The 72,089-nt window shown below is 42.9% G+C and overlaps 1 long non-coding RNA gene across 1 annotated transcript; it reads left to right on the top strand.

The window, feature by feature from the left end:
• The first annotated feature begins 23,207 nt into the window (after positions 1-23,207).
• LOC112843949 (uncharacterized) lies at positions 23,208-24,032 on the top strand. The gene is made up of 2 exons (XR_003216508.1): positions 23,208-23,296; positions 23,552-24,032. It is a non-coding gene; the product is annotated as an uncharacterized LOC112843949 (long non-coding RNA).
• Positions 24,033-72,089: the final 48,057 nt, after the last annotated feature.

Below are 72,089 nucleotides of genomic sequence, written 5' to 3' on the forward strand. Positions count from 1 at the left end.
CATTTTTATTCAAAAATATTATTTTTCCAACTCACTGTAAAAAAGAATTTCATAGAACAGAAAATGATTTTAATATTAAGTAAAATGAAATTTTATGTTGCATGCTCTTTTTCTCTAGGATAAAGAGAGCTCAGGTCCTGTTCAAGTTTGAGAGATTTATTGCCTCAAGCAGTTCAAAAAATAATGCATGTACATGGATCTCCTTCTGGTTAGAAAACCAGAGTCTGCAACAGTTTGCTGTAGCCAACCTGGAAGAGAGATGCTCATAACTTAGCAGTATACATACAGTCCTGATCAAAAGTTTAAGACCACTTGAAAAATGGCAAAAAATCATATTTTGCATGGTTGGATCTTAACAAGGTTCCAAGTAGAGCTTCAACATGCAACAAGAAGAAACGGGAGTGAGAGAAAACAGTTTCAAAAGACAATGTGCATCTATCTGATTGGTTAAAAAACATTGAGAAGGGGCTGTGGTTTAGACTTTAGCCCCCCTTATTGGCGGACAGATTGCTCTCTTCTTCTCCCCCCTCAGTTACAGCTTCACCTAGGGATGGACACACACACACACACACATACACACACACACACACACACACACACACACACACTTCTCCCTGACCTGTTACCCAGTTTCATGCACCTAAAGTAACATATATCTGTGAGAGCCACTGTCTCTTGACTTTGCTCTGGTTTACGCCCACATTCCTTTCACTAAGTGTGAAAACAATTCTCAATCATGTAAATCTATAACTTTTCTTCTTATTTTATTCTGAGTGCTCAGTATGCAATTGACCATATTACTAAATTACAAAAATTATTTACAGTCTCCATTGTAAACCAACCTTTTCTAGTCCTCATATTTAACTTATGTTAAATATGTCTAAATAATGATTATTTTCAACCCAAGTCAGCAAAATACTCCTGAGTAATGTTAAGGGTTCAGAAATTGAGGAGGAAGACCAAAAATAATGACCACAGATCCTGCCGGGTGTAATTAGACGACATTTTAATGAATACACATGTGGAGCCAACACTGTGCAGATTCAGTGTTGAACTGTCTTACAATAGTCAGAACAAAGACTTTATAGGGTTTCTGTTGCCAAGCAGACTCAATACAGCATACGTCAATCCAAAACCACAACCGTTCAGTCAACCCTTGACACAGTTTAAAGAACACCGTCTTCGGCTCGAACCCAGGTGCTTCCCCTCAGCTCGCCTTCGCTGTCGCTTATCTCTGGGACATCTGGTGTACTTCCTGGAACAGACTAACACATACGCACCCCCACTTTGCAGTTATAGCAAAACACATCTTAACTTCTTACCTACTAAATGAGTCTACTTATATGTATGTGTATGTGTGTGTCAGCTTCTGCTGCCCTTTATTTCACCCTTCACTTCATCAGCTAAACCTTGTAACCTTTCCACCAGACAGAAGGCCAGCACGTACACAACTGAAACTATGTGTGTGTATGTGTGTATGTCTGTACATGTGTGATCCTCACACTGCACTTTGATTGACCTCAGCTTAGGCACCCAGGCTAAGGCCATCCTGTGTGTACTGATCTTGACTTATATGTAAAATATATAAAACAAATGTTTCAATCTAATACAACTACTTAAAGCTTAATCAAAGCTTAATCAAAAATATAAATGCATAATAAAATGACAAACCAACTCAGACTGCTTTCAGTTTCACTTCTGCAAGCCTTGCAGAAGTGTTTCCTGTCTCATTTTGGCACAGAGTATATTTCCTGTCCCTGCAGCTCAGTTTCTCACCCACTGAAGACTTCAGTGTAAGAATATAAAAACATTCAAAAGCCTTTAAAATTATAGATTCAACTCAACAGTTTAAAGTGGTTCTTCTTGGACCTGTAATAAAAGCTTAATTGGGTGCCAATATGTTTAAACATCCAAATACAATATCTATATTAATAATTAATGGAATAGTAATAATGATCATAAAAAATAGCAGCAGAAATAGCAGCAAAATATCCTTTTAATCTCTACAGTAATCTGGATACAGCTGACACCAGATAAAAAATAAATAAACAATTCTTTTTAAATAAAAACACTGATTCTTTCAAAAAACATTATTTTAATTTTAAAAAAGAGAGCTTAAATATTTACCACAGAAATGTGGCAAATTTCTGTGGTAAAAGCTCCAAAATGCAAATAAAGCCTGAAAGATTTGTAATGGCTGCGCTTGCTCTTACTTTTCCCTCCTTTTCCAATGCATTGCAGTACTTGAGAAATACCGAAAAATACCTGTAAATGACTAATACAGAAAATTCCTTCACATTTATACGTACATTGTACTTTATTTTTACAGAGTTTTTTATAGTGCAGTTTTGGAGCTGAGTCAGCAGCTTTTCTTAATATTGACCTCCACAACTTTGGAAGAAGTCTGTTCACACGGCACACTTTTGCCAACATGTAAAGGTGTGGATAAACAACACGTCATTCATCCCAGTAAGTCAGTGGATCTTGTTTCCTTGGAACAAATGCGTCTGTTAGGTATTTTTTGACCTCTACAGTTTGGATGCTGACACTCACTGCTCCTCTGGAAACTGTGTTGTTGCAAACTTTAATGGTTCAAGGAGTGTCATGCATTCATGAATGACTCCATATTCAGAGCTTCTCAGAGGAAAAATGTCACTGTTTAGGTTGGAAAGTGCAGCCAACTGGCTCACGTTGTTCACGCAGCTGTTGCAACATGTCAAATGTGCTGTTAAATCTCGTCTCCACCTCTTGAATCAATTTCAGTGGAGGTCTGCCCATCAAGCCTTTCATCTCCACCAGTTTGTCTCTGGCCTTGTGGCTAGATCTAAACAATCCAACGAATTTTTCGGGCTTTACTCCTGATTTCTTGGACAGCAGGTGTTTGATCGAGGGCTTCTTTACAATAAGATTGAGTGTGTGTACAAAGTAAGGTACACTGAACCTTTGATGCTATTCCCCACTCAGCCATAAGCACACATTTTGCCTCCATTATATTCCCAGTTGTGTGGGACTGGGGTGTTCGCTCGCTTTGTGGTAGAGTATCACTTCCTGTTCCTGCTCAAACACAGTGGTGTTTCTGAGTAGCTTATCTGCTTAGCAATTTAATTAAAAACTTTCTTTTTTCATAGTATAATCTTCACATGCTTCATCCGAAGCACACTTTCTGTGTACTCACTACCTAATTGAAGTATTCACTCACTGTCTCTGTACTGTTTTGCTAGCTTTGCTTAGCTCGTAGCCGACTCGTTAGCACCATGGCTACTTCACCTGTCCCTCCTGCACTTTCGTTCTCATTGTGTCAGATGTTTAGCTACTCCTCGGCCTCCTTTAGCAGTAATGATACTTGTAATAAATGTAGCATATTTGCAGCTGTGGAGGCCAGGATTACTGAATTGGAGACTCGGCTTCGCACCCTTCATTCACCCGTAGCTAGCCAGGCCCCTGTAGCTGGTGCAGCCGAAGATAGCGTAGGCCCCGCTAGCTGTTCCCCACAGTGTTGCCAACTTAGCGACTTTGTCGCTATATTTAGCGAGTTTTCAGACCCCTTAATGACTTTTTTTTCTAAAAAGCGACTAGCGACAAATCTGGCGACTTTTTCTGGTGTTATTGGAGACTTTTTTATGACGACTTTTTGACGTGAAAGCGCGTATCGCTTTAACTCTCAACAAGCAGCGGGTGCTGCCATGGGCACCTCGCCCGTTCCAAAGCGCTCACGGGCAGAGGATAGTCCTCCCCCAGCTGCTATCAGGGCAGAAGATGTCCACACCTATGCGTCCAAACTGCAAATGAATCACGCATGAGCAAAGCCGCTGCTCCCGCACTGACTGTAATGCAGTTAATTCTTCTTTTACTCTTATGCTGTTTTGTGGATCACAAAGTTTAAAACTACTTATAAACACACACACAAAGTAACTCTACCAGAGTGCCTATTTCGTGTCACTTTCGCCTATCCAAGCCCGGGGTAAAGGAGCAGGGTTGAAATTGTGACATTAACAAAAACAATAATTGCTAAAAGAAATTTAATTTGTAGTTCTAAATATACTAAATATACTCTAAATGCATAGGTTACAATTACATTAGCATGACCAATTATGCAAATTAGGCAATGATGTCATTTAGCGACTTCTAGCAATTTTAAGAAAAACCAATTGTGATTTTCAATACTGAGGAGTTGGCAACACTGGTTCCCCGGCAGACCCCAAGCAGCTGGAGAAAGAGGGCGGCTGGGTGACGGTGAGGAGGAAGCATAGTCCTAAACGGAAGCCCCAGGTACACCACCAACCTGTTCATGTGTCTAAGCGTTTTTCCCCACTCGGCGACACACCCGCCGGGGGTCAAACTCTGGTAATTGGTGATTCTGTTCTCAGACATGTGAAGCTAGAGACACTGGCAACCATAGTCAATTGTCTTCCAGGGGCCAGAGCAGGTGACATTGAAGGAAATTTAAAACTGCTGGCTAAGGGTAAATGTAAATTCAGTAAAATCATAATTCACGTCGGCAGTAATGACACCAAACTCTTAAGTTAGCTAAAGAGTTGGGATGCTGTGTAAGACATAAATAAAGCTAAAATACAAAGGTTTGGACACTGTTTTGCATGTTTCCCTACTGTAGGGGTCTCTGCAAGCATACAGGGCTCTGACAGGGTACAAGATGACAACTTTGGAATTCTACTAGAAACAGTCGATCATGTTTATTTGTCAAAGCTGAATCCAGGGCAAACTACGCTAAATTAGCATTTTTAGCTAACAGCTACAAGAAGCATAAAAGTTACCGTACGGCTATCAATTGTTAACATGACGCTTGTTCTTATACATGTAATACATTTATTACCAACCTGAGAGTTTATCCACTGGTCATGCAACATGACGAATGACTTCTGAAGTCTTAATTCAGCTCAAGATGCTGTAGATTCCCATCAGTAACACTTTCGGTCCGCTAGTAAAACGTAGTTCTGTTAATCTGCGCTCGTTTACTCTTGAACCGGAACCGGATGTAAGTCCCAAAAAACTGAATTTTGGAACTGAAATTGAATTGTAGAACTGAAACTGAATGGTGAGAAGTGAATCTTATTTGAGAGCTAAATTTTTAAAGGATAAAATACAGTTTCAAAGCAAATAAATTCATTTTCAAAAATAAAATTAAATTTCAATTTAGTGATGATCATTTTCAAACCAATAAATTGAATTTCAAATTAGGCTAATTCATATTCAGTTTTTTGAAGCACTTATTCAAGTTACAATTCAGATTCAATCCGAGCAATTCAAATTTAACTTATTCAAATTCAGTTTCTGATGGCACAGATTTCTGCCCATAGTTGAGTTCAGTCCAGAGTTGGGACCAGGAAGCAGAGTTGCAGTCTTACACGCCTCTCTGCAGCTTCTCTCCTCCTGCTACCCCCTAAAAAACCGATCTCCATTGAGACTGTGTCAGCTCCCAAGCAGACCAAAAAAAAACTAAACACCAGCAATAAACAACTTAAACATAAAAAATCACAAAGAAAGAACAATACAGTATCCACATCTGAATCAAAGAGTAAAACAGTGAAATGTGGATTATTAAATATTAGGTCTCTCTCCTCCAAGTCTCTGTTAGTACATGACTTAATAATTGATCAACAAATCGATTTACTCTGCCTTACAGAAACCTGGTTGCAGCAGGATGATTATGTTAGTTTAAATGAATCAACACCCCCGAGTCATTCTAACTACCATAAACCTCGAAGCACAGGCCGAGGGGGCGGTGTGGCAGCAATTTTTCACACCAGCCTATTAATCAACCAAAGACCCAGAGAGACTTTTAATTCATTTGAAAGCCTGATGCTTAGCCTCGTCCACGCCAGCTGTAAAACTCAGAAACCAGTCTTACTTGTTATCATCTATCATCCACCTGGGCCTTACACAGAGTTTCTCTCTGATTTCTCAGACTTTTTATCTGATTTAGTGCTCAGCTCAGATAAAATAATTATTGTGGGTGATTTTAACATCCATGTAGATGCTAAAAATGACAGCCTCAACATGGCATTTAATCTGTTATTAGACTCAATTGGCTTCTCTCAAACTGTAAAGAACCCACCCACCACTTTAATCACACTCTAGATCTCATTTTAACATATGGCATAGAAACTGAACATTTAACAGTGTTTCCTGAAAACCCTCTGCTGTCTGATCATTTCCTGATAACATTTACATTTACAATAATTGATTACACAGCAGTGGAGAGTAGACTTTATCACAGTAGATGTCTTTCTGAAAGTGCTGTAACTAAGTTTAAGAATATAATCCACCCACTGTTATCATCTTCAATGCCCTGTACCAACATAGAGCAGAGCAGCTATCTGAACGCTACTCCAACAGAGGTCGATTATCTTGTTAATAATTTTACCTCCTCACTACGTACGACTCTGGATACTGTAGCTCCTGTGAAAACTAAGGCCTCAAATCAGAAGTACCTGACTCCGTGGTATAATTCTCAAACACGTAGCCTAAAGCAGATAACTCGTAAGCTGGAGAGGAAATGGCGTGTCACAAATTTAGAGGATCATCATTTAGCCTGGAGAAATAGTTTGTTGCTTTATAAGAAAGCCCTCCGCAAAATGGTAAATGGCCTGTATTTATATAGCGCTTTAATAGTCCCTAAGGGCCCCAAAGCGCTTTACATATCCAGTCATCCACCCATTCACACACTGGTGATGGCAAGCTACATTGTAGCCACAGCCACCCTGGGGCGCACTGATAGAGGCGAGGCTGCCGGACACTGGCGCCACCGGGCCCTCTGACCACCACCAGTAGGCAACGGGTGAAGTGTCTTGCCCAAGGACACAATGACCGAGACTGTCCAAGCCGGGGCTCGAACCGGCAACCTTCCGATTACAAGGCGAACTCCCAACTCTTGAGCCACGATCGCCCACAAAGCGATTGCAAAGCCAGAACATCTTACTATTCATCACTGATTGAAGAAAATAAGAACAACCCCAGGTTTCTCTTCAGCACTGTAGCCAGGCTGACAAACAGTCAGAGCTCTACTGAGCCAACAATCCCTTTAACGTTAACTAGTAATGACTTCATGAACTTCTTCAGAAATAAAATTCTTATCATTAGAGAAAAAATTACCAATAATCATCCCACAGATGTAATATTATCTACAGCTACTCTTAGTACCACTGATGTTAAGTTAGACTCTTTTTCTCCAATTGATCTTTCTGAGTTAACTTCAATAATTAATTCCTCCAAACCATCAACGTGTCTTTTAGACCCCATTCCTACAAAACTGCTCAAAGAAGTCCTGCCATTAATTAATTCTTCGATCTTAAATATGATCAACCTATCTCTAATAATCGGCTATGTACCACAGGCCTTCAAGGTGGCTGTAGTTAAACCTTTACTTAAAAAGCATCTCTAGACCCAGCAGTCTTAGCTAATTATAGGCCAATCTCCAACCTTCCTTTCATATCAAACATCCTTGAAAGAGTAGTTGTCAAACAGCTAACAGATCATCTGCAGAGGAATGGCTTATTTGAAGAGTTTCAGTCAGGTTTCAGAGCTCATCACAGCACAGAAACAGCTTTAGTGAAGGTTACAAATGATCTTCTTATGGCCTCTGACAGTGGACTCATCTCTGTGCTTGTCCTGCTAGACCTTAGTGCTGCGTTCGATACTGTTGACCATAATATCCTATTACCGTGATTAGAACATGCTGTAGGTATTACAGGTACTGCACTGCAGTGGTTTGTATCATATCTATCTAATAGACTCCAATTTGTACATGTAAATGGAGAGTCCTCTTCACACACTAAGGTCAATTATGGTGTTCCACAGGGTTCAGTGCTAGGACCAATTCTATTTACATTATACATGCTTCCCTTAGGCAGCATCATTAGAAGACATAGCATACATTTTCACTGCTATGCAGATGACACGCAGCTCTATCTGTCCATGAAGCCAGGTAACACACACCAATTAGTTAAACTGCAGGAATGTCTTAAAGACATAAAGACCTGGATGGCCGCTAACTTTCTGCTTCTTAATTCAGATCAAACTGAAGTTATTGTACTCGGCCCTGAAAATCTTAGAAATATGGTATCTAAGCAGATTCTTACTCTGGATGGCATTACCTTGGCCTCCAGTAATGCTGTGAGGAACCTTGGAGTCATTTTTGACCAGGACATGTCCTTCAACGCACATATTAAACAAATATGTAAGACTGCTTTCTTCCATTTGCGCAACATCTCTAAAATTAGAAATATCCTGTCTCAGAGTGAAAAACTAGTTCATGCATTTATTACTTCCAGGCTGGACTACTGTAATTCTTTATTATCAGGATGTCCTAAAAACTCACTGAAAAGCCTTCAGTTAATCCAAAATGCTGCAGCAAGAGTCCTGACAGGGACTAGAAAGAGAGAGCAGATTTCTCCTGTTTTGGCTTCCCTTCATTGGCTTCCTGTTAAATCCAGAATTGAATTCAAAATCCTGCTCCTCACATACAAGGTCTTAAATAATCAGGCCCCATCTTATCTTAATGACCTTGTAGTACCATATCACCCTATTAGAGCACTTCGCTCTCGCACTGCAGGCTTACTTGTTGTTCCTAGAGTATTTAAAAGTAGAATGGGAGGCAGAGCCTTCAGTTTTCAGGCCCCTCTTCTGTGGAACCAGCTTCCAGTTTGGATTCAGGAGACAGACACTATCTCTACTTTCAAGATTAGGCTTCAAACTTTCCTTTTTGCTAAAGCATATAGTTAGGGCTGGACCTGGTGACCCTGAATCCTCCCTTAGTTATGCTGCAATAGACGTAGGCTGCCAGGGATTCCCATGATGCATTGAGTTTTTCCTTTCCAGTCACCTTTCTCACTCACTATGTGTTAATAGACCTCTCTGCATCGAATCATATCTGTTATTAATCTCTGTCTCTCTTCCACAGCATGTCTTTATCCTGTCTTCCTTCTCTCACCCCAACCGGTCACAGCAGATGGCCGCCCCTCCCTGAGCCTGGTTCTGCCGGAGATTTCTTCCTGTTAAAAGGGAGTTTTTCCTTCCCACTGTCGCCAAAGTGCTTGCTCATAGGGGGTCATATGATTGTTGGGTTTTTCTCTGTACCTATGAAGCGCCTTGAGGCGACTTTTGTTGTGATTTGGTGCTTTATAAATAAAATTGAATTGAATTGAATTGAATTGAATTGGTCAAACCAAGTAACCCCAAGCAGAGCTGTTGCCATCTTTGTGTTATTTGTGACATAGTGGCAAGTCACACTAAGGTACTCATCCAATTTAATGGAAGTGCACATATCAGCTGTAAGACCCACAAAATCAGCCACAGAGCCCCAGCAGCCACGGTCGATCACAGCCCCGGTGCAGAGAGCCCCCTCCGAGGAAACACTGGAGATATGACCTAATAAGAATATATACAGGATAAAGAGATAAAATAAATAAGAATGGGATACAATATAAATATAAATATAAATAGAGTAAGAAGATAAAAAATGAACAAGAGTAAAATCAATAAATATTAGGTAAAACCTAAATTAATAATATAAATAGAATAACAGGATAGAATAAATAAGCATAAAATAAATAAACGTTAGGTAAAAGCTAAATTAAAAAGGTGGGTCTTGAGCCTGTTCTTAAAAACATGTACGTTCTCTGCGGCCCTGAGCTCCTCCGGCAGGCTGTTCCACAGTCGAGGACCGAACCACTGAAAAGCTGCCTCTCCGTGAGTATGTGTCCTGACTTTAGGGACAATCAAAAGGCCAGTACCAGAGGACCTCAGGGTCCGCGAGGGTTCATATGGTAAAAGCAGATCTGAAAGATAAGAAGGCCCAAGACCATTAAGACATTTAAAAACCAATAAAAGAACTTTAAACTCGATCCTGAAACACACGGGGAGCCAATGCAGCGATTCTAACACCGGTGTAATGTGGGCCCGCCCTCTGGTCTTCGTCAGCACACGAACTGCAGAGTTTTGCAAAAGTTGCAAAGGTGAAATATTCTTTTTGGGGAGACCAGAGAGCAGGGCATTACAGTAATCAATGCGACTGGTAATACAAGCATGCATCAGCATCTCCGTGTTGGCCCGAGAGAGAATAGGGCGGACTCTGGCTATATTTTTTAGATGATAAAATCCAATTTTGGTTACGTGTTTAATATGAGGGGTAAAACCAAGCTCAGAGTCGAAAATAACACCCAGGTTTTTCACTTGTAGTGAAGGACATAGTGAAAATGTCTGTAATTTAGACAAGAGTTTCTCTCTCTGAGCCTCAGGACCAATAATTAAAACTTCAGTTTTGTCCTGGTTAAGCTGTAAAAAGTTTTCTGCCATCCAAGATTTTGTATCTAGAATACAGTTAAAAAGGGCATCCATTGGTCTGGTGTCATCAGGAGACACGGAGATATACAGCTGAGTGTCATCAGCGTAACTGTGTTAGTTCACTCCATGCCTCCTGATGACACCGCCAAGAGGGAGCATATACAAATTAAAAAGTACAGGGCCTAAAACCGACCCTTGAGGCACACCACATGTCATTTTATGGGTCATAGAGGAGCATGTATCCATACACACCATAAAAGTTCTGTCTGAGAGATAGGAAGTGAACCAGTTGTGTACAGCACCAGAGAGGCCCACCATGTGTTTCAGTCTGTTTAAAAGTATAGCATGGTCTACTGTATCAAAGGCTGCACTTATACCCAGTAGCACCAGGACTGAGAGCTTTTGGGAGTCCCAGTTACATCTAAGATCATTTAAAACCTTTAGGAGAGCGGTCTCTGTGCTGTGGTTCACCCTAAATCCAGACTGAAATATCTCCAGGATCTGTTTATCATTCAGAAAATCATTAATCTGAGTAAAAACAAGTTTTTCTAAAATTTTACAGAAGGTTGGTGGTTCAATCCCTCGCTGCCCCTGTCTGCAAGTTGCTCTCCAATGCATTCATCATAGTGGGAATGTTAGCTAGCAAAAGCTGAAAAGCAAAGAAGAAAGTGAATATGGCATGTTGTATAAAGCACTTTGAGTGCTCTGGGTTGTATATAAGACCTCTGAAGGTAAAGAATCTAAAATTATATACTGCTCAATTTAGTGTGACTATGGGGTAAGAATCCTTTTCTTCAACACTGACTAGAGATCTGTTTTTGGAAGACTACTGGCTTTAACCATTTTTAAGAATGTGATGAGAAAAAATGGTATGATGCTGATGTGTTTAATGCTTCTTCATGCGGGTGCTTGTGGATAGCTGCTCCCTGTAAGATGTCTCTGATTAGCTCTGTCAGAGTCTGATTCTGCTGCTGGATGATCAAAGAAGTACTGGAGGGAGTAGTCATAGTCTGTGAATCAGAGATTTGGAGGGCAAAGTTAGAATAGCCTCTGTGGTTGGTAGGACTGCAGGCAAACAAGGATTTGTCACATCCCATCTTTAGCTCTATTAACTTTTAATCTGGAGTGGTGTGAAACTCCATCATACTGTAATGCAGCATGTTCTGCCTTCTTCTTTTCTGATCTCCTCATAAAAATGTATAATTTCCCCTGTCACCATGGGAGAACTAGAGGACGGTATTAATGTCATCAAGAGAAACTGGAATGCTTGAAGTCCTTGGAGAATTTGTGCTTGTGGTTCATGCTGTAGTGGTAATGATTACACTGGTTATCGCTTCAGGAATAATTCACCTCAATGCAACCTCTGTGCTCCATTTCTGATCATATTTACAAAAAACTTCCATATTTTATGAGTTCAGCCTGAAAGAAAAGTATCAAAGGAAAAAATGGTGTTGATCCTCTTGAGGTTTGAATAAGAGTTTTCCCAAAATCCTCAACAGCAAAAATTTTAATTTCATTTGATTTTTAAAGTTTATTTAAAAAACTAACAACTAATTAAACAAAATTTAATTTCACCAAAAAAAAAAAAAAACATAAATCAGAAACTGAGTCACCAAAAAAATACAACAGTGACTAAATTATATTTCTCCAGGTTTGGTCCAGATTTCTTTTCGGCATTTTAATGGCAGGAATGTTACTTTTCAAATAATTAGGCACTTGCAATTGTAAATGATAAGAATAACTTAGTATGAAAATGCACAGATAATAATCTGTGCATTTTCATACAGATACATCTGTTATGATCTGGGCAGGTTGGGTTTTTTTTATCCCCTTTGTTTTTTTGTAATCCTTTGTTATCTCCGTCTCTCTTGGAGAATCAGGTGGAGTTGTGGGCTTCCACTTTCTTGCTGTCCCACCTGTGAGGCAGAGTTTCTCTCACTTGGGTTGTCCTTTCCATCAAACTTCTCTTATTTAAAGGCAGCAGTTTTCTACCATCATGTCATGATGATGGCAATCAGGTTTTCTTCGGTAGTGTTTCTTCCACCTGTCTCCTAGCTATCTGTTCCAAACCTGAGGAGTGTCGCTCTCACTGCAACCCATTCTCATTTGATCACCACACCTACAAAAGGAATTGCTTACCAGTAACTAACCTGCACTCTCTGTCTGTCGGTGTGCAACCTCTCCTGTGGAATCCGAATTGGTCCTAGCACTGAACCCTGTGGAACACCATAACTGACCTTAGTGTGTGAAGAGGACTCTCCATTTACATGTACAAATTGGAGTCTATTAGATAGATATGATACAAACCACTGCAGTGCAGTACCTGTAATACCTACAGCATGTTCTAATCGCTCTAATAGGATATTATGGTCAACAATATCGAACGCTGCACTGAGGTCTAGCAGGACAAGCACAGAGATGAGTCCACTGTCAGAGGCCATAAGAAGATCATTTGTAACCTTCACTAAAGCTGTTTCTGTGCTGTGATGAGCTCTGAAACCTGACTGAAACTCTTCAAATAAGCCATTCCTCTGCAGATGATCTGTTAGCTGTTTGACAACTACTCTTTCAAGGATGTTTGATATGAAAGGAAGGTTGGAGATTGGCCTATAATTAGCTAAGACTGCTGGGTCTAGAGATGCTTTTTAAGTAAAGGTTTAACTACAGCCAGCTTGAAGGCGTGTGTATGTAGCTGATTAAACTTAATATTGCTGTTCATTAAACACTATAAAACCAGTGTGAGTTATTATGACTATAATGGCCGAAAAGTAATGGATAACCAGCTGTATAAATGCAGACTTAACCAAATCAACCTGATAAAGACATCTTCACAGATTCAGAAGGTTGGGAACTATTTTTAGAATTTACACTACTTTTACTTAATTTAAATATTAGGCTAATATTCTGTCCTTTCATTTAAAACACCTCTGCTCCCCCAACCCCAAAACAGTCATTAACCTCTTTCATTCAACATTTCTTTAATTGTTTCCTGATTTACAGACATCTGGAAATGTTTCTGTTGTGTAAGTTGCAATTCTTATAACTGGCTCATTTCTTACAAAGTATTTGGGAACAATAATAATAGAAATTGTTCACAGTTGTACATTGGTGCTAAAGATAGAAAGGTAGTGCAACTGCAACCTGAAAATGTGTAGAATCACTCTGGTGAATGACCTGAGAAAAATGAGTATCAGTGTTAGTGAATTATGACATAGCTCGTTTCATATTCAGCAAAGACTTTCTTTTAAAGAACAAAGACAAAGCAGTCTCACAGTAGAGTAAGACAAATTAACTGCCTCAAGATTTCCTACTTGAATATCTCATGTCTGCATTTTCTTACAATCTGCTTTTAGAAGCTTTATTAGAGATAAAAAAAAAAAAGTCCTGGACAATTCTAATGCCTATATTTAAACTCCATCGAAACTGTACTTTCAGTCTGTTTTATGTGTGTAGTACTGAATGAGAATCAGAATCAGCATACTTTATTAATCCTAAGGAAATTATGTGGATTACAGTTGCTCCAGTACAGTAACAGTAACAGAAACAAACTGGACTATTTAACAATACAATATTGTTGGGCTCTTTTATGAGAGAAGACAATCCAAACTCAAAATATGACTTTATCTTTTCTTTGTTCAGGAAATTGTGCTTGTGTTCATAAGGTTTCTCCATGTAACTGTCTAATAGTAGGTGTGGGGAGCCATAGCCCCGCCCCCCAGGACATGAAGCAGTCATGGAGGAGATCCAGGCCTCAGACATCTGGAGGCCCTCCAAGGAGAGAGAGAGAGAGCCCAAGGAGAACCAGCGGAGGGGCAGTTGCACCACCCACCTAGAAAAGAGCTGAGGAGAGCCCCAGACAGGGGTCAGCCAGCAGCCACGGTGCAGAAGCTACAGGGGGCCGTGGCCACGAGGCCACAGGCTCCACCGGGAGCCGGCTACACCAGAGCGGAAGGAGCCCCAGGCCTGAAGATCTGAGGGCCCTCCACACCCCGGAAGGACACCGACAGAGACATGGGGCCAAGCTCCGCCAAACAGCCGCCGGGGGTCAGCCAGTGAGTGTCTAAGCTGTGGAATTAAATTGAGGCACAGGTGGCCAGGAGGGGACACAAAAACAGCAGCCACTCGCTGCTTGTGAGCTGCCACTTGGACCTTGACATGTTATTATTACTTAACCATGACAGAGATGCAATATAAACAGTGGTTTTCCAGTTTTAATTAAGTGTTTAATTAATGGGTTAGTATCATTGTAAGCCCATTATCTAAATTATACATATTAAAAAATGATCATCTCATTAGTCATTTAGCCATGCCTCACACGATCCTGACAGGTCGTGAGTAAAACGACCTAAGATAATCCAGGGTTAGACTGAATTAATACAAATTTAATAATGCATTTTAATTTCTACAGGCATTAAATAAAGTTTATAAATTGTAAAGTAAAACGTTTCCCGCCTTGACTTAAGCTTTTTTGTTAAAGTGCCGTCACTCAGTGACTCACTGAGTAATATAAAAATATAGATTGTAGTCACAGGCTTATTGTCAGTTAGACGCTCAAATTAGCATTCCTGTTGTTATTCACTTACAGCCTGTGAACTATACAGCAACTAGCAAATGTTACATCTTAGAAAGATTTAGAAACCTAGAAAGGTTTTCTTCAAGTATTCTTTGGGGTATCCAGTAATCTCACTAACGTAAAGGTAACAGAGTCTTTGAAAAGAAGCCATTTAGCAACTATACTATTTCTCTTGGTGTTGGATAAAACTGATGTGAAGTATAAATATTATGCATGTTCACTACCTCCATGTGCAAGCTCACCACTGTGGCATCACTTCTTTATTTCCAGTAAGAAAGTACCATTAGAACTAAAGTGAAGGAACCGAATGTTGTATTTTTAAAAGCACATTATTTTCCCATTCTTGCCTGTTATGGCATTTCAGTGCTCAAAGCTCTCCTGTATTTTTCATTTCATATTGTAGGCATTGCCAAAAACCAAAGGTAGTCACTGTGGCACTAACTTGTTGCTTTATTGCAGTTTCAGTGTATCAAGTATTATTAGAAAGTACACGCAAGCTTGATTCTCACTTTATACCAGAGTCCAAAGGCATGCATGGTCAAAAAATGGCAATCGATGCTTTTTGCCAATAAGATAAACTTCAATGCAATTCAGTTTTATTTATATAGCTCCAAATCACAACAAGAATCACCTCAAGGTGCTTAATATTCTGAGGTAGAGACCACACAATAATACAGAGAAAACTCCAACAATCATATGACCCCCTATGAGCAAGCACTTTGGCGACAGTGGGAAGGAAAAACTCCCTTTGAACAGGAAGAAACCTCCGGCAGAACCAGGTTCGGGGAGGGGCGGGGCCATGTGCTGTAAGCAGTGTATGGAAGTGCAGTATGAATATCTTTGAAAAGGATAGAAGAACCTTGTAGTGTGGTCATATGAAAATGCTAGGCAGTATGCTCCAGATCAGCATTAATGGCGGAATTAAAAGCTTTTAAAAATTGATTTAGAATTTGATGAGCTGTCTTTGTGCTATTTTTCATGACAGAAAGGGTCTGAATCATTTGAAGATGTTTACATTCACATTTTACAAAGTGCTATAAATGTGCACTTTCAGTATATTTAATCATCATCATTTAGTGACATGCTGTGTATTTGAAAAAAACCTGGGTCAGTTTGCAGGTTTACTGTTAGTAGACGGATAACTTGTAAACATTAAACATGAATGCCTTTGGAAATTGTTATTTTCTTATCTTTCAGAAATTGTGGAAGTACTTTTTTACCTCCTGCTGAAAGAGCTCGTCGCTGATATCATCCTCTCTGCTTACAATATTTACAGTCTTTTAAGCTGAAGGAAGCATCACTGACATACAGCACTGTCTCCTTCTGGTTTGCTCTGGTCATGGTAGCAGGAATATGAAATCAATAGAAGCTTCTCTCCTGGAGGCCCTCGATGACTGATTTGGCTCCCTCTCTGTGGCTGTCTAGGCATTAAATCTATCTTCCACTTCAGTGAAAGAGCTCTCATGCACTCCTGGCCTTGGAAGTGCTGAATGTCACGACCCTTTATTATCTAGACAAGAGAGATCTTCAAGCAGCTTCTCCTTCTGCTAACTTGTAAGTGACATATGAACGTGTGCTGTCTCCTGAAAAAGAAGGTAATTTTGAAATGTGCTGCATCGACCTTAACTTTAAACTGGCCCACTTAAACTTGACACTAGGTTCTCGTTTTATTTCAGCAGGCCAGGTCTTTTCTAAAATGTTTCTCCCTCCACTCCACAACTTTGAGAGCAGATTGACTTATCCGACTCTACCACAGCAATTTCTGCAGCTCTGGAGTTATCAGCTGCAAGATTTAATCCCGACAAAACTATTCCAGAGCAACAGTTAACAATGTGTACATAGAGAGCTGTTTTTAAGTTTTTGCATAGTACTTCAACCATAACAGTCCATACTGAGAGCCTCATTCATTTATATTTACACTGCAGTATAAAAACTATATCAAGCATTTGTCGAGTTGAGGCACGAAAGTGTTAAATTGTGAAAAACAATATTCACCTAAGAGCAAATAAAAGTTTACTGCTTGTAACTTTACAATCTAGTATTAAATGAATATCTCAAGGTCCAGAATAGTAAAGATTTAATCTCAATCATACATCAGCGCTGATTATAAAAAATGAAATTTCGCTTACGTTTTAAAAACTGAGTTCTGAGCTAAAATGACTAAAATGACTCCGCTTATTAATGAATAGAAGCACTTGTGGATTCTCAGAACACTTGCAGTTTACCTGCCTTATAACTAAATACCTTATGTATTCAGATTGTTTATTCAGTCTCCCCTCAGTGTGCTGGCTTATTTGAGTTTTGTATTGAAAGTCTAAGACAAAACCTTCTTGAACTGTAGCGCTGGAAAAGGAAGGGATGTTGTAAAAGAGACTGGAAGAAGCCATTGAAGACACTTTAATTAACTGCTGAAGCTGAATTATGGATCTTTAGAATTTTCTTTTTCATGGAATTTTAGATACAGAGGGCAAAAAAATGTTCCACATTAAGCAGCCCCCGAAACATAGAGAGTCTAATTATTTTTACTTTCGGTAATACAGTAAAATATATACACTTTAATATCAAATGTTTTAAGTAATTTAGCTACTTCACTGATTTACTTCCTTCACCACGGACATTTCACTTTAGGTCTAAACAGATATGACTTTTATTACAAGAATTTGTCAGTTAAACAAGTTTCCACTTCATGGCCTATAATTTACATATATTACACAGACGAAAGTGGATTTCTGATAAACACACAGCGAGAGAGGGAGACAGCAGATTGAAAGTATTCCCTGGGAAAGTCTGCAAAAATATTTAGTAAGGAGATAAGGACAGACTCATATGTATATCCAGGGTTTGTAAGGCAGCAGAAATTTCTGCCTTATTTTTTCATTTTATCATTTAACTCGGAGCGTCCAGTCTGTATGCTGAGGAATTAAAGGCACCATCAAAGACACTAACAGTGAGTCACTTGCTTTTTTTTTTAACTAATATCCAGTATGTGTGCTGAGGGCGATGTGCTGAATTATGATCACTGAACTCATTTATTACATACACTTGACAATACTCAGAATATATCCATGTGGACCCTTTACAATCCATAGGTTCTTATAGTTGGTACCCAGCCAAAAAGGTCCAATCCCATAGCAACTGCAATCTAATCAATAAAAGCTCATTAAATGCATTGAAAATTTTGTTCAGTAAATGTAAAAATCACTAAAACAAATCAAGTTTTATACTGTATAAAAAGTGTACGTAGCCACAGCCAAATGGCACCGCTGGTTTTTAATGTTAGCTGTAGGAACTTCATTAGAAAGACAAATTCTGCTTTGTGTGTGCATCCATGATGATGTATGTGTGCTTGGGTATCTAGCATTAATGTAATATCTGCTCTGGCAAGCTGGTTTTAAAGGGAGGGGGACAGCATGTTTGGGTACAGTCACTCTTTAATCATACTTTACTTTAAAGAAAAATAAGAATCACAGTTTGTCTTACAGGATTAATTTAATAATTTTGAGGTCTTCGTGTTGTTTTACATTTTATAAAATCTGAATGTTTGTGAAATTTTTAAATAGATCAATGTCAGCATGTTAAATGGAAAGTTTAGTTGGGATATACTTACTGTACTTATACGCACATAAACAGAATTGCGGGTATAACAAGAAAAGTCAGGCAAATGCATGCTGCCTGCACTTGAAGTTGCTAGGCAACCAGCTGCTCTGAATAAACTCTTGTTTGTCCCAAACAGCTAATTGAATTTCTTGTCAGGGCGTGTTGTGCAGATACCTTAGAATGAACATTTTACAACACTGCAGATATGTCATTCAAACCAGGAAGTATTTCTAGTTCTTGAAATATCACAATGCTCTGCAGGTATGATGGGCAGGCGCTGCAGAGACGCCATGATGGCAATAATAATAATGTTATTCCCTCCAGCTGGACAACTTACTCTACCACTGATGATGTCATTTTAAATATTGCTTAGTTGAAATGTAAAACTGGAACTGAGTCTGCACATAACACTACAAGCACTGATGTTCTGAGTGACATCCACTATAGATGAAATAGTGATATTGGAGCTGAGCTTTTCCCCCCTGCATTAAATACATTAGGAGCCATAGTGAGCCTGTAGACTGTGAAGCCTGGGAGTACTCTTATTGGTAGCGCTTTCTATTACAGCTCAGCAATAAAGTGATAATAGTAGGGTAACAAGGCAGAAACAAGAACAGCATAATGTGGTAATTTCTAAGTTATTACAACTCAATTACCAAAGTAATAACCATTTAATATTCAAGTAATATCATGGTAGCAACAGTGGTTGCAGTTGAATAATATTACACTAAAATGTATGTAATTTGTTAATAAGAACCGCAAAACTGGGGTGGTAATATTGTGGAAATACAGCTTCATAATAAAGTGATAGTAATAGTAGCCAGCAATTTAATACCATGGTCGTGATAGCTTATTAACATCATCATTGACTGACCCCGAACCATCCAAAGATCCAGCCTCTCCTGCAGCAAGTAGCACCGCCCACTGCATACTGAAAAATTAGAAGTTTTAAAAGAAAAACAATGTTAAAGCAAGTGTGATGTAGTTGGCAGTTCTTTGAGCAACAGTTTCACAGATAAGGACTGTCCTACTGAAAAAAGGCATCATTATAATTTCTGCATAAAGTAAAATAATTAATTCATCTTTTTCCTTTCCTGTTCAAATGAACATATTGGACTATTGAATGTCTATCATTAGAAATAAACCACCACAAAATTCACTGGGGGTAGATAGCTACATTCTGATTATACCACACCTCTAACCCCCTCACATAAACTGTTGAAACTGGAGTGCTTAATCTTTGGGCGAATACATATAGGTCTTATTGGAAAGTATAATTAACACATTTAGTTCTTTATCCATGTTTACAATAAAAATGGTCAGCTTATATCACGACAACCTTACTTTTATGCAACCTTAGTTTTTACAGCTACTGCAAGTATTATTAGCTAAGCTAACGTTAGCTACTAACCAATGACTGTAGAAAATATGGACGACACGACTCCACTTCCTCCCACTGTGCAAAAGTGAAGCCAAAATATCCCGGATCTGGGAGACACCATCTTGCAAACTCAGACTCTGCGCAGTAGTAACCACAGGTGGAGCTGTGGTATGGAACCCCCGCCCACAGACATCCGTCAGTACAACCCACTCTTAACTTTTACGTACCCTGGCCATTTTCCCGCTGTCGTTAGTAAAAAATAAGTAAAGTTTTTTTTTGTTTTTTGGTTCTTTTTAGCAATATCAACATACCTGTTAAAACTTTGTGCATAGCTAAATTATCAATATATGCAGTCTTTGGTTAGAACCATCATGACTCAACATGCTAGCAAAAGGCAGTTAATGCTACACCCCTGCTTTTGCAAATGTATTTTCAATCATTATTTTTATTCTTCTGTTAGACTAAGAATGAGAAATGGAGACTTCAACATCAGCGTCTTCTGCCCAAGCAAACAGTAAGTGTAATATGATGGCTATAGCTGGAAATCAGATAAAGTCTTTGAAACTTGCTATTTCAACTTCTTTGAGCGGGTTTAAATGTTTACATTAGGGATGCACCGATACCGATACCGGTATCTGGTATCGGCCTCGATACCACATTTTCTGAAGTACTCCTACTCATTAAAAGTCCCCTAATACCGGGGACCGATACCACAGTCTGAGAAATGTCTATGTTTGAGCGGCGTGTAAGGGGTTAATCACAGGCGCCGAGTGCCCGCCCCCAGGCCCCGGCTGCAGCTCAGAGTGGGGAGAAGGCGAGGCGAGACATGTCAGCCGTGTGGAACTATTTCAAAGTGAATGAAGACGACAAAAGAAAGGCGGACTGCAAATTCTGCTCAGCGAAGTTGTCCAGAGGAGGCTCAAAAGGTAGCGCATTTAACACAAGTAATTTAATCAAGCACCTAAAATCCCAACACGACAACGAGTACAAAGAGTTTACCCACGCTTCTAAACCAACACAACCCACGCTGCAGCAAACTCTTGCAAGATGAGAAAAAAATGTCCAGAGACAATCCACATGCTGTGAAAATAACACAGGCAATTATCGAGTACATTGCATTGAGTGACCAGCCACTCTCGGAGGTAGAAAATGTGGGATTCCTGCGTCTCCTCCATGTTCTGGAGCCCAGATATGATGTCCCAAGCCGCCGCTACATGACTGACACGGAGCTGCCTAAACTACACGACTCCGTGAAAAAACATACCCAAAGCCTACTGCAAGCCTCCTCTGCGTTTAGTTTCACCACGGATATTTGGACAAGCAGTGTTAGCCCCGTGTCGCTAATTAGCCTAGCCGCCCAGTGGATAGACGAGAGTTTCACGCCGCAACGAGCCATATTACATGCGAAACAATTCCGCGGCTTGCATACCAGCCAGGCTATAGCGCATGTGTTTGAGGAAATGCTCCAGACATGGGGTATACCTAAAACATCAGTACATGTTGTGCTTCGTGACAGACGCGCTGGAACAGCACGTATTACATGCTCCAGTCCCTCATTGAGCCAAAGCGAGTGCTGGGGGTGTATGTGTCCGAGCATGAACTCCCTGACTATCTCACCGCTCACCAATGGGCTCTTATGGAGACGACTGTTGCCATCCTCGCCCCCTTTGAGGAACTAACTAAAAAAGTGAGCAGCTATGACACACTAGCCTCTGATGTCATCCCAGCTGTGACTGTGCTAGTGAGACTTCTAAACAGAGAAACAGACGAGGGCCACGGCGTCAAGACAATGAAAGCAACCTTACTGGCAGCTGTCAAGAAGCGCTTCAGTGACGTCGAGACCAACCCACTGTACAGGGAGTGCAGAATTATTAGGCAAGTTGTATTTTTGAGGAATAATTTTATTATTGAACAACAACCATGTTCTCAATGAACCCAAAAAACTCATTAATATCAAAGCTGAATGTTTTTGGAAGTAGTTTTTAGTTTGTTTTTAGTTTTAGCTATTTTAGGGGGATATCTGTGTGTGCAGGTGACTATTACTGTGCATAATTATTAGGCAACTTAACAAAAAACAAATATATACCCATTTCAATTATTTATTTCTACCAGTGAAACCAATATAACATCTCCACATTCACAAATATACATTTCTGACATTCAAAACCAAAACCAAAACAAATCAGCGACCAATATAGCCACCTTTCTTTGCAAGGACACTCAAAAGCCTGCCATCCATGGATTCTGTCAGTGTTTTGATCTGTTCACCATCAACATTGCGTGCAGCAGCAACCACAGCCTCCCAGACACTGTTCAGAGAGGTGTACTGTTTTCCCTCCGTGTAAATCTCACATTTGATGATGGACCGCAGGTTCTCAATGGGGTTCAGATCAGGTGAACAAGGAGGCCATGTCATTAGTTTTTCTTCTTTTATACCCTTTCTTGCCAGCCACGCTGTGGAGTACTTGGACGCGTGTGATGGAGCATTGTCCTGCATGAAAATCATGTTTTTCTTGAAGGATGCAGACTTCTTCCTGTACCACTGCTTGAAGAAGGTGTCTTCCAGAAACTGGCAGTAGGACTGGGAGTTGAGCTTGACTCCATCCTCAACCCGAAAAGGCCCCACAAGCTCATCTTTGATGATACCAGCCCAAACCAGTACTCCACCTCCACCTTGCTGGCGTCTGAGTCGGACTGGAGCTCTCTGCCCTTTACCAATCCAGCCACGGGCCCATCCATCTGGCCCATCAAGACTCACTCTCATTTCATCAGTCCATAAAACCTTAGAAAAATCAGTCTTGAGATATTTCTTGGCCCAGTCTTGACGTTTCAGCTTGTGTGTCTTGTTCAGTGGTGGTCGTCTTTCAGCCTTTCTTACCTTGGCCATGTCTCTGAGTATTGCACACCTTGTGCTTTTGGGCACTCCAGTGATGTTGCAGCTCTGAAATATGGCCAAACTGGTGGCAAGTGGCATCTTGGCAGCTGCACGCTTGACTTTTCTCAGTTCATGGGCAGTTATTTTGCGCCTTGGTTTTTCCACACGCTTCTTGCGACCTTGTTGACTGTTTTGAATGAAACGCTTGATTGTTCGATGATCACGCTTCAGAAGCTTTGCAATTTTAAGACTGCTGCATCCCTCTGCAAGATATCTCACTATTTTTGACTTTTCTGAGCCTGTCAAGTCCTTCTTTTGACCCATTTTGCCAAAGGAAAGGAAGTTGCCTAATAATTATGCACACCTGATATAGGGTGTTGATGTCATTAGACCACACCCCTTCTCATTACAGAGATGCACATCACCTAATATGCTTAACTGGTAGTAGGCTTTCGAGCCTATACCGCTTGGAGTAAGACAACATGCATGAAGAGGATGATGTGGACAAAATACTCATTTGCCTAATAATTCTGCACTCCCTGTACTTCATCTCCACCATACTTAACCCAAGGTAAAGTCTGTGTGCTATAGGTATTCAATGATAAACTACAGTACTATATGTAAGATTAATTTCCATCTGAAAAATTATATTATATTTTTGTAACTAAAATACACAAATACAAATATATGCAATATATATAATATGAAATATATTTCCCTTATTACTACCAGAAAGCCAAATGGCTGGCATTTGTGACAGTGGTTTAGGGGAAACTAAAATCAGTCCTATTTTCCACATATTAATACATTCATGAATTTTGTTCAGGTTTAAAGATCGCTTCTTCTCCAACAACACTGCTCCGGAGGCCAAGCTGCACCTGAAGCAGGAGCTGTAGATGATGTCCAGAGCTGAGGCAGAGGGGAGTTGGGCAGAATCTGCAGAACCTCCTGCTAAACTGTTCCTCAAGGCCCAGGCCAGCACTAGCAGCAGTCTGGACACTGTATTTGAAGAAATCGCTAAGGAGCAGCCCCAGGCAGCACAGCCGCTGGCAGCAGGTGCTGCCATTGAGCTCGACACATACCTCGGAGAGGTCCCAAGCCCTCGTGAAGACAGTCCTCTGAAGTACTGGGGTGTCAACAAAATCAGGTTCCCCACTTTGGCTAAAATGGCGCATAAATACCTCTTAGCCCCATGTAGCAGTGTGGAAAGTGAAAGGCTTTTTAGCTCAGTGTCACACATTATAGATGAAAACAGAAACAGGCTGACTGCTGATAATGCAGAAAAGCTACTTTTCTTTAAAAAAAAACCTGCCACTCACTTTTTCTAAATAGGCTCCATTAAGTGAGTCGTTTTAGACTTGATGTTAATACCTACCTCAGTTGCACTGACTGCCACAGTTCTATGTTGGTGGATATTGTTAGTTTATTCAAATATTGTGCACTAAATAGCAAAGATGTTTATTAATGCCCCTTGTGTTGTCCAAAGCGGCAGAGTTTACAACAAACTGAAAAAAATACTTGAGTTGCACTGTCACTGTTTAATTTTTTTTACAATTATTTATTCTGTAATATGTTGCATACAACATGCTTTTCATTTTAAATAAATGTTCTTAATTCCAAACTAGTCCCTTGTTTTTTTGTTAAATTATATGACTGAAGCTTTTACCTGTAAATTTAAATCATGTTTTTATTAAGTACTCGGTATCGGCGAGTACTGAAGTGCCAGTACAGTGGAACCCCGACTTACAAAATTAATTCGTTCCAGAGGGTCTTTCGTAAGTCAAAATTTTTGTAAGTCGAAGCACCTTTTTCCATCGCCACATTAAAGCTAAAACTTACACTTACGTTGATTAATGTACGGGCATTTTCGTTACGCGGGCATTTTGCCGTACCACGGGCAGAAATATTGCGTTTAAGTGCCTTCGTAACTTGAATTTTTCGTTAAATGGGGTCTTCGTAAGCCGGGGCTCCACTGTACTCGTACTCGTTTTCCAAAAAAGTGGTATCGGTCCATGCCTAGTTTACATTAAAGCTTAATATATAATAAACTGGCACTATAGCTTTGTTAATTACAAAAATCGTGAATATCTGCAGAAATTCTCGGATGACTCTGCCATTGTGGGCTGTATCAGGGATGGACAGGAGGAGGAGTACAGGAGTGTGGTGGACAGCTTTGTCGAGTGGTGTGAGCTAAACCACCTACAACTTAACATCACAAAGACAAAAGAACTGATTATGGACTTTAGGAGGCAGGCTCCTCCTCCTACCCCTGTCACCATCAGTGGGGCTGATGTGGAGATAGTTGAGGACTACCGGTACCTGGGGGTACACTTGGACTGTAAACTGGACTGGACCAAGAACACCAATGCTATCTTCAAAAAAGGGCAGAGTCGGCTTTTCCTAATGAGGCGACTCAGGTCCTTCAATGTTGGTAGGAAAATGCTGACCATGTTCTACCACTCGGTGTTGGAGAGCGTCGTGTTCTTTGCAGCTGTGTGCTGGGGAAGTGGGGTGAAGACAGCTGATGCCAACAGGCTGAACAAGCTGATTAAAAAGGCTGGTTCTGTCCTGGGTGTCAGACTGGAGAACCTGGAGGAGGTGTCTGAGAGGAGAATGCTAAAAAAGCTTCTTTCTATCATAGACAACCCCTCCCACCCCATGCACGCCCCCATGATGGACCATCGGAGCAAACGCAGCAAAAAACTCATTGCCCCGAAATGCAGAACTGACCGCCACAGTAAATCCTTTGTGCCGGTGCCAATAAGACTGTATAACTCTTCCTCACTCTGTAGGTGATTTTCCTGAGACTATTACCAATGTTATTCTGTTCCCTTTCAGACCGTGCAATATTACCCAACAGTACCTTATTGAATATTTGTTTCATCCCCCCATCATACGCTGCTACTCCGTTTATTCTATTGCACAATACTTTGTCACTTTCTAGAATCGCCTGCACTGATAGTTATTTATTCACCAGGATATAGTTATATATATTACTTCGTTAGAGTTATTCGATACTATGTCTTGCACTATCCTACTGTATATTACTGTACACTACTATTCTTATTGTATATCTTATATCTTATTCATCTGTTCCTCTGTCTCTCCTGCTGCTTTGAGCATGTACATGACAAAAGAATTTCCCTCGGGATAAATAAAGTTATTGGTAAATGGCCTGTATTTATATAGCGCTTTTCTAGTCCCTAAGGACCCCAAAGCACTTTACATATCCAGTCATTCACCCATTCACACACACATTGGTGATGGCAAGCTACGTTGTAGCCACAGCCACCCTGGGGCGCACTGGGGGCTCGGTCTTCTCTGGCACAGCTGGCTGCCGGCAGAGCCCGCGGGGACGTCACTGCAACCCCCTCTGGCCTCTGCTCCGTGGCTGCTGGGTGACCCCTCGTCTGGGGCTCTCCTCAGCTCTTCCCAGGAGGGTGGCATGGTTGCCCCTTTGGTGATCCTCCTTGGGTCCTTGTACTCTGGATGTCTGGGGCCTGGATCTCCTCCATACCTGCTTCATGCCCTGGGGGACGGGGCCATGGCTCCCCACACTCCCTAGCAGATCATTACATGGAGAAACCTTTTGAATACAAGAGTGCTGATCCACACAGGTGTGCACACAGGTGCTCACAGACACAAACTACACCTTTCTTGGCTGCTACCTCAAAGCACACTGTGCGCTGTCGATCTTGCGTGCTGCACAATAACATGTAATATTTAGTATCTACTGTTATCTACTGTTAGCTAGTTTATTGTGATGGTGTTGTATTTATTATGTTGCTCTTTTTTGTTTGTTTTCTCTCCTTTTTTCTTCTCTCGACACGTGATCCAGGTGTTTTTTTGTTTGTTTGTTTGTTTATTTTTCTTCCCCCCTTTCTCACTATCTGTTCTCCCCTCTATTTTTCTTTCTCTCCCTCTTTCTTTCATTTTTTCTCCCTGTCCTATGCCCCAGTCACGTCTGTCCCGTCTGTAACAACTGAAAATAAAATAAAATAAATATATAATTATAATAAAGGTCAATAAAACGAACCAATATGGCAAGGCCATGATCCACTTGGTAAAGTAAATCCGCTTGGCATCTTTCTTAGCCTTCAGACAACAATTCTGATGGCTAACGATCCAAACGGGACAGGTAAAAAAAAAAAAAAAAAAAAAAATCTGAAATGATTCCAATAAATCATTCAGGCTTAAAAGGGATCAGGTACGGCACACTCTGCATAAAAATGGATCAGTTTGGTCATCTGTCTGCGATCCAACTTGCCCGTTTTTGCCATTTCAGTTTCTCTTCTTGCAAAGTGACTAAACGTGACTTTGCAGTACCACATGGAGGCCATTTTCACAAGTACATAAATGTGCTTCACTTCAACAGTCAAGCATATGTCTTTATCTAATGGGGAAGGCTTTAGGACCCAGGGGACCCAAGGGAGGCTATAAAAGAGGAAGTAGCAGCAGGTGCTCTTCTGTCATTTGCACTGACGAGTGGCTGTGAACAATGGTTGTGTGAGTAGGTGAAGAGCCTGAGAAGTTTTGTCTTCTACACAAATGGTTGTTTTAAACCTCTACAGCAGAGGTTCGAGGTACAGGCTGTTTGTCTTTTAATGCGTTTTTTAAATTCGTTGAAATGTATTTTATTGTATTTTATGTTTTTAGTAGTGATTTTAGAAGACAAGGCAGGTGTGCAGCAAACACAGTTGTCTGCTGGAGGTATGTTAACTTAATATATTTGACATTAAAAAAAAGGTATATTTATGCACTACAATCTAATTTATATTGTAATCTAATTTATATTGTGAATTTGTCACCGTTTTTCCTCCTCCTTTTGTTGCGTTTTTCTCCCAAGTTGGTTTTAGAGTAGGGTCACCTTTTAAAACTGTTTTTATGCCGGGTTTGTTTTTATTTCTACTGGGCTGGTGCAATATTAGTCGGGCAATGTGCAATCCCTTAGGGGAATTAGGTCTTTTAGAGGGGCTCCGTGTGGATTTGCAGTGAATAAGTTTTATTAAGAGTGATTTTAGTGCCACCGATTATTGCCTGAACTAAAACACTTAGTGCATGCGATAAGTGTTCTGTTGGGCTCGTATTTATTTGGGGTGGATTTGTTTCTTTTAAAGCAACGAGCATCTGGGACCACTGGGGGAGAGCAAGCCCTCAGGTGATAGTTGCATTGCTGGCAGGTTGCACCAATAAGACTATATTGTGGTCGTTAGTGACCTTTTCCATTTTGATGTTTTAGGCCTTTTGCAAACCCTTTGTTTTCTTTTAAAATAATAAATTTTAACATATCTGACTGATATCGACCCTCTTGTCCCGTTTATTCTGGGCTCGTTCCTGTAAGAGCTCTGGGCCTGAAAGTTTGCACGAGTAGTATAGAGGCCTGTTACGGGTCCGAAATTGAGGATGAGAGTAAAACAATGATGGTCCAGAAGAGGTGGTTCAAACAATTGATTTTAATGAATGCACGCAGCGTGGAGAGGTGCAAACTGCAAAGCAGTTGTACATCTCTACCCAAAATACACTCTAGATTGCTTTTATAACATCAGGGTATTGTAACGCCCCTTCTTGCGTTTACAAGCACATAATTTGCATGTACAGAACATTCATGTATTTTAAGAATTAACTGCAACATAGAGGTTCCTCCTTGTGGCATACTCTTAAGAATATGGTGATGATCTAAGGCCTTTGAGGTCACCATGGGCTGGACATCCTTCCGTCACCTGTAACTAGGCAAACTCAAATGCAACAAGAAGCTGAATACATTCAGGCCTTTGCTCAGCTACTTTTTTACTGTAACAATATACTCAGCATATGAGTTATGATATATATATATATTTAACTCAATCATTTTAAAGTAGTTATAACTGCACCTGTAATAAAATGTTAATATTTGATTATGATAACCCCTATAATATAAATTATAACATAATGCCAGCAGCTTCAATAAACACTTCGATGAAATGATAATTAATGCAATGATAAGATGATGGTTATGTAAAATAATCCCTGTAATTCCACAGGCCCTTAGCAGTTACTCGGTGGCTTTTACTCGCTACATTATTTGGCGTTGTCGACAAGATCCAGGTCATATCAGTTACAGTGTTTAGTTTTTATTTTGGTGTGGCCCTGTTTATTTTAGTAAGAGTGTTAGAGGAGAGGAGGAAAAACAGTGACATCTTCTAGGGAGGGGGAGCCAACAGTTGGGCTGCCCGCGGGGATAATAAACCTCCTTCGCCGACCCTATGGACGACGTACAGGCCCTTTGGAGCAGCTGCAGCAGCTAAAAGCAGCAAATGAACAGTTGAGAGACCAATTACAGGAACGTTCTCCTGTGAGTGGTCCAGTGCCAGATCCAGTGCCGGGTCCATCTACTGTGCCATCAAATATGAACCCAATGAATGAAGCTACAAATGTGTGTTACGTTTATGCACCTTGGGAGCGTAAATGCCCAAGGTTTACTGATAAATTGTCAGTAGACTTGTTAACTGTTGACCAGTGGGTTGAAGAAGTATGTAGATGCCTGGACATTCGTCCTATGTCAAGAGCAGCACAGTGATGTTTGTGATGGACTATCTTGATGGCAGTGCTAAATCTGAGGTCTGTTTTCATTCGAGTACCAGTAGAGACACTCCTGACAAGATTTTTGATATTTTAGTTGAGAACTATAGCTGCACTCAGTCATATGTAGCTGCCCAGCTACAGTTCTTCCAGCGCACCCAGCGAGAAGGGGAATCTCTGCGAGATTACGCTCATGCCCTTAAATCTTTAATGGACACTGTAATCTGTAAGACACCAGGTGGTATTCCAAATTCTGATATATTGCTAAGGGACCAGTTTACTGAACATGTCCATGATGATATGCTGCGCAGAGAGTTGAAACAGCGGGTCCTTCAAACACCAGACATGTCCTTTCTTGCCCTACGCAGTATTGCCCTTAAGTGGGCTGATGTAGGTAGGCAGGGAGGGAAAACTAGGTCCCGAGCCTATTCTTGTGATACGAACTGTCAGGTAGTAGAAGGAGTTAATGCAGAGATGCATGCAGTCACCGCTAGGCCTAATGATGACATTCTACAGATAAAAGAGTGCCTTTGTAAACAACAGGTTCAATTGGATACGCTCATGAAGCAAATGTCTGTCCATTTTTCACAGCCCTCTCAGACTGGACTAATCCCAACCCCTCCTACAACTAGGCCTTTTCGTTTCCAGGCAGATGGAAAGCCAATTTGCCATCGGTGTGGTAGGGCTGGTCATATTGCCAGGTTCTGTAGGGTAAAACATCCAGCTATAAAGAATAGTGGTGGGTCTCATGCTGATGCACATGTACAAAGTCAGGTTGTGGAACAAGGGCCTGAGTCTCAGCAATCGGGAAACTAGGTCCCTCTGGTGCAGAGAGCCAGGCATCAGAAACAGGGTTCACAGGCTCCGCTGAAGTTGTTATGGAAGATCCCTCTCGATTAATTGGGAATTGTCCAGTGGTGGAAATAGAAATGGGGGGTGTTATAGTTCCCTGCCTTTTGGATACGGGGTCCATGGTCACCACTATTCGAGAGAGTTTCTTTGAGAAGCACTTCGGTCACAGGGGGTGGGGCATTTAAAGAAACTTCAATGGTTACGCCTTAGGGCAGCTAATGGATTGAAAATCCCTTATATAGGCTACATGGAGCTTGATGTGACTGTTTTTGGTGGCACCCTGTCAAAAATGGGCATGTTAGTGGTGGAGGACCCTCCAGATGGGAGTGTTCAGCAGCCACAGAGTGTGCCTGGCCTCTTGGGGATGAATATCATTAGCCGTTGTTACCATCTACTCTTTGAGCAGTTTGGCCCTCGTCTGTTTGAATCTCCTGCCCTTGAAAATGCCAGTAAGACGTGGAAAGAGACACTTCACAAGTGTCAGTGCATTGAGGCTTTGAATACATCCGGGTATTTAGGTAAAGCAAAAGTCCACGGTCGAGCTGTTTGTGTCCCTGCTGGTTCGTTGAAATGGATACGTACTAGCTGCCCCTCTGCTGCTAACATTAACCTTCCATCAGTGCTCCTGGAGCCCATAGCGACAGGTAATCCCCTTCCAGGGGGCATCTTGGTTTCCCCGGCCCTCCTTTCTGTTGAACAGGGTGTTGTTGACATTCCAGTGGTTAATGTGGGAAATGAGGATGTTTGGTTACCGCCCTGTACACAATTAGGTGAATTGCATGTGGTTGACCCTCCATCATCAGGGGACTCTGTCATCATTGAAGAGTCTGATGATCCCACGATGCAGATAATGATGCACGAAGTGACTGTACAGGCACATCTGCCCCTTGATTTTTCCGAGCTCTCATGTCCTAACTTGTCCAATGAACAGTCGCAACAGGGAGTGTCACTTTTGCAGAAGCATTGCTCAGTTTTCAGCCATGGGGAGTGAGATTTAGGATGTACCACATTGGTGGAACATGAGATCCCTTTAATGGATGATGCCCCAGTGCGACAGCGGTATTGCCAACTTCCACCCTCTCAGTATGAACAAGTAAAAGCCCATATCAAAGATTTGTTGGATCGGGGGGTAGTGCGTTCAAGCAGTAGCCCTTATTCTTCTCCGATTGTGGTGGTTTTCAAAAAAATGGAGAGATTAGGCTGTGTGTTGATTACAGTTTGCTTAATGCCAAGACACGGAAAGATGATTATCCATTACCCCGTATTGAGGAGTCATTAGATGCCCTGACGGGAGCACAGTGGTTCTCTACCTTGGACCTTGCAAGTGGGTATAATCAAGTACCAGTGGCCGAGAAGGACAAAGCAAAGACTGCTTTCTGTACCCCTTCTGGTCTTTTCGAATTTAATTGAATGCCATTTGGGCTCTGTAATGCCCCTAGCACCTTTCAGAGGCTAATGGAGTGGATTTTTGGGGATCAAAGTTTCCAGTCCCTTTTATTGTACCTGGATGATATTGTTTTCAACCTCCTTTGAGCAGCATCTGGAGCGTCTTGACTTGGTCTTAACACGCCTCAAAGAGCACAATCTAAAGTTGAAGCTGGAGAAGTGTCACTTTTTCCAGCCGGAGGCTCAATACCTCGGGCATGTGATATCTGCTTCTGGGGTGGCGACTGACCCTTCTAAGATTAGTGCAGTGGCTGAGTGGGCACGACCAACTACTTGTACAGAGCTACAGTCATTTTTGGGATTTGCCTCATACTATCGGCATTTTGTTAAAGGTTTTGGCAAGTATGCTGCCCCGCTCCACCGGCTAGTGGGCGAGTTGGGAGGTACCAAGAAGAAACGTAGAAGTGGTGCCAGTGGGGCAATGTGTCACCTTTGGAGTGAGGAATGTGAGAATGCATTCCAAACACTAAAAAGGCTGCTGGTTAGTGCCCCAGTATTGGCATATGCAGATTTTGCTAAACCTTTTGTCCTTGAGATAGATGCTAGCCAGGCAGGTTTAGGGGCAGTTTTATCTCAGGAGCAAGAAGGAAAGAGGCGGCCAGTTGCTTTTGCTAGCCGGGGCCTGCGACCTAGTGAAAGGAATATGTCCAATTATAGCTCTAGAAAGTTGGAATTCTTGGCACTAAAATGGGCTGTCACTCAAAAATTCTGTGAATATTTGTTGGGAAATAAGTTTGTTGTGTTCACAGATAACAATCCCCTTAGCTATTTCCAGACTACTAAATTGGGAGCCGTAGAGCAGCGATGGGCTTCAGAACTAGCTGTGTTCAACTTTGAGATTAAATAAAATGGTAAATGGACTGGTTCTTATATAGCGCTTTTCTACTCTTCTGAGCACTCAAAGCGCTTTACACAACTTGTGCATTCACCCATTCACACGCATTCGCACAAGCACATTTGTCTAAGTGCTTCTTTTAGCTAACATTCACACACATTCATACTCCGATGGATGCATCGGAGAGCAATTTGGGGTTAGTATCTTGCCCAAGGATATTTGGCATGCAGACTAGGGGAAGCCAGGAATTGAACCACCAACCTTCCGATCAGTAGGTGACCTGCTCTACCACCTGAGCTACAGCCACCCACAGAATCAAGTTGAAGGAAGGTGTATTGTATCGTCAAATATAGGCCAGGTCCCAGCAATCGCAACGCTGATGCATTGTCACGGCAACTGCATCCACAGAGTCCATCTGGCCTGCTTCCAGGGTTGAAGGTTCCACAGGAAGTGCAAGATCAGACAGATGTAGGTCAACTGGGAAATGCTGTTGCCGCTACGTGTAGAGCCATAGCTGCGTTTCCATCCCAACCTAAAGCTGATCTAATATCCCTTCAAGCTGCTGACCCGGTAACTGGCCCCTTTTCACAGTATTGGGAAAGGGGGAGGCTGCCTACCAAGCAGAAAATGGGTAATGTAAGTAAGGGAGTGAGAAAGTTGGTGCAACAGTGAAATGGCCTGCATTTGTATAGCGCTTTTCTAGTCCATAGGACCCCAAAGCGCTTTACACTACATTCAGTCATTCACCCATTCACACACACATTCACACACTGGCGAATAGCAAGCTACATTGTAGCCACAGCTGCCCTGGGGCGCACTGACAGAGGCGAGGCTGCCGGACACAGGCGCCACCGGGCCCTCTGACCACCACCAGTAGGCAAACATGGGGTTAGTATCTTGCCCAAGGATATTTGGCATGCAGCCAGGATGCAGCCTGGGATCGAACCACCGACCTTCTGATTAGTGGCTGACCTGCTCTGCCACCTGAGCCACAGCCACCCACAGAATCAAGTTGAAGGAAGGTGTATTGTATCGTCAAGTTCAGACACCTGGTGATGGCCAAGTTCTGTTTCAACTGTTGCTACCCCAGTGATTGCAAACAGAGGTCCTGAGAAGTTTACATGATGATCGTGGGCATCAAGGCATTGGACGCACTACCAGCCTGGTGAGAGAAAGGTGTTTTTGGCCCTTTATGGCACGTGACATTGAGAAATATTGTCAGGAGTGCGATCGTTGTGTCTTGGCAAAGGCTGTGAAACCAAAAGTTCGCACATTCAGGGGGGGACTGGTTGCTTCTGAACCCCTGGAAGTCATTGCTATTGATTTCAGTGTTTTGGACAAGTCTAGTGATGGGTGGGAGAATGTACTTGTGGTTACCGACATATTTTCAAAGTTCTCTCAAGCATACCCTACAGTAGATCAACGGGTGAGTACTTGCCACAGGTATTGTATGCTTACAATACCACAGAACATCAGTCCACCGGCTTTTCACCTTACGAGCTGATGTTTGGTCAGAAGCCCCAGTTGCCCGTTGACTTCTTATTGAGGGCCTCCCAGTCGGAACCTGTGTCTAGATCTGCACAGGAGTGGGTTGAGGAGCATCAACAACGTCTAAGTTCAGTTTATGTGCATGTGAAAGAACAACTCCAGCAAGCTGCAGAGAGGAGAAATAAACATGTTCAGCCAACAGTTACTTCCCTTCTCTCCCCAGGTACTCTGGTTTATCGGAAAAGTCATCCTTTAGGCCGCCATAAGATCCACGATGCCTGGGATCCTGTGGTGTATGTTGTTGTGCAGAGTATGGACAAAGAAGGCAGGGTTTACAAAATACGCCCTAGAGATCGTTCAGGTCCAGAAAAGAACTTAAATCGGGCAGAGTTGAGAGTAATGCCCTCAGGTATTGTAGCACCTGCTCCAGAAGAATATCCTCTCTCTGACCCAGGGCTGGTAGTTGAGTCACCCCGGCAGTCAACATTAGACACACTAGATGATGACAGTGAGGTTGATGGAGTTGTGCTCGCCCTTGTTCCAAACCCACCCCAAGATCAGCCACCCTCGGTATCTGTTCCAGAGCCCATTAGGGAAACTAGGAGCATAGAATCCAGTAACATAAACCCTGTGTCCATAGATCCAGAACAGGCAGAGGAAAGTGGGATTGATAATAGGGAGAATGTTTTAGCACCGGACTCAGGAAGAGTTCAGGGGAAGCCTAAAAGAAGTACAGCCGGAAAGCATTCAAACCCCTTTAATGTCCCACGGTCAGTAAATCAGACTGCTGCTTTTCTCACTAGCGATTCACAGAGCTCTCTTGTCCATAATGTTTTGCCCCAAAATGTATTTAGGCCCTGGCAGTAAGTGGTCACCGGGACGGTGACCTTTCAAAGGGGGCAATTGTAATGGGGAAGGCTTTAGGACCCAGGGGACCCAAGGGAGGGTATAAAAGAGGAAGTAGCAGCAGGTGCTCTTCTTCTGTCATTTGCACTGACGAGTGGCTGTGAACAATGGTTGTGTGAGTAGGTGAAGAGCCTGAGAAGTTTTGTCTTCTACACAAACGGTTGTTTTAAACCTCTACAGCAGAGGTTCGAGGTACAGGCTGTTTGTCTTTTAGTGCGTTTTTTTAAATTCGTTGAAATGTATTTGATGTTTATTGTATTTTATGTTGTATTGTTTGTTTTTATTTCTACTGGGCTGGTGCAATATTAGTCGGGCAATGTGCAATCCCTGAGCTGGGCTCTTACCTTAGGGGAATTAGGTCTTTTAGAGGGGCTCCGTGTGGATTTACAGTGAATAAGTTTTATTAAGAGTGATTTTAGTGCCACCGATTATTGCCTGAACTAAAACACTTAGTGCATGCGATAAGTGTTCTGTTGGGCTCGTATTTATTTGGGGTGGATTTGTTTCTTTTAAAGCAACGAGCATCAGGGACCACCAGGGTAGAGCAAGCCCTCAGGTGATAATTGCATTGCTGGCAGGTTGCACCAATAAGACTATATTGTGGTCGTTAGTGACCTTTTCCATTTTGATGTTTTAGGCCTTTTGCAAACCCTTTGTTTCCTTTTAAAATAATAAATTTTAACATATCTGACTGATATCGACCCACGTACTTCCGGCGCCCCCCGTGTGCGGCAGCCTGTTACAGCAGCTCTGCTCATTCTGAGTTTCTTTCTTATCTTTTTCTTCTCGTAATTTTTTATAACTAACGTATTAGTAATTAGTCTCTGCAACCATGTTCTACCGTTTTGTGCTAGTTCTGGTCGTTTTTCTTGTCTGGGGGACCCAGATCAGGGATCCTTTGTTTACAGTAAGGATCAGCTGTTAGCGCTGCGTCCCACAGTGGTACTGCCGGCGGACAGACCCGACATTCCCAGCGAGCTGAGGAGGAAAAGACGGGGGTGTCGTACCGAGAAGGAGACGTTATCGACCATCTCTTCCTTCTGTAATTATTGGAAATGTACGATCTTTGCCCAATAAGATGGATGAGCTCACGTCGCTAACCTGGTCACAGAGGGAGTACCGGCAATGTAGCATCATGATGCTAACGGAGTCGTGGCTAACACCGCTAACTCCGGACACGAGCGTGACACTACCGGGATTCCAGCTGCTGCGAGCGGACAGGACGAGAGACAGCGGTAAGAGGAAAGGAGGGGGACTGGCAGTGTTTGTGAATGACAGATGGTGTAACCCTGGGCACATTACTGTGAAAGAACAACTCTGCAGCAGAGACATTGAGCTGTTAGCCATTAGCATGCGTCCGTACTACCTGCCCCGGGAATTCTCGCATGTTATCGCGATAACAGCGTATGTCCCCCCCTCGGCCAACGCGGATGCAGCCTGTGACTCTCTCCACTCTGTGGTCAGCAGACTGCAAACACAATCTCCGAGAGCCCTCCTCATAATATCAGGGGACTTCAATCATGCCTCACTGGACTCCACACTGCCCACCTTCACCCAGTATGTGACCTGCCCAACCAGAGACAATAAAACACTGGACTTACTGTATGCCAATGCAGAAGAGGCATACAGTTCATCACCTCTCCCTCCCCTGGGCAGATCTGATCATAACCTGGTGCACCTTGTCCCTGTGTATGAGCCCTTAGTGCGCAGGGAGCCACCAGCCACCCGCACAGTGCAGAGATGGTCGGAGGAGAGCGAGGAGGCTCTTAAGGATTGTTTTGAGTCGACTGTGTGGGAGGTGATCTGTGACGACCAGGAGGACATCAACAGCCTTACTACATGCATTACTGACTATATTAATTTCTGTGTGGATAACACCGTACCTACCAGGACTGTACGGTGTTTCTCCAACAACAAACCTTGGATTACTCCAGAAATTAAAGCTGTCCTCAAGCAGAAGAGGAGGGCCTTCAAATCCAAAGACAAAGAGGAGTTGAAAAGGGTGCAGAGAGAGTTGAGGGGACTGATAAGGAATGGGAAGGATAGCTACAGGCAAAAGATGGAGAACCAGCTTCAGCAAAACAACGTTGGTGAAGTCTGGAGAGGCCTCAGAACCATCTCAGGCCACAAACATCAGAACTCTCTGCCTGGGAGGGATGTGAGGTGGGCAAATGAACTGAATCATTTCTTCAACAGATTTGATTCAGCCATGAGGCAGTCTCTCAATCAGCTGCAGACTCACCCACCCCCACTGCTGCTGTTCCACCTGACACTTCACACCTCCTCTATTCACCCTGCTCACTCCTCCCAACCCCCAACAACAGCATCCAATACACACTCAACACAAGGCTCCAGCCTGTCTCTCTCAACCACCCAGGTTAGGAGGGAACTGAGGAGGATTAAAGCCAAGAAGGCAGCGGGCCCAGATGGCATCAGCTCAAGGGTCGTCAGGTCCTGTGCGGACCAACTGTGTGGGGTGATGGAGCACCTCTTCAACCTGAGCCTGAGGCTGGGAAGAGTCCCACAGCTCTGGAAAACCTCCTGTGTTGTTCCAGTGCCAAAGACTTCACGCCCCAAGGACCTCAACAGCTACAGGCCGGTGGCTCTGACATCCCACCTGATGAAGACCCTGGAGCGGTTGGTCCTGGCTCAGCTTCGGCGCCTTGTGAGCTCATCACTGGACCCACTTCAGTTTGCCTACCAGCCTGGCATTGGAGCGGATGATGCCGTCATTCACCACCTACATCGTTCCCTCGCTCACCTGGAGACCGCTGGGAGCACTGTGAGAATCATGTTCTTTGATTTCTCCAGTGCCTTCAAGACTATTCTTCCCTCGGTTCTGAAGGACAAGCTGGAGAACTCTGGAGTGGACCATCACCTCACTACCTGGATTTTGGACTACCTCACCGACCGACCACAGTATGTGAGGACTCAGGGCTGTGTGTCGGACAGGGTCGTCTGCAGTACGGGGGCCCCACAGGGAACGGTTCTGGCTCCGTTCCTCTTCACCATCTACACTGCAGACTTCTCCCACAACTCCACCCAGTGCTTCCTGCAGAAGTTCTCTGATGACTCTGCAATAGTCGGCCTCATCACTGATGGGGACGACAAGGAGTACAGAGGACTGACTCAGGTCTTTGTGGACTGGTGCCAGCTGAACTACCTCCAGATCAATGCCAGTAAAACCAAGGAGCTGGTGGTAGACTTCCGCAGGCACAAACATCCTCCACTGCAACCACTGAACATCCAAGGTATGGACATTGAGGCTGTGGACAGCTACAGGTACCTTGGTGTTCATCTGAACAGCAAACTGGACTGGACTCATAACTCAGACGCCCTCTACAGGAAAGGGCAGAGCAGGCTGTACCTGCTGCGGAGACTCAGGTCGTTTGGAGTGGAGGGCCCACTCCTGAAGACCTTCTATGACTCTGTGGTGGCCTCAGCCATCTTTTATGGTGTGGTCTGCTGGGGTGGCAGCATCTCTGCTGAGGACAGGAAGAGACTGAACAGGCTGATCCGAAGGGCCAGCTCTGTTCTAGGATGCCCTCTGGACCCAGTGGAGGTGGTGAGTGACAGGAGAATGGTGGCTAAGCTGTCATCCCTGTTGGACAACATCTCCCACCCCATGCAGGAGACTGTGACAGCACTGAGCAGCTCCTTCAGTGGCTGCAGCACCCACGGTGTGGGACGGAGAGATTTCGCAGGTCTTTCCTCCCCACTGCTGTCAGACTCCACAACAAAGACTTTAACTGATCAAACACACACATCCACACATGTGCAATAACACTAATGTGCAATAATCTTTTCTGGCATCGTTGTATTTTTACTCAATTGTATATAGCATTTGTATTCTATTTTTATCTTATTGTATATTTTATTCTATTTTATTCTACTGTATATAGTATTTTATTTTATTCTATTCTGTACAGTTGTGTACTGTATTTATTCTTATTGTATTTTATTCTAATTTTTGCTTCATAACTTTTGCACTGTCCACTTCCTGCCGTGACAAAACAAATTTCCCACATGTGGGACTAATAAAGGTTATTTTATCTTATCTTATCTTGTCCCGTTTATTCTGGGCTCGTTCCTGTAAGAGCTCTGGGCCTGAAAGTTTGCACAAGTAGTATAGAGGCCCTTAGCGGTTACTCGGTGGCTTTTACTCGCTACATTTAGAGATGAGGGACGCATCCTGCCATGTGGCTGCATTTGTCCCTAACCATCGGGAACCCTCACGTTAACTTTTATCGAGTGGAAAAAAGTTAGCGTTCATCCTCCAGCTTCACTGTGTTTATGTTATGCTAACATAGCTGTATTGCTAGCGATCACGTAGCACATCATTATATACCAGCTAGCCCAACTTCAATAATCCTACAAACGTCACTGCTGTTTAGTTTTCGGTCTTCATTTATGTTGGAAGTGATAGCAGAGCTGTTCGTTTGAATTTTGTCAGTAATCTCTGTCAGAACATGCTATATCATGTTTAGGTGGAAGCTAGTGAGCTAACTTCCTGCTAACTTCTAACTCTGTTAAATGTAATAAATCCTGTTTTCATGGATGCCTGGATGTTAAACTTAATTGTTTCACCTGGTAAAGCAGCAACGCTGATCATTTTATTAAAGATGAAAGACTTTAGACAGTTTTTAACTCTCAGTGATGCCGCAGTGTTCGTTTGACTTTGGGACCTGAAGCAGAGTTTGGACCTGGAAACGGCTGCTGTGACTCCACGTCCACTGGGATGCTGACCTCTATTAGTTTTGATCTTCCTCTAAATGCATTTTTCTGCAGTCATACACACAGAACCATGCCTGGTGAGGTTTTTGGAGACCACCTCTGTCTTTCAGCTTTAAAAAAAACTACGCACAGCGCCATTGATTGTCAATGCCTGTGAACAAGGCAAGCAGGTGATTTTCTCTTTCATCTTCTTTACTACAAATCCTGTGAAGTAGCTGATCACTTCCTCTTTGTATTCAGAGAGGTTGCATACATCTGGGAGGTCAGGAATCGAGTGATCTTCCGGGTCATTTACTTCCACAGAGTGCACTTCCATTCTGCAATCAACATTTACAGCTGCAGATGTTGAATCGAGGATGTAAGTGTTGTCTCGAAGTAAACAACTGCCTGTGGCCGTTTTAATTGGTGCCTGAAAAGTAAATGTTTGTAGGCTCCCTGAGCTCAAAGTGATCCTGACTCAGTTTGTAGATCAAAAGATATCTGCATGGGGCATCGGTCCTCTCAACAAGTTCATTATAGATGTTAAGTCCATCTACGGCATTAGCAATGAAGCCACATATGGCAGTCTTCTTTTTTTGTTGTATGAAGTGGCACCATCTTGTCATACTGCTGGACCTTCAACCCACAAAGCAAGCTTTCTGCATCCTTCAAGATGGTCTCAGCCCTGTGTTTAGTTGTTGGCTTAATCGGAGCTTTGTAACCTTTTCCGAGAGGATTACGGCTGTTGAGCACATCAAAAGCTGCATCTACAGTGTGTCATGATCTGGGTCATTTTGACCCAGTGTTTTGTTTCCTTTTTGGTATCACCTTGTGTTTTGTTTTAATTCTGATTTTGGTATTAGTTCTTAGGGTTTGGTTCTTGTGTTTACTGCTTTAGTGTTTTGTCAGCCCTACCTGTGTCTGTCCTCTGTGCTCTGTTCGTGTCCCCGAGTTTGTGTTGTAAAACACTCTGTGAGTTTCCTGTTTTACTTTGTAGGTTTGTGTCTCATTATGCCCGTTAGTTCCAGCTGTGTCCCCTCCTGTGTGCCATTTCCTGATTACCTGGTGTGTGTATTTATAGGGTGTGTCTGCCTGTGTCCCTCGTCGCGTCGTCTGTGTTTCTTAGTAATCCCAGTGTCTCTCTGCCCTTTATTCCTGCTCTCCTTTCTCCGCTCATCATCCCCGGTGTCACCTACTTGTGTTTTTCTGTGAGTTATGGTTTCGGGTTTGGTTTGTTATTAGTTTCCCCAGTTTAGGTTTATGTTTAGTTCTGTCCTGGCTTTGGTTATTTTCCGCTGTAAATAAATCCTCATTCGCATCTCCACCGCCATCTGCATCTTGGGTCCTCATTCATTCCTCCACACGACTGCTGCCCCAGCCGTGACACAGTGCACACAAACTCCACAGCTGCAGCACAACCTTTAAACTCATCCAACTTCAAGCCTTGCTCACAGAACTCCGTTGAGTCTGCTACACTTCTGCTGAAGAGCTGGAGGTGGAATTTCATTTTTTTGTTTTCTCCACTGTAAATGAGCCATGTTTAGTTTGTTACCTAGTCGCACAGTAGTCGCAGGGCTTCCACTTAAACTTTCTTCCTTCTTCTGTCTCAAATTCCATTCAAGATGGAAAGGCATTACAAAGAAGCTTTAGCATATGGCATGCGTCCAGGATCACATGCACTTTTTGTGTGGGATTCTCTGGATGAAAGAAGTAGGGCTTCATGTTGTCGATATTTAAGTCTGCGCCAAGTTCCCTTATCATGGCGCGGTTACTTGTAAGTGTGGTGGAGCATATAACCAGTAAAGGTGACTAAAGGATGTTGACAACACCACCTGGGGAGGAGTTACACCCCAGGAGAGATTTCTATAGCCAATGCAAATGTTATACTAGTTACAAAGGCCCACAGGCTCGTTGTTAGCAAGCAGAGGTGAGGCAGGTCAATTTTCCAAATCAAAATTTATTAGGAAATTATACTAAAAGCATAGAGCTGTAAAATCAGAGAACTTCTTAAGGTAGCAGGGCTGACAATGCAAGACCATTAAAACACTTTATTAACAAACAATGATTAAAAAGACAAAGCTCACTGCCACGGTGCTACCCTAGTAAAATAGCAGCTCGGTAAAATAACTAAAAATGGTGGAAACCTACAGAGAGTAGTGCCCAAGGGTGCCACCAATTACTCACCCGTGTAGTTTCACTGCAAACCTCACTGTCACTCTCACTGCAATCTGAATGGTGCAATCTACCGATTTCCCAGTGTGTACGCTCTCAGGCATCAGGGGAATTCCACCTCACATGCCTAGCCCCACAACAAGTGGCTGTACCTCCACTAAAGCAAAAAACAACAAAACATAAAAACATTAAACAAGTCAGTAAAAGAGATATAAACGAAACAAGAACAAATACACCCTAAGATACAATTCTTTATAAAAGCATGATTAAAATATAACAATTCAGAGTAAAAACAACCATAAAACAAGGAGCCAGTCAAGGCCAGTCCATAAATGAATGTAAAATAACAACAAGGCTACAACAAGACATCGATGAGGAAGCATGCAATGGGAATTTTCCATGACTCGTTGACAGCCACAAGCATGAGGACCAAGGCCTGGGTGGTGTCCTGTGAATTTCACCAGTGCCTATATCTACATAGCCATGGAACTGGTCTTCTGCAAACTCAGTCATCTTGTGGATGTACATTTGATCCATCATTAGAGCACACACTGTTTCCTTTCCCTGTTCTCTGTTTGCCTCTACATGTGTTGTTAGTGCTCTAAAAGATGCTACAGTAAATCCAGGATCAGCTGAGACACTACTGTACCAAGTGCGGGTGGTGGAACTGTGTGACAGGGCTTTATGAAAATTCTCATGCACATACTCGTATACCTTTGGGGAGTAAAACTGCAGTGTGGTAGCAAACTGTTTCAGCTCCTCAGAGTACTTAGCTGACTTTTTCCCCAGTTGTATTTTACACAAGGTGTGTTTTGGTACTTTATTGATTGACTCAAGCAAAGATGCACACTGATTTGAGATCAACAGGTTTTTCTTGAGTTCTTTGGTGACATCCTTTAAGGTCTTTAAACGCCTAGACTTTTGGCATTGCATTCTCAGCTTTTTCCTGTACTTTGTTAGCATCTCTTCTGAAGCCTGATTTTTTTCACTAACTTAGGAACTAGGAAACTAAGGAACTAAACTGGGAAACAGAGAACTAGGAATTTACTAGGAGCAAGGTGGTAATACACAGCAAAGAGGGTATACGATGCAACAATGGACCAAGAAAAACACAGGGCTAAAATACACAAGGAAGTAACGAGGGGGGGTGTTGGGTCTGCGCTTCAGCAGGCCCGCTAGTTCAGAGACTTATCACCCATGAAGAAAGCAAGACGACAACGGAACTGGGTTTCACTTGCTAGCAAGGGAAGGCTGGCCGGAACCAAGCTACTGGAGCTGAATGCTCCTCACCTGTCTCCTAGCCACCTTCCAATAAACAGCCTTTTATTCTAAGAATACAAGCGCCACACATTGTAACACCCATATGGTCACAAAAGGTTAAAACACTGTGTGTGTGTGTGTGTGTGTGTGTGTGTGTGTGTGTGTGTGTGTGTGTGTGTGTGTGTGTGTGTGCGTGCACGTGAGTGAGTGAGTGTGTGTGAATGGGGGTGCGTTTGTGTGACTTCCTGCTGATCACAAAGGGTCATCTCCCCTCACCCCTCTATATGGATTAGCTTTTACCATATATGAACACAGGTGAGGAGATAAAGAGCAGGAAGTAAAACATCCTCACTAAGCTAGCACTGCTTTGTGCTAGCTAGCAGTCAAGCAATCTAGCTAGCCCCAAGGGCCAATGTCCTGCAGGTTTTAGATATCACACCTGAAACAAATTAGTTCATTACCAGGCCTTTGGAGAACTTCAGGACATGTTGAGGAGGTCATTTAGCCATTTAAATGTCTAAAACCTCGAAACCTGGAGTTGGACACCCCTGATCTAAAGGGAGCAATTCATGAATTTTGAAATAGATTCCAAAGCTAAAAGATCTGAATCTCGCTTCAAACTTTAACTCAGTGTATTTTCAGGGTTAAACCCCTTTCTTTTAACATTCACTTTAGCGTTTTATTTTATTTATTTAAACTAGACATACTGTTTTGTTTGTGCCACACTTTAATAGGTTATTCATATGTTAATAACTAAAAACAGGCAATTTTGCCTTTTGCTTCCTGATTATTACACAGAAACTACCACAGGTAACTGAGTGGTAATAACTTAGAAATGACCACATTATTATGTTCTTGTTTCTTCTGTGTTATCCCACTATTACTACTTTATTACAGAGCTGTATTTTCACATTATTATCCCCAGTTTTTGGGCCCTTATTATCCAATTACATGCATTTCAGCTTAATATTACTTAACTGTTACCACTGTTGATACCATGATATTACTTGGATATTAAATGGTTATTACTTTGATAATTGAGAGGTAATAACTTAGAAATTGCCACATTATTCCATTCTTTTTCCTGCCTACTATTACCACTTTATTAATAAGCTGTAATAGAAAGTGCTATCTAAAAGGTTAAAGGCTATTTTAACATGCCGGAGTTAAATAGTGAAAGGGGCATTTTCTTTTCTACTTTTTCTATGATTTTAAGTACTAAAATCATAGAAGTACTAACTAACTCCCATTCATACACACTGATGGATGTATTGGAGAGAAACTTGGGGTTAGTATAATGCCCAAGGATACTTGCCATGCAGACTGGAGGAGCCAGGGAGTAAACCACTAACCTTGCGATCAGTAGGTGACCTGCTCTACCTCCTGAGCTACAGCCATCCCGTTATCACAGGCCTTCTCAACTGATGTTTGAATCTCTGAGTATTTTGACAACTTTACCAGTTATAAAATGAAATATCAATAAGAAAACAGAAATGAAGAGCACAGATGGAAAGTTCTAACTAGTGATTGATGTAGGAAATAACAGTCCATATAAGACTAATCTTTGTATCTAAGAGTGCGACTGCATCTTTATGTCACAGAGAGCAGCTTCAGTTCATGACTGCAGTTCAACAAATTAAACAAGAAGCTGAAGAGTTCGCTGTCATAGGAAATCCTGATGTGTGTGACGCTGACTCAGATCTTTGTTTCTGAGATTTCTTTATTTAAGCTACTCTGAAGCTTGATGGTGAAATTAATTTCTGACTTGACTGTTTCTTGAACTGTAGACTGTTACTATACTGCTAAAAGTATAATGATAGGTGATCAAAGAGGTACCTTTCCTGTTAAACTATAAAAGCTGGAACTTGTGAGTACAAGAAAATAATTATTAGAATGTAATGTGTTAAATTTTTTTAGATCAGAGGAATAGGAAAGGATTTGTCTCTGTGTTTCAGTTTGGCTTAGCTGTAGGCCTGAGAGTGTGTAACTGTTTAGAGAGAAAGGAATTTATAGCCACTGGGGGTCTGGTGTCATAAAAGGAGTCAGGAAGCTACAGTTGGGGGGTTGCTGATGCTGATGCTCGTACCTTTAATAAAAACGCATAATTGTTATAACTTAGAAGTAGGCTTGCAGGAGACTCTCCACCTTATCTGTAAATGTAAAACAACAAGATGTAATATGTTAACTCTGTTTCTATGTTGTGTAGAAGAATTTGGTGTAGTTTGGGTGAGGAGGTTACTTTAATGACCCCCAAGAAGTCACGTATACAGAGACACACACACAGTGCTTTAACTGTTACGCACCCACACCCACATGCACACAGTCACTCACGTGCACACACATAGACATACGGGTACGCGCACACATAGACACACAGAATTTGCAGCAACAATGGGGGTTTTGTGATGGGGTCGCTCCTATAAAGCTGGCTGTAACAAACAAAGAGGTGAAGATTTTGCAGAGGGACACCAGCCTGGCAAGTCTCCCCTTCTAGAAGATGCATGCTTAAATGAAGATGAGTAAAAATGAATAAAGGTTTTGTGAAATAACTACTGAGTTCCGGTGCCGTCTCTGGATGCCTTGAGGAATAAAAGAACCAGGGTGAAACTGATTTCTTAACAAACTACATATGAAAATGTTTCCCCATGAAATCAATCAATTTCATTTCAAAATGATATTATAACAAGTTTTCATGTTTTATAACATGCACATGTGATTCATTCCTAACATCATCATCCTAAAATTAATATAAGATCCTATAAACTGTGAAAGGTCAATTATGATTTAATGTATATGATTGGCAAAAACACCTAAACAGGTTGCCAAAGTAAGAAAGTTGACATAACACAGATTTTCTGCATTACAGACAATCCCCACTGCAACCATCACTGAGACTAATCAGCTGATCTACACCACGGCATCAGTGATCATGGAGATGCTTGGCTACAAGATGAACAGCCACAAGGAGCAGTGCCCTCCATGGAGAAGGAGACTAGAGGCTAAGATCAAGGTAGCACAGAGGGAAGTTAGCCAAATATTGGAGTTGTAGAAAGGTGCGTTGAAGAAAGAGGTGCCTAAGAAGTATAGCAAGCTGTCCATAGCTGAGTACTTGGAAACTGCCAAGCAACGACTCAGAGCCAAAGACCCCAGGCAACACTGCAGACATCGAGGACAGCTGTGATTCCCACTTGCCTGAGGGAATCCTACAGGCAAATGGGAAGAAGGAACACGAGAAGCTCTTTAAGTAGATCTCAGTCCAGAAGAGCCGAGTCCTGGGAACAGCAACGATACTGCGCCGGACCCTCAAGCTGCCAGGCCTCTGGTACAGGACCCGAGCTTGAAGTGTGTGTGTCTGTGAGAGACTCTATTATAAGTATATATTTAACAATATATTTTCCCAAGTGATGTGCAACAACCATCAGGAGTTTTGTGTTATTTCTATCAAAACTTGTTTTTGTAGTGCAACTTTTGATATTTGCTCAGTCTAGCATGAAAATAGCATTTTCTTAATTTTTGTGACTAAAATGTCATGTTTAAAAGTTTTCTACACATTTAATTTTGCATTTTCCCCAAATTTAACTACAGAGTATAAAGAAACTATCAGAAGTTGTCTTTGGAAATGCACATTCTTAAATATTGTACTTTACAGATCCTGATTCATTTTGATGATTAAAAAACTGGTAAAAAGGATTATTTTAATAGTCTTTCATGTTCAAACACAGTGTACATAAAAAGGACACCTGCAGATGGATTTCTGACTTCCTCACAATCAGGATCCATTAGTGAGGAACTTCTATCAGAATCCTCATTCAGTGCTTTTAGTACATCTGCTTAGCTATCTATTGCTTTGTGTAGAGCCACGTACACAGGGGACAAAATAATTGTTGTGTCTCTTACTGTATGTAGCAGATGCTTCTTGGTCCTCTGCCAGTAGGCTTGCTGCCATGTATCCTGTGGTTCATTGCTTGGTCAGTCACCTTACATCCCACATTCACTAAAGTAAAACACAACAATGAAAAGTAATAGATGTCAGTATAAAAATGACACTTGGCTAACAGTGGAAATTGAAAAAACTCTTTTTACCGTATAAAGAGAGAATGCTGACTTGATTATATCGACTTATGTGGGGTTTCCTTTCTGCACTAAGCAGGAAGGAAACCCCATGTCTGGTGTGTTTGATGGAGACTATACTCTTGTATGAGATAAGTGATGGAGTCAGCACTGTACCAAACAAAATGGCCCTGTGTCAGTTGGCTCTTTTTGCTGTCAGTCCAGTGGCATCTGATCCCAATTACAAGTTCACTCTACTTGGTCTGTTCCACCTTCCCTACTGCAGAGAAAAGCATTCTGCCTGCCAAGCCCCGACACTGATGCCATCACTCTGGCACAAACAAACCCTGTTTTTCTTTTTCAGCACAGCGCGTCTCATGTCAGGTCTGGCTTTCAGTGTCAGTAGAGTGACAAGAGAGAAAAGAAGGGCCAGTTGATGTGGAGTTTTCCATCGAGGGTGAGACAGCAAGTGCTCTGAGTGGGACCGATTCCTCCACACACAGAATTCCAAGGATGGCTATAATGTGTGTTTGTGTTCCACTTATCCCAATCAGAACTGCAGTTGGGCTGCATCCTGTGCCTTCTCTCGTGGCTAAACTTGGTCACCAATCTTTGGTGGGGGTAAACAAATTAAGCTTTTGTGTCATTAATTTTAGTTTATGTGTGAAACTCTGTTCAGAGTATTAGAGTTTTAAACTTTGGACAATGAATTTCTCTGTACCTATGAAGCGCCTTGAGGCGACTTTTGTTGTGATTTGGCACTATATAAGTAAAATTGAATTGAATTGAAATTGAATTGAAAAATCCTTACATTCCCAAAGCACAGTGTGCATATATTGGAGGTTATCCATCATAACTACTTACTGGTTCATTTTATCTTGTGTTATTAATTAAAATATCAAATGATATAGTTAATTCCATTTAAATCCAGGATGAACTCAGTGTTCAGTCAAATTGCTGAGATTGATGATTTCACTGTGAATGTTATCTTTTATTACACATACATCATGTCAGTCACGTGTATTTTTTGCATATTTTTTGTAAAACTTGTTGTCACAACAATGTGCTTGGTTTAACCCCTAATGACAAAAGTCTTTGTTATTTTGTTTGGACAGAGCTTAGAAAAGCATGTCTAGATAACCAGCAAGTCCAGGAACTCCAGAGTTCCACTATGAAGCTGTGTTGAGACACGGATAAAGACAAGGCAAGCATTTAAAACCTTCCCACTGAGTGTTTTAAAGACCACAGTGTTCTCAAAAATTGTAAAACTAATGAAGTCTGAAAACTCAGGCTTCAGTGTTGCATTGGGCAGCTGGTCAAACTAAGGAAAATAGGTCCCTGGTGAGGTTGTTGAGAAGGGCCTCCATAAATGTTAAAGCAAGTACAATGTATCCTCTGCATAGATGAGAGAATTAACCAGGAAGGACAACCAACTCAGCAGCACTCTGCTAATGACAGCAATGTGTCCTCAGTGGAGAAGGCAGAGCCTGAAGCAACAGGGAAAGCTCACTCATTGCCTTGGCAGAAGTTGTTGAACTGCTTAAAAGTCTCCACGTTTGCAAAGCACCAAGTCTGGAGATTTGCAGTGAGATGCTATTGGGCCAAAGCCCTGTTTTTGTTTTGTTTTTTCAATGTTGTCTGGGGTTTGGAGACATAACCTATAGAGTAGCAGACTAGGCTGCCGGTTCCCATCTTCAAAAAAGTGAAATGGTTGTCAGGCTGCTCTGACACAGTCTCTACATGAACTTCAGGGTACTGGAAAGGAGCTTCAGGTTATTGTTGAACTTTGGATGCAGAAAAAGCTCAAGCATCCTTCAGGAGTTTGGGGTAGATTCTCGATTTCTTCATATTGAAAGGAGCCAGCTGAGGAGGTTGGGGGACTGATCAAAGATCTGTGTCCCTCTGGAGAATTTCTGGGTACATCATACTGGGAGTAGAAGTAAAAATCATGGATGGACAAATTAAATTTATGAATGACTTTGTAAATAAGAGATTTTACTTTTTCACTTTGTCATTTAGGATTACTGAAAAGAAACTGGTCGAAAATGCAAATTTGATTAATTTAGAAGTAAACATTATAAATGTGCATGTGAAGGGGTTTGAGTACTTTCTGAAGTATAAACAGCAAAGTTGTTGCTTTGAAGTAGCTCGGCTGGGGCATTTCTTTGTGAAGTTTGGTAATTCTCTCTGTGCCTGTGTGGGTTTTTCTCCTGGTGCTGTGGTTAACTCCCACAGGTCAAAGATATGATGTTTGATGCTTTTGAAGCACACTGAGCTTACATGTGATCAAATGTGCATCATAAGTATAATTTCTATTGTATTTGCAGTATATAAAATCCTTTATTGTGTGGAAAAAGTGACAAGAAGAAAAAATATACTCTTATTAGCACTAATATGATTTGAATATCAAAAAAGAAAAAGTCTGTTAAGGTGCATATCATTTCTTCCATACCTGAAACTTACAGCAGCATGAAAATGTTTGGCCATTACTTTTTCATTTTATCATTCTGTGCAGTGTGTGCGCAGCTTTTGTTAAAAGCCAAAAAAGAGACATACACTGATGGATTGTACAACCTGGCATCCCACGTGGAACCTGAGGCTTTTTGCGAGGCCAGCTAAGGGCACCAGCACCAACTCTCTGAATGAATCCTCCTGAGATTGAGCCAAAACATGTGAGAGCTACAGCTCATCCCTCATTATTGATGTGTAGAAGGCCCTGCAGGTCTTCAATTCACACTGTGCTGTGATTTCTTACTGTCAGTTTTTCTTTGTCTGCTATTTGCATGATACACTGGGGATAAGAGCCCTGAAGCTGGAAACATGAGTGTTGCACTTGTCTTCTACTGCAAGAATATAATACTCTTTCTCTTTCTCTGTGCAAATATATGTTACTGTCTAACAAAAATGAAGTCTGCTGACTGATGAAACTGTAATAATTAAGAGGCCGTTCAAGTAGTTCTTCAATCATCACTCACTAGGATATATTCATGTTCAATGAGAAGCAAGAAAAAAACTTCCTCTGCAGGATTTTTTGACATGGCCCCAAATTAAAGCACAGTAACGATTACTAAAACATCAATAATAGTTTAAAGAGCACATTCCCCTTGCTAATTAGCATGCCAGTGTCACCTCTTCTCCAACTCAATAATGTGACGGTGTGCATACAGATCATTTGTGGGTGTGAAGCTCTACTAATGAAAGCATTAGGCACCATCATTAAAAACTCTGGATCTGTTCATAAGGCTCGTCCATATATAATTGTATATCATCATAACCCACGGTTGATTAAAACCGTGACTACAGTAATTAATGTGTCATTATGAAGTGCACAGTTCAACCATATGCTGCTGTCTTTGACCTCTTTGACCAGTTAGATGAAGTTAGTGTAAAGTTAACTGAATTAGGCTAATGGTTAAATATGGATATGTAGAGACTAGCCTGAAACTCTGAGACATTTTTTCACTGCAGACTGTGAAGATGCTACAATATGACTATACTACAACACAGTGGTGGAGTGCCTCACAGCAAGAAGGTTCCTGATGTGGAGCCTGGATGGGTAATTTAGAGTATTTTTTCTTCAAAAGTAATTAATATTTAATCCATGTTCTGCTTTCCTCTGCCATTTGCTAAGACCTTTTCATTCAATTTGAAAGTACTGCATCATCAAGAGCTAGCTGATTAGGGAGAGACTATTATCCCCAGCAGATTATGCATAATGTGATATAATTTTAATTATGATAAACATATATGCAAACGTTCGAATGTTTTGGTTAATAAGATCTAAAGTTTAAGAAAAAAAGAATCTCAAAATGTTTTTTTTTCTTCTCACGTGCACGTTGAATGGGCTCCCAGCTGTGCACACACCCATCTGCACTGCTTACAATAATGCCAATTGGATAATCAGACTAGAAGCAATGTTTGAAAAATAATGTTTTGCAAGTTCGGTTTTAACAGAAGACAACTGCAGCACTGATTACGTGTCTATTGGAACATAGTGCAAAGTGATACTTTTACGGTACTAGTGTAGGGCCGGTTCAAAACATGCCTTTTTGGAATATTGTGACTTTCAGCATGAGTGATCGGAGTCATTCATGGCAGAAGGGACAAAAATGTCAACAATATGTATCGTTTGATTGCCAAAATGTAGCTATAGTTTCAAACACTGATCCTTAAATAGCTACTTTAGACTGTTTCCTTGTCACATGGGGTCACAGCAGTGGGTAGCTGTTTGATTTGGCAGTTTTATACTGGATTCCCTGCCTGACACAACCCCAAAGGGGATTTGTGTCTCCAACTGTTGAACCAATAATTATTATTATTTTTACCTTATTTTATTTAATTTTATTATTTTTCTATTTAATTCAACATGCTTTTTCAAGATTAATCCCAACAAAGGATAAAAACATGGATTAGAGGACAGGGTGCTAGTAGTAGATCAGCCAGTTCTGGTATTCTCTGGGTTCAATCTGCATGGTGCTGAGCAGCCACCGTCATGGAGTTTGTTTCTCACAGTTCTAACTGGTGTCACAAACTGGGCTGCACGACTATGACAAAAACCTGCAGATGCATCGAAATGTTGTCCAAAAATGACTTTATTTTAAGTAAATAAACAAAAAAAAAAAAAAAGAAACCATACACAAACCATGGCATGTGTAGTCAGTACAATCGGTGGTATAGAGGAGTTCATGGATGGAAGGATGCCCACAAAGCAAACTTGGTATGGCCCGGATCTGACCCACACAATGTGCTTACACATGGCCCACATACTGCAAAGAATTACGGCCCTTTGGTGGCCCAGATCTGGTTTGCCAGAAGTGGCCCACACATGGGCCAGCATAAGGCCAGTTGCAGACACAACACTTTCAGCTCTGGCCCCAGATGTCAGCCTAATGTGTGCCTTAATCAAGCCATGTAATAACAACATGTGCCGGAACATGATAGCGCAAAAGTAACATAACTAAAGTCTGTTCAGACAGTGAATGGACTGATTCATATATACCACTTTTCTAGTCTCCCAGATTACTCAAAGTGCTCTATATAACATGCCACATTCACACACACACTTTCCCTAAACTGAGTGCTTCTTACATATATTCATACTCTTGACATGCAGACTGGAGGAGCCAGGGATCGAACCACTAATGTTCTGATCGGTAGTTGACCTGCTCTACCTACTGAGCTACAGCCACCCAGTAGTAAATTTGAGTAAACCGTCACTAGGTTTTGGATAAAGTGTACACTCACAAACCTGTTAAACCTGCATTTGAAACGTTGGCTACCATAGCAGTATAGTATTGCAACATGGCATTTGGGTCTTCTAACTAAAATAGAAAAGTAGGAACATAAATAGTGCCATCATTGCCAGATGTGGCCCACATCTGGTTGACATACACCCTGCCATGACACCAGTCAGTCAGAAGTGGCAGCTTGATGCCGGATCCCGGCCAGACTTGTTTTCTATGAGCCTGGGCCACATAAACCAAACCACAATCGGGCCAGATGTGGCATGCTATCACATAAAATGTCCCATTTACTCCAGGCCTGGCCCATATCTGGATGAAATATCACCATGCCAGAAGTCAGCCAGCTGTGCCGGCTTGACACCAGATCCGGGCCAGACCTGTCTGCTATGTGGGTGGTGTATGCAATGTTGTTTAATGCTAAACCAAACTAACCCAGTACAGTCAGTACAGAACCTGGGTGTGTTATCACTCTTAGGCACCAATTAACATGGAGATGCCCAGCTAGATGAAAAAGGCCCACTGAGGTCATGTTTAACCATGTATTCCACCTCAGCATCCAGATATTCACGCTTCTTGGGAGAAACTCTATAAAAATGCTGTATATCCCCTACATAGATATCATGCTCTACCCAGTCTATACAAGAAGGCACATTATCAAACAAACCTGAATACTATTAGTTTAATGGCCCAGAAGACATCCCAAATTCCAAAGAGTCTCCTCAGGCACCCAGACAATAACCCCTCACCTGGTTCAAGAACAACGTCAGTACATTCCCTTGCGATGGCATTTATTGCACCAGCCACAAAAACAGGACCCACAATTGTCTCCTTTTCTTGGGAGACAGAACAGAATTTTTTTTTTGTTTGGCTCTTGACGAAGGTGGTCGCACTTTTCTCCCTCTCCCTCTCCCTCTCCCTTATCTTTCCTGCTTGGCTTCTCATGTCCTTGTCTAGTCTTGTCTACTTTTCTACTTTTACCCTGGAAGAATCTCACAGTCTGTTCTCTAAAACCTAAAAGAGGAATTATGGATTTGATTAACTGGTCCCTGAATGCAATTGACACCCTCTTCTCAACAAGAAGCCTGGGTTCAGCAGAGCGCGAGCGTCCTGAAGGGATGTTCCCTGTCGGATACATGAAGAACGGATGGAGGAACTGGAGGGTTGTGTGCCTGGCAGGACTGTCAATTGAGGACACTGAAAATATCTACCTTTTCTAAACCATGATAACAGGGTTCTTGCTGATCGGAGCTGGCTTGGCCCTGGCTTATCGAAGATTAAAGAAAGCGGAAAGGGCTGTTCAAAACCCCACAAGGCTGCCCGCTGTGATTGAACAATGGAGCGAGCCATGGCTTCTCAAAATGTGCTCATCGAACGAAGATCTTGGAGAACCCCAAGGCTGTCGTGAGCACTCAGACTACGCTCTTTGAGCACAAATTTGATAACATCTTGGAGAAGCTCATGGCTCTCCAACAGGAGATTGAGAGACCAGTGACAGACATTTAGATCAACTGTAAAATTGACATGCAGTTGTTTGCACTAAAGGAAAACCACCATCACTTCATGCAGCTATCATATCGGCGCCAGCTGCAGTCTCAAGGCTGGAGCTGGACAACAAAAAACTTTCTCCCCGATAACAGACTGTGTTTAGACTCTTCGTCCCCATCCCACATCACCCAACCTGGATTCCAAATGCCTTCGAATGCTTATCTCCGAGGCCTGGTCTGGGCCCAGCGCTGGAAGAATAGCTGCAGGGCAGGATGGCTGTGCCTACATTGGCTCACCTCTCACGCCTTACCCACCTCCCGTTACTTTTCATGTGCTTTCATGGTGTTGTGATGTCAAGATTTATGTGCTTTCTGTGCTGAGGAGGTATTTTTTTGTTTTCTGTTCTCACACTGACCTCCCACAAGGAGCCCAGTATGAGTAGAGGTCTCCTCCCCCCTCTACTTGCCCATTGTATTGCACACTTCATTGTTTTTCCAATTATTACCTGCCTCCGACCTGTCTTCCCATGTTGTCATGGTCCTGGGTCAGTAACCCAGTGTTTTCTGTTTCGTATTATTAATCTTTGATTTCATGATGTATCTTTGTTAGTTCTTAGGTTTTGGTTCTGTGTTTGTATTATGCCTCTAAGTTCACTCTATGTATTTCCTGTTTTATTGTGAATGTCCGTGTCTTATGCCAGCGTTTTCAGTTTCAGTTTCCCCTGTCTCGTCAGGTCAATTAGGTTCAGCTGTGTCTCCGTCCTGTTTGCCATTCCACATATCTCCCTCTGTGTGTATTTATAGTGTGTGTCCTCTTGTGCTCGTCACTGGTTCATCTGCGTTATTTCCCTGCGTCTCCCTACATCTCCATTTCAAGTTTCTAGGTTTCAAGATTTCAGGTCTGTTTTTGGTTAGTTTTTCCCAGTTTAGGTTATTGTTAGGTTTTGTTTCATGCCCACTACGATCCTGTGTGTTTCTCCTATCGTATTAATAAAGCTCACTCACTTCAGAAGCTGCCTGCATCTTGGGTCCTTTATTAAAACCCACATGGCTTGTCCCGCTAGCCGTGACACATGTGATGTCTGATCTATGTATGTATGGTCGGGGGGGGTCCAATTTCATTGCAGGTGCAAACTTTGCATGTGACAAATAATGGTTTAATTCATTCTTTCATTCATTCAGTTGAAATCAAATAATTCTGGTCCAAAACCTGCAACATAACCCGAACTAAAGCCATTAACATAATCAATTACTGTGGCAAGGAGAGACACACACACAGGGCTTGTTGCATTCGTTCTCAGCTTTTTATTGTGCTCAAACAGTGTTCTGGTTTCTCTGGTACACATTCTAGGGAGCAGCTCCGGCTTTAGCTCCTAACAGAACCTAACAGAAAAATCAAGTAACTTGCTATCACCTCTACACTGAAACACTCAGACTGGGTTTATGAACAAGAGCATATTCATCAGCCATACATGCAGCCACTGAACAGTTTTAACCCTATATTCAGCCAGATATGTGGCCACCTGCCCAGGGCAGAGAATTCTCACTTTGTTCCAAAATAACTAAATTACACAAACCTTCAAAATCGCTAACCTCACCAGCAGTTAAAATGGTTCTTTATCCCCCTCGTGAACTCTAGTTGCAACTGGCTAAAGCTCTTTTCCAACATCCTAAAACCCTGACGATATGCCTCCGGGACGAACTAATATGCGTTTAACACAGTCTCCTTAACAGAGTTAAAAGCTAAACCATCACTGCCCAATAATGGATATGTCTCCTGCACTTTCCCACACAACAAACAAACAACCTTTATTTGTCACATACACAATTATACAGAGTACAACATGTAGTGAAATTCTTGTTTCCCAGCTGCGGACAGGCTGCAGACATAGCCGCGCCATTCCAGGGCTTGGTTTTTAGCATGAGGGGTCACTCACTGCAAAAGCAAAATCTGTTCAGTCTCACCACTTTCCTGCCTCGCTCACACGGACAAATAAGTAGGATTTTCTGTCTTTCTAGCTCCCACCTTTGTTTTTCCTTTTCATATGACATTCGCAACAACATGAGGGTGCTCCGCCTGGGGACTCTGTTGTCCGACTGGGAGACTTCATTGCTCATGTGGGCAGTGACAGTGAGCCCTGGAGGGTCGTGATTGGGAGGAACGGCCTCCCTGATCTGAACCCGAGCAGTGTTTTGTTGCTGGACGAACACCATGTTCAAACATAAGAGTGTCCATAAGTGCATGTGGCACCAGGTTGCCCTATGCTGTAGGTCGATGATCGAGTTTGTAATTGTATCACCAGATCTGCGACCATATGTTCTTGACACTCGGGTAAAGAGAAGGGCTGAGCTGTCAACTGATCACCACCTGGTGATGAGTTGGATCAGGTGGCAGGGGAGGATGCTGGACAGACCTGGCGCACCTAAACGTATAGTGACGGTGCCCTGGGAATCCCTGGGGCAGAGGCCCCAGTCCGTGAGATCTTCAACGCACACCTCCGGCAGAGCTTCAACAGCATTCCGAGGAAAACTGGGGACATTGAGTCCGAATGGACCATGTTCAGCACCTCCATTGCCGAACCCGCTACACTGAACTGTGGCCGCAAGGTGGTTGGTGCCTGTCATGGTGGTAAGCCCTGAACCAAATTGTGGACACCAGAGGTGAAGGGAGCCACCAGGCTGAAGAAGGAGTCCTATTGGGCTTGGTTAGCCCGTGGGACTCCGGCGACAACTGATAGGTACTGACAGGCCAAGCGGAACGCTTCTCGGGCAGTGGCTGAAGCAAAAACTGGGATGTGGGAGGAGTTCTGAGAGACCATGGAAAAAGACTTTTGGACTGCCTCGAAGAGATTCTGGCAAACTGTCAGGTGACTCAGGAGGGGAAAGCGGTGCTCTACCTGCACTGTGTATAGTGTGGGTGGAGCGCTGTTGGAAGGAATGCTTCGAGGACCTCCTTGGAGAAGGCATTCAACCATGTCCCTTGGAGTGTCCTGTGGGAGGTGCTCCGGGAGTATGGGGTGTTTGGCCCATTGTTACGGGTCATTCGATCCCCGGCAGACTCAGACTCGCTCGTGATGGGTGATGGGCTCCCAAGGGCTACCCCTTTGTCGCCAATTCTGTTGATAATTTTTATGGACAGAATTTCTAGGCATAGCCAAGTGGCAGAAGGCTTTCACCTGGGTGGTCTCAGAATCTCATCTCCGCATTTCACAGATGATGTGGTTCTGTTAGCTTCATCGGGTGATGGCCTTCGGCTCGCACTGGAACCTCCAAATCTGAGGCCATGGTCCTGAGGTGGAAAAGAAGGGTCAGGGACGAGTTCCTGCCCCAAGTGGAAGAGTTTAAGTATCTCAGGGTTTTGTTCACAAGTTATGGCAGAAGGGAGCGGGAGATTGACTGATGGATTGGTACAGCTGCAGTGATGTGGACGCTGCACCGGTCCGTGGTGGTGAAGAGAGTGCTGAGTGTGAAAGTGAAGCTCTCAATTTACCGGTCAATCTACGTCCGTACCCTCACCTATGGCCTATATCATGGTATCTCTACTACACTCTCCCATTATGGTGGCACTAGACTACCTGGATGGATGTCTCATACTACCAGTAGTAACTACCACAGTAACAAAAAGCAAAACTAGAAAAAAATCAGTCAGGACTGATATGGAGAGGGCAATGGTCTTTGGAGACCTTTCCTTGAGGGAGGGCAGTGGTGTCATCGTGTTTCACTGTGAACCACAACTGCACCTGGATTGAAACACACCTTTGCTGGCTACAAGTGTGCAAACATTTTCACCTACCTTTTTCTCAGGTAAGCAGGTTTCATAGGCATGTTTTCTGTAACCAGCCTTTAGTGTTTTTTACTGTATGTTTATAGCCTCTCAATGTACTGAATGTATGAAACGCAGCATTTTTTAATGCAAGGGTAATACTGAATTCTTGTCCCATACTGAAAAAGGTTCAATTAAGAACAAACCTTTACTTAGCCTAATCTCAGCTAATGGTTTGAACCTCCTGTGGTCTACATCACCTGCTAAAATGATTTAATTTCACAGAAATTAGAAGTGACCACCCTCACCACAATTAATCTACATAAATATCTGTACATACAGCTCCTACCTTCCACCCAGAGAGCCTGAAGTCTAATCATGAATTTGAGATCAACAGCTCAACATTCCTCTTGGCCTTCCTCAGTGATAGCAATCTGAAATGCTCCTCTGCTGTCTGTTTTATCTGTGTTAATATGGCTCATTACTCCCTGAGACTTGCTTTTAGCCGCTGGTGAGGAAAGATGTAGGACACCTTCAGATCCTCCCCATGTCATATCAGCCTGCACTGCTCATCTCCATGTCCTCATTGGGAGAGAATATCAGCAGATGTGTGTTTTAAGAACTGTGTTTATCCAGAGAGAGCTGCTGTGCTCACTGCTGTTTTTCAGTTATTTCCTGCTCTCACACACTCTGTGCATCGACACCTGGGAGCTGCCTTTAAGTATATCACTCAGGAGCAATAGGATGGAAGCTGCTGAGCGAAGCAGGAGTGTTACTCATCACCTTCTCCTCCCACACAGTTCTTCAGCCACTGCTGTGAAATACAACATGCCAAGATGCTTGTAAATGCTCATCTGGCTGTCCTGAAGAAGAAACAATGCACTGGCAAAAAAAAAGAGGCCAAGAAGCCCTGCATTTCTACTTCTTAAAGTGTGATGCACAGTTTAAGAATATTGCTAAAATATTTACATTACTGATTTGTACTTTAATAATATTTTTGCTTCCAAATAATAGAAATCATAGAAAGAAATACTAAAGCTGAAAACAAGGATTAACAACAGGCTACAATGAGCTGTCTTTTTTCTAATGTTGCATGTCATCAGATGATTTTGGGTGACAGATTTGTGGTCGTAACTGAGGGTGTACGTAGGGAGCTGAACAGGATACAACTGCCCCACCCCTGCAGTGTATCAAATCCACAGTGGTCAGGGAGTTATGTGATTAATCAGGGTGAGCTTTACTACGCTGGAGTTGGACACTGAATTGACTTCACCATCAGCAAGAAGTATCGCTCTTGTCATCCTTTAGAGGCATACGCTATTCTCTGTTTTGTATTTTTGTGGCAGCGGTTTCCTACTATGGGTGGCACAGTGGTGTGGTGGTCAGCATCGTCACCTCACAGCGAGAAGGTCGCTAGGATTATTTCCAGATACTCAGTTTCCTCAGTCCAAAAACAGGCAAGGGGTTAGGTTAATTGGTGAGAGTGAATGACTGTCTCTTTGCGTCAGCCCTGTGACAGACTGGTAACTTGTACAGGGTAAACTCTGCTGCTCACAGCAAAATAGTGAGCCCAAAAACAACACAAAGCTTTCCAACAAATATAGGAAGATGTGAGAATATCCAGGAGCGCTGGATACACAGAGTTCCAACACAGTCACCAGAACTCAGGTGACTGTGTTGGAACTCTTATTGTGGCACTGAAACAAAAGCCAAGCATTATTACTGGAATAACATTGTTTATAATATGCCTTATTAGGTGTTGTACATTTGAGGGCTCTGTGTAGATTCAGCATTGCTGAGTGAGCTAAGAAAATGGGCAGATTTAATAAGTTATTCAGAAAGTCAGAAATGTAACACTTCATTTAAATTCTTTGACTTTTGGTCTGCACTTATAGCTGCTTAAATAGCTCGGTTATGGTCAGCAGGACTTCAAAGCCTTACCTGATCTCAAGCTCTCTCCCACTAATATTCTGCATTTTTTCCACAATTTCCCTTCACTGTCCTTTACTCAGCTGTGCAGTTGTACCAACCTGGCTCAGGTCCATTCTGTTCTCACCTCTTTTTAAGTAACAGTGCACCAAGCTTGATACTGAATCCTGGTAAAGCATACAGACAGAATAACAGGGATTTCATGAATTACATATAGGAAACAAACGAGTGATAAATTAAAGGAAAAATCCATAAGGTGTTGGGACACTGCTGCCAGAATAGACTGAATGTGTTTTGGCATTGATTCCCCAAAGAAAATGGACCCAAACCATGCTAGCAAAATGCAGAGCCACAGGTTCCTTCAGTTTTTATTTTCTTACCTGTTGTTGCAATGACACTTATCAACAGCCAGAGGTAGTGTAATTTACTATATATATACACAGCAAAATCTCCAGTGTTAAATTAACACTACAGAGTGTCTATATGTGTCCACACTGTTGAGTGTTAAATGAACACTTTTGACAGTGTTGTATTTTTAAAAGTAATCTAGTCAGTTTTCAAGATTTACAATGAATAAAACTGAGCAGTGCTGATTTTCTGAACACTGGAAAATAACTCAAAATGTTAGAAATATTCCAGTGTTAGAAAATCAGCACTGCTCTGTGTTAGTCATTGTAAATCTTGAAAACTGACTAGGTTACTTTTAAAAATACAACACTGTCAAAAGTGTTCATTTAACACTCAACAGTGTTATATTTAACACTCAACAGTGTGGACACATATAAACACTCTGTAGTGTTAATTTAACACTGGAGATTTTGCTGTGTATATATATATATATATATATATTAAAAGAATTCCATTCTTGCCTCTGTGGGCGGTTTATCCTTCAAGCTCGGGTCCTCTACCAGAGGCCTGGGAGCTTGAGGGTCCTGCGCAGTATCTTAGCTGTTCCTAGGACTGCGCTCTTCTGGACAGAGATCTCTGATGTTGCTCCTGGGATCTGCTGGAGCCACTCGCCTAGCTTGGGAGTCTCTGCAACAAGTGCTCCGATTACCACGGGGACCACCGTTACCTTCATCCTCCACATCTTCTCCAGCTCTTCTCTGAGCCCTTGGTATTTCTCCAGCTTCTCGTGTTCCTTCTTCCTGATGTTGCTGTCATTCAGTATCACTACATCTATCACTTCAGCCGTCTTCTTCTGTTTGTCCACCACTACTGTGTCCGGTTGGTTATCCCATCACCATTTTGCCCATCTGCATCTGGAAGTCCCACAGGACATTAGCTCGGTCATTCTCTATCACCCTAGAAGATAGATAGATAGATAGATAGAGAGAGAGAGAGAGAGAGAGAGAAAGAGAGAGATAGATAGATAGATAGATGGATAGATAGATAGAGAGAGAGAGACAGACAGACAGACAGACAGAGAGATGCCCTCACGCTGTAATAAAATTCCATGGGGAGATTGAAAATGGAGCACAGAATCACTACTGAAGGTGTAAAAGCTTGTTTCACACCACGGTGCACAACAAATAGGCACTCTGGCAGTGGTGAGTTGTGCACCTGAACTGATTGCTAACCAGAACGCTCAACACTTCAGTGAGAAAAGGGCTGGAAGTCACACTTAATCACGGTTTGCAGAGCTTCCCACCTTTACACTTTACAGTAAATTATGGTTCATAACTTATAATGGAGACCCCGGGGATTATAATCGCCTCAAAAAAAAAAACAAAAAAAAACCACAAGCAGTTGCTCTACACTGAGAGGAATTGTTATTACTTTTGCTGAGTCATGAATAATGGATTGAGTTGCTGTTTAATCTCTGGGTGATAACTACCCAAATCAGCAAGGAGGAAAAGGTTTGAAACAGAAGGTGCTGAAGGAAACAAGAAGGAAACAAGAAGGAAACGGCACTTCTTTCACAGGGTGACAGGCATTATGTAGCATCAGCCTTCCCTCTAATTAATTAACCCCAGGCTTCCCTATAGCAGCTGTGACATAACCACCTTTTTACATTCCATTTTATTGTTTACAAATCCATCCACCTTGACCAAGTGTACTCTGCCAGCACACAGAGGTCTGACTAGAGATGTGGAGGATCGCTATAGCAACAGCAACTATAGGATGTTTTATGTCCGCAGCAAATTCAGGCTGCTATCCACTCCATGGATGGATATCGGTAACATCTCTTAGGTAAGTGATTGTATTACAGCGACTGACGGGACTAAAGCACATCTATTTCAGAGCACTATTCTTTGGATTGTGTTAGAGAGCTGAATAACAAGCAGATTCAGGAGGGCACATAGAGCAGCTGCAGAGCAACTGCTCCCCCACATGACAGTAGATAGTACTACATGTCTCTGACTCCATGCTGCCGACAAACTACACACTGTTTTAGAAGACACACCTACGCATCAGATGTAATTCAGTGCATGTGCCCAATGACACACACGTGCATGTTACAAATGTCTAAGCTTAAAAAGCTGTTGACATCCATGCTGTACCAACACAACCTCCAAATACCATGTTATGACATAACACATCTGATGAATATAATGAACACAAAAAAGATAGCATTAAATTATAAGAATTTACTCCACTTAATATGAAGATGTCCTGTCCCCTGGTTTACTGATCTTACTGATTTTAAAGTTTAGCATTATCAGAGCTATTCATACTGCAACAGGAAGCTGAAAGACACATCAGGAAATGGATTTACTGGGAAAATGAGCAGGCAAAGATAGTAAAATGAAAGTTAATGTATGTTCACAATTTGTTACTAAGTTTTAAATGCAATGATGTCACAGCTAAGTGAGGATATTGCCCCAAGCACACAAAATATCACACAAATTCTTCTGTTAAGCAACTTTTACAGGTCATAGTGGAGGAAGACCTCTTTTGTATTCTTATCAAACACACACACACACACACACACACACACACACACATTGAACGTGGTGCAGAAATTGTGATATAAACTACTGGGGTGAAAAAAAATGTGTCAAATGAAATGCCATTTTTTAAAGAAAACTACACCGCTGAGCGGCAGGTTGACTTTTACAGAATAGTAGCCTAACCTTTTTGGGTCAGATTCACAGGAGAATGGAAATAGGCGAGAAAAAGGGCATCTGCATTCTGGTTGGTTTGCAAGAGAGGCTGTTCTTCTCTGACAGAGCAATGTCAAAACTCAAGGATAACTCTCATCTAAAAATAAACTCATTGGATAAGGCTTTGTTTGAGGAATAAAAATAATTGGCATAAGGTCCAAACAGTTTATCACATTGTCTCCTTGGTTACTGAGGGTACAGCGACATCATGCAAGCTGAAACATTAATTGCAGTCATAAGGAATGGCTAACTTTCTTGACTTTAATGCAGGGGTCCCCAATCCCAGTCCACAAGGGCCGGTGTCCCTGCAGGTTTTAGATCTCACCCTGGGTCAACACCCTGAATCACATGATTAGTTCATTACCAGGCCTCTGGAGAACTTCAAGACATGTTGAGAAGGTACTTTATCCATTCAAATCAGCTGTGATGGATCAAGGACACATCTAAATCCTGCAGAGACACCGGCCCTCGTGGACTGGGATTGGGGACCCCTGCTTTAATGGTTACTGCAAGTTTCTTTTAATCACAAATAATTCAAACCCCAACAATGTCCCAGCCTGCTCACTGCCAAGTACATCTGTTTAGTCAAAGTCATACATGCAGGAGGCCTGTCAAGTACTGACTTCTAGTAACAGTGAGATCTGTGCCAGACCAGTACCAGTGGGTAAATGATCATACACAGCTAATGTTGCCTAAATGTTTTATCCAAACAATTATCTGTCCCTAACCAAGCTAACAAGCAGCTTGTGGTGCCTTAAACTAGCGAGTGAAAGCAAATATAAAAAGTCTCTGTTTTCACTCACCAATTTGATTTGTCTGCAAAGCAAAATCTGTGGGTTGCACAGTGGTCTGCAGCAATAGGCAATTTAAATAATGGAATAAGCTAAGCTATCAGCTGAGCTCCCTGACAAGCTTTGACTCTTATGAACTAATATGATGCTAGATTTATAATTTACATAAAGCATCTCTTCTGGGACTAATTTCCACAGCAGACATGCAGGAATAAATCCTCCTGTGTAGTCCATGGTGGCCATGTCAGATTGCTTTGACAGACCAATGATCTGGCTGTGTCGGACTGGACATTCACATTTCCAGACCAAATAAATAATGTGGTCAATTTCCCTCCTGGAACTAATAAAGCATTCTGACTGTGATTCTAAAAGTAGCCAGTAGGGATGCACAAATACCAGCACGTTACAGACAATGCAGTCCACAAATATGTGGACTGCATTGTCTGAAATGTGCTACGATACATGTCTTTGTTTATTTCAGATTCAAACAGCTCCCTGATGAGTGTTTCGTTCATGTCATTTCAATTTCATTTATATAGGGCCAACAACAGCCACCTCAAGGTTGTCATCTACCCATTCATCCATCCTGAAGCCACAGTGAAGTACAGAGGGCTCCGAGGCCAGCAGAGAGATATGCATCATCGTCTGCAACGTCGTTCTCGTGCCAGCAATTTTCTGCTGTCATATATGACTGAAGGAGAATCAACTTAAAACATGATCCTATCAGAGCTTAAAAAAGTAAATCTAGCAGTGTTACATATTCCATATGTATATGTAAAAGAGCATTTACATCATATATGGGTAACTGTTACAAGTATCCTGTTTTATTGTGAAGTTGCGACTGAGGGTAGGAGCAAAAGTTTGTGCAAATGTTTGAAATGCACTATCTGCTTGACTGACCCCTGAGAATCCTGGGACATTTCTGCTGGAAATCCACAGTGCATCTGCTCACTTATCAAGAGCCTGTTGGAGATGTCCACTGATCACTCTGCAGTCCTTCACAGATAACTGTTAGGATCTAGTCCCATTTTAGAAGGTAGCATAGTGTTCCAGATTATTTTCCATTGACTTCATTTGTTTCAGACACAGACGATAACTGGAGACACATACAAAGATGTAAACAAAGCTACAGAAAATTTAACCGTGTCTATAATGGGTCTACAGGTTTGACAGTGAAAATTTGGATTATAAATAACCCGTACACGGAGTTCCTATGGACATCAACACTAGACGTTCAGTAGGCATCGAAAAAGAGACATCGCCTGGCAACAAAACAACCCCAGTGCACCAAAAATGACTCCGACGTCACTTTGTGCAGTGGGCTAATGCAGTAACCTGCTGTGGAGCACAGTATGTTCTTGAGAAACTTACTGAGTTGATAACCACCTTTATGTGGTAGGATAAGTAAAGCCTGTTGATCTAGCTTTGTAGTAAACATCATTTCTCTTGGAAAGCAGATCCACCAGAGACGGACTGTAGGGCTGAATTCTGATTCATGAGGTCCTGATTCGATTCGATTTGATTCAAATAGATTTTGACTGAGTCACAAATATTATAATCATCTTGGACTGTCGTGCTGTCGAAAGAACCCTCAAACCTCCCATTTATATCCAAAGCAGTTCAATTCAATTTTCAATTTTATTTATATAGCGCCAAATCACAACAAAAGTCGCCTCAAGGCGCTTTATATTGTACAGTAGATCGAACAATAATAAATACAGAGAAAAACCCAACAATCATATGACCCCCTATGAGCAAGCACTTTGGCGACAGTGGGAAGGAAAAACTCCCTTTTAACAGGAAGAAACCTCCGGCAGAACCAGGCTCAGGGAGGGGCGGGGCCATCTGCTGTGATTGGTTGGGGTGAAAGAAGGAAGACAGGATAAAGACATGCTGTGGAAGAGAGACAGAGATTAATAACAGATATGATTCAATGCAGAGAGGTCTATTAACACATAGTGAGTGAGAAAGGTGACTGGAAAGGAAAAACTCAATGCATCATGGGAATCCATGATGGGGGCGACCGTGGCTCAGGGGGTTGGGAAGCACACCTGTCGCCGGAAGGTCGCCGGTTCGATCCCCGGCCTTTCTGTCCTGGCCTTTCTGTCCTGGTCGTTGTGTCCTTGGGCAAGACACTTTACCCTACCGCCTACTGGTGTTGGGCAGAGGGGCCGATGGCACGATATGGCAGCCTCGCCTCTGTCAGTCTGCCCCAGGGCAGCTGTGGCTACAACCATAGCTTGCCTCCACCAGTGTATGAATGTGAGCGTGAATGAATAATGGCATTGTAAAGCGCTTTGGGTGCCTTGAAAAGCGCTATATAAATCCAATCCATTATTATTATTAATCCCCAGCAGCCTACACCTATTGCAGCATAACTAAGGGAGGATTCAGGGTCACCTGGTCCAGCCCTAACTATATGCTTTAGCAAAAAGGAAAGTTTGAAGCCTAATCTTGAAAGTAGAGATAGTGTCTGTCTCCCGAATCCAAACTGGAAGCTGGTTCCACAGAAGAGGTGCCTGAAAGCTGAAGGCTCTGCCTCCCATTCTACTTTTAAATACTCTAGGAACAGCAAGTAAGCCTGCAGTGTGAGAGCGAAGTGCTCTAATAGGGTGATATGGTACTACAAGGTCATTAAGATAAGATGGGGCCTGATTATTTAAGACCTTGTATGTGAGGAGCAGGATTTTGAATTCAATTCTGGATTTAACAGGAAGCCAATGAAGGGAAGCCAAAACAGGAGAAATCTGCTCTCTCTTTCTAGTCCCTGTCAGGACTCTTGCTGCAGCATTTTGGATTAGCTGAAGACTTTTCAGCGAGTTTTTAGGACATCCTGATAATAATGAATTACAGTAGTCCAGCCTGGAAGTAATAAATGCATGAACTAGTTTTTCAGCATCACTCTGAGACAGGATATTTCTAATTTTAGAGAAGTTGCACAAATGGAAGAAAGCAGTCTTACATATTTGTTTAATATGTGCGTTGAAGGACATGTCCTGGTCAAAAATGACTCCAAGGTTCCTCACAGCATTACTGGAGGCCAAGGTAATGCCATCCAGAGTAAGAATCTGCTTAGATACCATATTTCTAAGATTTTCAGGGCCGAGTACAATAACCTCAGTTTGATCTGAATTAAGAAGCAGAAAGTTAGTGGCCATCCAGGTCTTTATGTCTTTAAGACATTCCTGCAGTTTAACTCATTGGTGTGTGTTACCTGGCTTCATGGACAGATAGAGCTGCGTGTCATCTGCATAGCAGTGAAAATTTATGCTATGTCTTCTAATGATGCTGCCTAAGGGAAGCATGTATAATGTAAATAGAATTGGTCCTAGCACTGAACCCTGTGGAACACCATAATTGACCTTAGTGGGTGAAGAGGACTCTCCATTTACATGTACAAATTGGAGTCTATTAGATAGATATGATACAAACCACTGCAGTGCAGTACCTGTAATACCTACAGCATGTTCTAATCGCTCTAATAGGATATTATGGTCAACAGTATCGAACGCAGCACTGAGGTCTAGCAGGACCTTTACAGTATTGCAGTTGTTGTTTAACTTTATGATACACACTGATTGTCATGGCGCCTCAGTGATAGTGTAGTGATACTGGTAATCCTGTTAACCTATACAGTTTCCATTATTTTTGGCAGTATTCTTCACCAGCTTTGGCCGTATTACTTTTAGCTTCTATTTTAGGATTGTAGGATTAGGCTGTACTTGATGTGGGATCATTTGCAGCTATATCTGCAGAGATTTGCGATTCATCTTCTGCCAACACCCCGTTTAAATATGACTGCAGCTGTTGGCTTAGTGCAGGCAGGTAATGAGAAAGATATCATGGACCCAAGATGACTCATTGATGTCAGTGGTTGGGAGTACATGTAATTATTCTAAATTTTAAAGGAGCTTCAGCTAATTCAACTGATTCCAGTAGTTCATTTTTCGCCAGGCTTTGTATTTACTAACACTGAAATTACAGTTTTACACCATCAGAGGAAAGAATGATGATAATCCATGCATCGGCAGCCACCTTCTCCAGCTCATCTAGGGGAACATCAAGGTGTTCCAAGGCCTTATTCCACTTATTCATTTCAGCATGGTTGAACTGGAGTCTATCCCAACTGTTGTAGGGCAAGAGCCCTACTACTATTATTATTATGATGATGATTACAATGATGATGATGATCTTAAAGAGTGTTATTGTTATAAGACAATTGCTTTTCTACTTTAAGTGGAGCCCCTTTAATTTCCTACGTGTGCGACTAATAAAGGTTTCTCTTATCTTACCTTATCTTAATAAGTCTGATCCATTGTTTCCATCATGCTCCTCATCCTCATCACCTGTGATGAGCATTGTCACATCACAGCGAGAACGTTCCTGGTTCAAACCTCCACTGGGGCCTTTCTGTGTGTATGTTGTGTGTTCTCCTTGTGCCTGCATGGGTTTCCTCCAGGTGCTACATTTTCCTTCTATAGTCCAGAGACATGTGAGATTCACTGATTCTGAACAGAACATGTGAGGATAGAGTGTAATGTATAAAACATACATTTTAGTTTGAAGTACCTTGAATGGCCAAGAAGAGTGGAAGTGCTGTGTAAATGTGAGTACATTACATTACATCGTGACCACTGTAAAGGCACCCACGCGACACTTGAGCAGAGGTTTCCCGTGAATTGTTTGGTCTTATATTTTTTGCTTTTATGCACCTTATGAACTTTATTCACCAAACTAATTGCTGTAATTGAATTTTTTCCACTGTGAAAACATGCTTTCAAATTATTTTCTTCAACACTGCACAAGGTTATTGTGTGATGAGTAACAGAAACATCCAAAATGCCAAAAACTGCACAAGACTGTAAACTTTCTCCAAGGCAACTTTTTGAATTCCATACAGTCCTTGTGAACACTCGATCCCAGTGTTGCTATCAGCACTCCTTCTGTTGGCAGGAAAAATCAGTAAAAAGACGCATTTTTTTAACACACACATCTGGACACTTGTTGCCTACATCCTCTGCCAGTGTCCTGTCTCTGAATTTAATGTGTGCGTATGTGTGTAACATGCACACAAAGAGAGAGAGAGAGAGCAAGCGAGGATGAGTCAAAATGGACTGAAATACCTTACCTCTTGTGTCTGAGGAGGAAACGTTGATTTCTTCCTGCTGAGCTGACATAAAAACTGCTTTTATCAAATAAATTGCTTCAGTGAAGAAGTTTGTCTGGCTGCTTTCCTCTCATCTACTCTGTGCTGTTGTCATAGTTTTGAGTCATGCAAAACACAATGAAAGGTTCATCACTGCTCACATGCTACTCATGTCTTGTAACCAGGTTTCCTAAGTGGGGCAAATTGGTGTATTGCTATAATCCCCAAAAAGTACAGAGGGAAGATGGAAAGTTCTGTGTGTGATCAACAATGCACACTTTATAAGCAAAGATGTTGCCATTTCATTTCAGTAATGAGCAACAAAGTCTGTCAAGACCATCACTGGTCTAAAAAATTAGAAAACCTGATGAGGGAGGGAGTAATCTAACCAAAATAATAGTGTGAGTACAGGTTTGACAAATCAAAGAAAGGCAGCTGAAAAAGACTTGATATTTTAGTGGGTCAGGGCTGTTCGGGGTTCTGTTTTTACAGTTATGTTTTGTTGTCATGTTGCCATGGTGACAGGTGACGCGCTCTCCTGGCGACTGTGTGTTTTTCCGGGTGAGAGAGCGCCTTTTGTTTTGTTGTAGTTGCCGCGCTGAGCAGTTAGCTAGCGGCAGTGTTCTTCTGGCAGATATAAATAAATGGCTGTGCTCCCTGGCTAAGACGGCGGGGAAGCAAGACCGAACGAAAACTCTGTCTCCTCCTTGTCTGAGCTCGCCACATTGGTGTCAGAAGTGGGATAGCTCACCCTCGCCGTAATGGAGAGAGACATTCAGAGGCTGGAGCAAGTTGTAGAGGAGAACATTCCCCGCTTGGGAAGCTGGCGATTGAAGAGAGAGGATGTGAGCAGCCATGTAAGTCCCCCGACGGGTCCCGATGGCGCGAGCGCACCGCAGCGGCGGCCCGTCGCAACAGACGCTAGGGCAATGCTTCATGGGCTACCTTTGTCGACCCACACACCGAGCCCCAGACCGCGAGCAGCTATGCCTACCACGCCAGTTAAGGTATCAAAATACAACGGGCTAACCCCGCTAGAGCCCTACCTCTCACAAGTTCGGCTGGCCGCCAGACATAATGGCTGGAGCGAAGAGGAGACTGCTACACACTTAGCGCTAGCATTAGAGAGAGATGCACTGCAGATACTCCTTGACCTAGCCCCGGCAGAGCAGCATGAGCTCCAGGCACTCACCGCGGCACTCGAGAGGCGATTCGGACAGCGGCATTCCACTGATCAGAGCAGAGAGTGGCTGACCAACTGGAGCCGTCAGCCGGGGGAGAGCCTGGGCACCTTTGCAGCAGATGTGTTGCTGTATGCCCATCGTGGCTACCCGGAGTTTCCAGCAGCAGCCCGTGAGGAGCTTAGCCTGCATCCTTTTCTGCGGGGACTTTTCCCACAGCGACTACGCCAACACGTCCGCCTGGTCATGCCTCAGACCCTCCGTGAGGCGCTCCTTGAGGTTGAAAGGGCCGAGCTGGTGCTCACCTCGCGACCTAACCAGCAGGTGCCCCCCCAAAACTACCCCCAAATTAGAGCCGCAGACTGCGACGGGGAGGAGGAGGTCACTGAGATATGCCAGCTGCAACCCTCTGTGCCCCGGAGGCGTCCTCATCGACCGACCAACCGCTGCTACCGATGCGATGAGCCTGGCCACGTGGCGCGTGACTGCCCAGCACCAGCCCTGAAGACCAGAACTACGCAGCCTCAGGGAAACGAGGAGGGAGCGGTGTAGCGAGGGGACCACCGCTCCAGCTTCCTGCCCCCATCCAAGGACGATGCACAGTGGTGGGCCGAGTTGGGCACCTCAAGGGACTCTACCTGAGCTGCTGTGTTGAGGACCAGCCATGCCAGGCCCTGGTGGACACGGGGTCTACCATTTCCCTGATACGACCTGGCATGCTCCCTGGAACATCCGGGCCACTGGTGAAGGGTTGGTTGCCCACAGACATCCAGCTGATGACAGTGACGGGGGAGAAAACTGTTATGCGGGGGAAGAAGCCGTTGCGGATCCGAGTGAAGGATCTGGAGCTGGTGCACGACTTCTGGCTCGCTGACATTCAAGACCGGTGCATCATTGGCCTGGATCTGCTGAGCCGCTGGGGGGCCTGCGTCGACACCTCAAAGCTGGCTATCACTCTTGGCACAGAGACTTTTGCCCTCCAGCGCGGCCAAAACCAGGGAGCGGAGGGGACCAGATGAGACAGGCGTCGGGCAGCTGCCGCTCAGCAGATTTCGGATGCCGGTGGCTCCGGGTCATCTCCACTCGCTTCAGCCTCAGCCTCTCAGCCCAACAAATCTCCCTCGACCGAGACAACCGAGGCTGTTGGTGACCTGTGGCAGCGCAGCAGCGTAGGTCTCAACGTTGATCAGCGCAAGCGGTTGAGGTGCGTCCTGGATGAGAATGTGGACATCTTTGCCACCAGTGACAAAGACTGGACAGTGACAAAGGCAGACGGGGCTGGTCCAGCACACCATCGACACCGGCTCTGCTCAACCCATCCGTCTGCGCCCACACCAGCTGCCCCTCTCAAAACGGCAGGTGGCGGAGGAAAAGATCCGTGAGATGGCTGCGGCTGGGGTGATCGAGCCGTCCAACAGCCCATGGGTGGCACCCGTGGTCCTGGTGGGGAAGAAGGATGGCAGCCCGAGGTTCTGCGTGGACTTTTGCCATCGCAATGCAGTCACCAAGAAGGACTCGTACCCGCTTCCACGGATCGACGAGGCCCTAGATTACATCACCGGCTCCAGCTGGTTCAGCTCCCTCGACCTACGCAGTGGTTACTGGCAGGTGGAGCTAGCCCCCGAAGCAAGGCCTAAGACTGCATTCACCATCGGACAGGGGCTGTGGCAGTTCAGGGTCATGCCATTTGGGCTCTGCAATGCGCCAGCGACGTTTGAGAGGCTGATGAAGAGGGTGCTCATGAACATCCCTCGTAGCCGCTGTGTTGTGTACCTGGATGACCTATTGGTGCACGGTGGCGACTTCGACAGTGCACTGTCTCACCTGAGCGAGGTCTTCAGTGCCATCCGTTGAGCTGGGCTGCGGCTCAACCCTGCGAAGTGCCGGCTGTTGGCGAGAGAGACTACGTTCTTAGGCCATGTGATCAGCGCTCAAGGTATCGCCACTGATCCCGCCACGGTGGCTGCGGTCCGGGACTGGCCGACTCCCTCGAACGTCAAAGAACTGTGGAGCTTCCTGGGCCAAGCCTCCTACTACCGTCGGTTCATCAAGGGGTTTGCGACAATAGCCAGCCCCCTCCACCACCTGACTGACAAGGGCCAGCCGTTTGGCTGGGGTGATGCCTGCGCTGCGGCTTTTGCACAGCTGAAGGAGGCCCTCACCAGAGCCCCAGTCCTGGCCTACCCCGATGCCCGGCAACCTTTCACTGTGGACACTGACGCTAGCAATGTAGGAGTCAGGTCGGTCCTTTCCCAGCAGGACAAGGCCGGAGAACGAGTGGTGGCATACTTCAGCCGTGCTCTGGGGCGAGCCGAGAGGAACTACTGCGTGACCCGGCGGGAGCTGCTGGCCGTAGTGCTAGCGGTGCTGCACTTCCGGCCATACCTGCACGGCTGCAGGTTCCTCCTGCACACTGACCATGCGTCTCTCACTTGGCTCC

The sequence above is a fragment of the Oreochromis niloticus genome, linkage group LG23 (genome assembly GCF_001858045.2).
Source record: "Oreochromis niloticus isolate F11D_XX linkage group LG23, O_niloticus_UMD_NMBU, whole genome shotgun sequence".
NCBI classification, from domain to species: domain Eukaryota; kingdom Metazoa; phylum Chordata; class Actinopteri; order Cichliformes; family Cichlidae; genus Oreochromis; species Oreochromis niloticus.